This window comes from Orbicella faveolata, unplaced genomic scaffold (genome assembly GCF_042242905.1).
Source record: "Orbicella faveolata isolate gen_17 unplaced genomic scaffold, um_ofav_v1 contig_4, whole genome shotgun sequence".
In the NCBI taxonomy this organism is placed as follows: domain Eukaryota; kingdom Metazoa; phylum Cnidaria; class Anthozoa; order Scleractinia; family Merulinidae; genus Orbicella; species Orbicella faveolata.
The window spans coordinates 12,080,639-12,150,239 of record NW_028301569.1 but is presented as its reverse complement, the minus strand read 5'-3'; the positions used below and the strand labels follow the sequence as shown (position 1 = coordinate 12,150,239).

The window sequence follows — 69,601 nt, the reverse complement described above, 5'->3', positions numbered from 1 at the left end:
CTTCATTTTAAGACTGAAAAAGCAGTCGACACCGCCCTACGCGCATCGTGAATTTGAGCAACTTTGGCTCGATTTCCCCGAACTTTGGGCATATTTGCCTGTCCGGAAGACTCTATATTAATTCTTGATGGCCTTAGTTTTAAGTGAAATGGACACAGGGAAAAGGAGCGCAAGCTCGGTGTAGAGCTTCTAGAGCGAAATATTGTCCTACTTCATTTTAAGACTTAAAGAGTAGCCGAAACCGCCTTACGCCCAACGTGATTTTGAGCAACTTTGGTCGATTTGCCGGAACTTGGAGAATATTTTCCAGTCCCGGGGAGTCTAAACTAACTCCTTATGGCCTTAGTTTTCAGTGAAATGGACACAGGGAAAAGGAGCGCACGCTCGGTGTCAAGCTTCTAGGCCGAAATATAGCCCCACTTCAATTTAAGACTGAAAGAGTAGCCGAGACCGCCTTACGCGCATCGTGATTGTGAATACCTTTGGCTCGATTTGCTGGAATTTGGGAAATATTTTCCAGTCCCAGGAACACTAAACTAACTCCTGATGGCCTTAGTTTTCAGTGAAATGGACACAGGCAAAAGGAGCGCACGCTCGGTGTCGAGCTTCTAGGCCGAATTATAGCCCCACTTCATTTTAAGACTGAAAGAGTAGCCGAGACCGCCTTATGTGCAACGTGATTTTGAGCAACTTTGGTCGATTTGCCGGAGCTTGGGGGATATTTTCCAGTCCCGGGGACTCTAAACTAACTCCTGATCGACCTGGTTTTCAGTGAACTAAACAGAGGAAAACTTTTTGAACGCTTGGTTTCCAGCTTCTGGGCCAAAATATAGCCACACTTCATTTTAAGACTCATAGAGTAGCCGAGACCGCCTTGCACGCTTTGTGATTTCGATTAATTTCGGCTCGATTTCCCGGAACTTGGAAAATATTTTCCAGTCCCGGGGACTCTAAACTAACTCCTGATAATCTTGGTTTGAAGTGAATCGGACACAGGAAAACTTTTTGAACGCTCGGTTACGAGCTTTTGGGCCGAAATATAGCCCCACGTCACTTTAGGACTGAAAGAGTAGCCGAAACCGTCTCTCGCGCATCGTGATTTTGACCAAGTTCGGCTCGATTTCCCGGAATTTGGAGGATATTTTCCAGTCCCGGGGACTCTAAACTAACTCTTGATGGCCTTGGTTTGCAGTGAAATGGAAACAGGTAAAACCATCGCAGGCTCGGTTTCGATCTTTAGGCTGAAATATAGCCCCACTTCACTTTAAGACTGAAAGAGTAGTTGAGACCGCCTTGCGTGTATCGAGATTTTGATCAACTTTGGCTTGAGTTACAGGAACGAAGGGGATATTTTCCAGTCCCGAGGACTGTAAACTAACTCCTGATGACCTTGGTTTTCAGTGAAATGGACACAGGTAAAACGTTTCCACGCTTGGTTTCGAGCTTCTAGGCCGAAATATAGCCCCACTTCACTTTAAGACTGAAAGAGTAGCCGAGACCGTCTTGCACGCATCGTGATTTTGACCAACTTCGGCTCGATTTCCCAAATCTTAGGGGATATTTTCCAGTCCCGGGGTCTTTAAAGTAACTCCTGATGGCCTTGCCTTGCAGTGAAATGGACACAGCAAAGTTTTTTGGACGCTCGGTTTCGAGCTTCTGGGCCGAAATATAGCCCCACTTCACTTTAAGACTCATGGAGTAGCCGAGACCGCCTTGCGCGCATCGTGATTTTGACCAACTTCGGCTTGATTTCCCGGAATTTGGGGGATATTTTCCAGTCCCGGGGACTCTAAACTAACCGGTGATGGCCTTGGTTTTTAGTGAATTGGACGCAGGTAAAACGATCGCACGCTCGGTTTCGAGCTTCTAGGCCAAAATATAGCCCCACTTCACTTTAACACTGAAAGAGTAACCGAGACCACCTTGCGCGCATCGTGATTGTGACCAACTTGCAACAGGATATTAAAAGTAACTTTGCTCAGTTAAAACCGCTCATTTTTTTTACGGGACAGCCTTGAACAGCAATGCCCTGCAGTCTTAGGGGCTGGCAGCAAGCCAGCCAGACACAAGCAAGGTGGGTGAGTAGGCTGTGTGTTGACAGAGTGCCTGTGGTTGATCGGGTGAAAAAGCCTGTGTATTTTCTTGGAAAAGTGTCAGGGTGGTTGTATTGAAATTAGCACGGTTTTCATAAATCCAGACATATATTGGGGCAGAATGATTTAGGGGGAGCTCTAGTTTAGCTGGTGTGGCCCCAAACCAGTCCTGGGAAACACTTCCAGCCGGAAAGTGCATGCTGGGGGCATTTCCCGGGCATTCCCCGCCAAGATATGTCTGAATTTATGAAAACCGTTTCAAATTTGGGGCAAAACTTTCGCGCCTGGCTGTCGGCGATAGCCGGCAGGGAGGCCTTTGCGGTGCTTAAAAAGCCAGACGGGCTTCCTTCAAGGAGGGTGCGGGAAGATAGCCCTGGGACCTAACTACCCGCTGATACCAAGCGGGGCTGCCAGGAGCTAACCCTAGGGGGGTGGGGATGAGTCATAGAGAGAAGCACTTTCCTCAGTTAAAACTGCTCATTTTCTTTGCAGGACAGCCTTGGCCAGCAATGCCCTGCAGTCTTAGGGGCTGGCAGCCAGCCAGCCAGACACAAGCAAGGTGGGTGAGTAGGCTGTGTGTTGACAGAGTGCCTGTGGTTGATCGAGTGAATAGAAGTAGGCTGTGTAAAAATATCCCCTAAGTTCAGGCAAATCGAGCCAAAGTTGCTCAAAATTACAATGCGCGTAAGGCGGCCACTCTTTCAGTCTTAAAATGAAGTGGGGCTAAATTTCGGCCTAGAAGCTCCACACCAAGCGTGCGCTCCTTTTGCCTGTCTCCTTTTAACTGAAAACTAAGGCCATCAGGAGTGAGTTTAAAGTCCCCGGGACTGGAAAATATCCCCAAGTTCCGGTAAATCCAGCAAAAAGAGGCTCAAAATCACGATGCGCATAAGGCGGTCTCGGGTACTCTTTCAGTTTTAAAATGAAGTAGGGCTATATTTCGGCCTACAAGCTCGACAGCGAGCGTACGCTCCTTTTGCCTGTGTTTATTTCACTGAAAACTAAGGTTATCACGAGCTAGTTTAGAGTCCTCGGGATTGGAAAACATCCCCCAGGTTCCGACAAATCTAGCCAAAGTTGCTCAAAATCACGATGCGCGTAAGGCGGTCTCGGCTACTCTTTCAGTCTTAAAATGAAGTGGGGCCATATTTCGGCCTAGAAGCTCGACACCGAGCGTGCGCTCCTTTTGCCTGTGTCCATTTCACTGAAAACTAAGGCCATCAGGAGCTAGTTTAGAGTCCCCGGGACTGGAAAATATCCCCCAAGTTCCAGCAAATCGAGCCAAAGTTGTTCAAAATCAGGATGCATGTAAGGTCGTCTCGGCTACTCTTTCAGTCTTAAATTGAAGTGGGGCTATATTTCGGCCTAGAAGCTCGACACCGAGCGTGCTGTCCTTTGGCTCTGTCCATTTCACTGAAAACTAAGGCAATCAGGAGTTACTTTAGAGTCCCCGGGACGGGAAAATATCCCCCAAGTTCCCGCAAATCAAACCAAAGTTGCTCAAAATCGCGATTCGCGTAAGGCGGTCTCGGCCACTCTGTCAGTCTTAAAATAAAGTGGGGTTATATTTTGGCCTAGAAGCTCGACACCGAGCGTGCGCTCCTTTTGCCTCCGTCCATTTGTCTACATCCTGTTACTACATCCTGTTAATATCACCCAAGTTCCGGAAAATCAAGCCGAAGTTGGTCAAAATCACGATGCGCGCAAGGCGGTCTCGGCTACTCTATGAGTCTTAAAGTGAAGTTGGACTATATTTCGGCCCAGAAGCTCGAAAGTGAGCGTTCAAAAAGTTCTGCTGTATCCATTTCACTGCAAACCAAGGCAATCAGGAGTTACTTTAAAGTCCCCGGGTTGGAAAATAACGCCTCAGTTTTGGGAAATGGAGCCGAAGTTGGTCAAAATCGCGATGCGCGCAAGGCGATTTCGGCTACTCTTTCAGTCTCAAAGTGAAGTGGGGCTATGTTTCGGCCTAGAAGCTCGAAACCAAACTTGGAAACGTTTTACCTGTGTCCATTTTACTGAAAACCAAGGTCATCAGGAGTTAGTTTACAGTCCTCGGGATTGGAAAATATCCCCCTTAGTTCCGGTAACTCAAGCCAAAGTTGATCAAAATCACGATGCCCGTAAGGCGGTCTCGGCTACTCTATCAGTCTATGGGGCTATATTTGGGCCCACAAGCTCGAAAGTAAGCGTTCAAAAAGTTTTGCTGTGTCCATTTCACTGCAAAACAAGGGCATCAGAAGTTAGTTTAGAGTCGCCGAGACTGGAAAATATCCCCTAAGTTTCGGGAAATAGAGCGGAAGTTGGGCAAAATCACGATGCACGCAAGGCGGTCTCAACTACTCTTTCAGTCTTAAAGTGAAGTGGGGCTATATTTCAGCTTAAAAGATCGAAACCGAGCGTGCGATCGTTTTACCTGTTTCCATTTCACTGCAAACCAAGGCCATCAGGAGTTAATTTAGAGTTCTCGGGACTGAAAAATTTCCAACAATTTCCGGAAATCGAGCCAAAAATTCTGAAAATAAGGATGCGCGCAAGGTGGTCTCGACTACTCTTTCAGTCTTAAAGCAAAGTGGGGCTATATTTCGGCCTAGAAGCTCGAAACCGAGCGTGCGATCATTTTAACAGTGTCCATTTCACTGCAAACCAAGATCATCAGAGTTAGTTTACAGTCCTCGGGACTGGAAAATATCCCCCTTAGTTCCGGTAACTCAAGCCAAAGTTGATCAAAATCACGATGCCCGTAAGGCGGTCTCGGCTACTCTATCAGTCTATGGGGCTATATTTGGGCCCACAAGCTCGAAAGTAAGCGTTCAAAAAGTTTTGCTGTGTCCATTTCGCTGCAAACCAAGGCCATCAGGAGTTACTTTAGATTCCCCAAGACTGGAAAATATCCTCCAAGTTCCGGGAAATCGAGCCAAAGTTGGTCAAAATCACGATGCGCGAAAGGCGGTTTCGGCTACTCTTTCCGTCTTAAAGTGAAGTGGAGCTATATTTCGGCCCAGAAGCTCGAAAGTGAGCGTTCAAAAAGTTTTGCTGTGTCCATTTCACTGCAAACCAAGGCCATCAGTAGTTAGTTTAGATTCCCCAGGAGTGGAAAATATCGTTTAAGTTCCGGGAAATCGAGCCGAAGTTGGTCAAAATCACGATGCGTGCAAGGCGGTCTCGGCTACTCTATGAGTCTTAAAGTGAAGTGGGGCTATATTTCGGCCCAGAAGCTCGAAAGTGAGCGTTCAGAAAGTTTTGCTGTGTCTATTTCACTGCAAACCAAGGCCATCAGGAGTTAGTTTAGAGTCCCCAGGACTGGAAAATATCGTTTAAGTTCCGGGAAATGGAGCCGAAGTTGGTCAAAAACACGATGCGCGCAAGGCGGTTTCGGCTACTCTTTCAGTCTTAAAGTGAAGTTGGGGTATATTTCGGCCCAAAAGCTGGTAACCAAGCATTCAGCAAGTTTTGCTGCGTCCGATTCACTGCAAACTAAGGTTATCAGGAGTTAGTTTCGAGTCTCGGGACTGGAAAATATTTTCCAAGTCCCGGGAAATCGAGCCGAAGTTGGTGAAAATCACGATGCGTGCAAGGCGGTCTCGGCTACTCTATGAGTCTTAAAATGAAGTTGGGCTATGTTTCGGCCTAGAAGCTCGAAACCGAGCGTTCAAAAAGTTTTCCTGTGTTTAGTTCACTGCAAGCCAAGTCCATTAGGAGTTAGTTTAGAGTCGTCGGGACTGGTAAATATCCTCCAAGTTCCGGGAAATGTAACCGAAGTTGGTCAAAATCATGATACGTGCAAGGCGGTTTCGGTACTCTTTCCGTCTTAAAGTGAAGTGGAGCTATATTTCGGCCCAGAAGCTCGAAAGTGAGCGTTCAAAAAGTTTTGCTGTGTCCATTTCACTGCAAACCAAGGCCATCAGGAGTTAGTTAAGGGTACCCGAGACTGGAAAAGGTTCACCAAGTTCCGGGATATCGAGCACAAGTTGGTGAAAATCACGATGCGGGCAAGGCGGTCTAAGCTATTGTATGAGTCTTACAGTGAAGTGGGGCTATATTTCGATCCAGAAGGTCGAAAGAGAGCGTTCAAAAAGTTTTGCTGTGTCAATTTTGCTGCAAACCAAGGCAATCACGAATTGGTTTAGAGTCCCCGGTACTGCAAAATATCCCCCAAGTTCCGGGAAATCAAGCCAAAGTTGCTCAAAATCACGATGCGCGAAAGGCGGTCTCGGATACTCTATGAGTCTTAAACTGAAGTGGGGCTATATTTTGGCCCAGTAGCTCGAAAGTGAGCGTTCAAAAAGTTTTGCTCTGTCTATTTCACTGCAAACAAAGGCTATCAGGAGTTAGTTTAGAGTCCACGGGACTGGAAAATATTTCCCAAGTTCCCGGAAATCGAGCCAAAGTTGCTCAAAATGACGATCCATGTAAGCCGGTCTAGGCCACTCTTTCATTCTTAGAATGAAGTGGGGCTATATTTCGGCCTAGAAGCTCGACACCGAGCGTGCGCTCCTTTTGCCTGTGTCCATTTCACTGAAAACAAACGTAATCAGGAGTTAGTTTAGAGTTCCTCAGACGGGAAAATATCTCCCACGTTCGGGCAAATCGATGCAAAGTTGCTCAAAATCACGATGCAAGTAAAGCGGTCTCAGCTACTCTTTCAGTCTTAAAATGAAGTGGGGCTATATTTCGGCCTAGAATGTCGACACCGAGCGTGCGCCCCTTTTGCCTATATTCATTTTACTGAAAACTAAGGCCATCAGGAGTTAGTTTAGAGTCAACGGGACTGGAAAATATTCCCCAAGTTCCCGGAAATTGAGCCAAAGTTGCTCAAAATGACGATTCATGTAAGCCGGTCTAGGCCACTCTTTCATTCTTAGAATGAAGTGGGGCTATATTTCGGCCTAGAAGCTCGACACCGAGCGTGCGCCCCTTTTGCCTATATTCATTTTACTGAAAACTAAGGCCATCAGGAGTTAGTTTAGAGTCCACGGGACTGGAAAATATTCCCCAAGTTTCGGCAAATCGAGACATCCTTGCTCAAAATGACAATTCGCGTAAGGCGGTCTCGGGCACTCTTTCAGTCTTAAAATGAAGTGGGGCTACATTTCGGCCTAGAAGCTCGACACCAAGCGTGCGCTCCTTTTGCCTGTGTCCATTTCACTGAAAACTAAGGCCATCAGGAGTAAGTTTGGAGTCCCCGGGACTGGAAAATATTCTCCAAGCTCCGGCAAATGGAGCCAAAGTTGTTCAAAATCACGATGCGCGTAAGGCGGTCTCGGCCACTCTTTCAGTCTTAAAATGAAGTGGGGCTATATTTCGGTCTAGAAGCTCGACACCGAACGTGCGCTCCTTTTGCCTGTGTCCATTTCACTAAAAACTAAGCCCATCAGGAGTTAGTTTAGAGTCCATGGGACTGGAAAATATTCCCCAAGTTCCGGCAAATTGAGCCAAAAATGCTCAAAATCACGATGCGGGTTAGGCGGTCTCGGCCACTCTTTCAGTCTTAAATTGAAGTGGGGCTATATTTCGGCCTAGAAGCCCGACACCGAGCGTGCACTCCTTTTGCCTGTGTCCATTTCACTGAAAACTAAGGCCATCAGGAGTAAGTTTGGAGTCTTCGCCACTTGAAAATATTCTCCAAGCTCCGGCAAATTGAGCCAAAGTTGCTCAAAATCACGATGCGCGTAAGGCGGTCTCGCCCACTCTTTCAGTCTTAAAAAAAAGTGGCGCTATATTTCGGCCTAGAATTTCGAGACTGAGCGTGCGCTCCTTTTGCCTGTGTCCATTTCACTGAAAACTAAGGCCATCAGGAGTTAGTTTGGAGTCTCCGGGACTGGAAAATATTCTCCAAGTTCCGGAAAATCAAGGCAAAGCTTCTCAAAATCAGGATGCTCGTAAGGCGGTCTCGGCCACTCTTTCAGTCTTAAAATGAAGTGGGGCTATATTTCGGCCTAGAAGCCCGAAACCGAGCGTGCGCTCCTTTTGCCTGTGTCCATTTCACTGAAAAGCAAGGCCATCAAGAGTTTTTTTAGAGTCTCCGGGACTGGAAAATATCCCCCAAGTTCCCGGAAATCGAGAAAGAGTTTCTCAAAATCACGGTGCGCGTAGGGCGGTCTCGGACACTCTTATAGTCTTAAAATGAAGTGGGGCGATATTTCAGCCTAGAAGGTCGACACCGAGCGTGCACTCCTTTTGCCTGTGTCCATTTCACTGAAAACTAAGGTCATCAGGGGTTAGTTTAGAGTCCCCGGGACTGGAAAATATATCCCAAGTTCTAGCAAATCGAGCCAAAGTTGCTCAAAATGAGGATGCCGGGAGGGCGGTCTCGGCTATTCTTTCACTCTTAAAATGAAGTGGGGCTATATTTCGGCCTAGAAGGTCGACACCGAGCGTGCACTCCTTTTGCCTGTGTCTATTTCACTTAAAACTAAGGCCATCAGGAGTTACTTTAGAGTCCCCGGGACTGGAAAATAACCCCAAGATCCGGCAAATCGAGTCAGAGTTGCTCACTATCAGGATGCTTGTAGGGCGGTCTCGGCTATTCTTTCAGTGTTAAAATGAAGTGGGGCTATATTTCGGCTTAGAAGCTCGACACCGAGCGTGCACTCCTTTTGCCTGTGTCCATTTCACTGAAAACTAAGGCCATCAGGAGTTAGTTTAGAGTCCCTAAGACTGCAAAATATCCCCCACGTTCCGGCAAATCGAGGCAAAGTTGCTGAAAATCACGTTGCGCGTAAGGCGGTCTCGGCTACTCTTTCAGTCGTAAAATGAAGTGTGGCTATATTTCGGCCTAGAAGGTCGACACCGAGCGTGCGCTCCTTTAACCTGTGTTCATTTCACTGAAAACTGAGGCCATCAGCAGTTAGTTTACAGTCCCCGGGACTGGAAATTATCCCTCAAGCTCCGGGTAATCGAGCTAAAGTTGCTCAAAATCACGAAGCGCTAAAGGCGGTCTCGGCTACTCATTCAGTCTTAAAATGAAGTGGGGCTATATTTCGGCCTAGAAGCTCGACACAGAGCGTGCGCTCCTTTTGCCTGTGTCCATTTCACTGAAAACTAAGGCAATGAGGAGTTAGTTTAGACTCCCCGGGACTGGAAAATATTCTCCAAGTTTCGGCAAATCGACCAAAGTTGCTCAAAATCACGGTGCGCGTAAGGCGGTTTAGGCCACTCTTTCAGTCTTAAAATGAAGTGGGGCTATATTTCGGCCTAGAAGCTCGACACCGAGCGTGCGCTCCTTTTACCTGTGTCCATTTCAGTGAAACCTAAGGCCATCAGGAGTTAGTTTAGAGTCCCCGAGACTGCAAATTATCCCCCAAGTTTCTGCAAATCGAGCCAAAGTTGCTCCAAATCACGATGCGGGTAAGGCGGTCTGTGCGACTCTTTCAGTCTTAAAATGATGTGGGGCTATATTTCGGCCTAGAAGATCGACAGCGAGCGTGCACTCCTTTTGCCTTTCTATTTTACTGGAAACTAAGGCCATCAGGCGTTATTTTACAGTTCGCGGGACTAAAAAATATCCCCCAAGTTCCGGCAAATCGAGCGAAAATTGCTCAAAATCCCGATGCGCGGAAAGCCGTCTCGGCCACTCTTAGTCTTAAAATGAAGTGGGGCTATATTTCGGCCTAGAAGCTCGATACCGAGCGTGCGCTCCTTTTGCCTGTTTCCATTTCACTGAAAAATAAGGCCATCAGGACTTAGTTTACAGTCCGCGACGCTTTAAAATATCCCCCAAGTTCCGGCAAATCGAACCAAAGTTGCTCAAAATCACGATGCGCGTAGCGCGGTCTCGGCCACTCTTTCAGTGTTAAAATGAAGTGTGGCTATATTTCGGCCTAGAAGCTCGACACCGAGCGTGCGCTCCTTTTGCCTGTGTCCATTTTACTGAAAACTAAGGCCATGAGGAGTTAGTTTAGAGTCCCCGGTCCTGGAAAATATCCCCCAGGTTCCGGCAAATTGAGCCAAAGTTGCTCAAAATCACGATGCAAGTAAGGCGGTCTCGGCTACTCTTTCAGTCTTAAAACGAAGCGTGGCTATATTTCGGCCTAGAAGCTCGACATCGAGCGTGCGCTCCTTTTGCCTGTGTTCATTTCTCGGAAAACTAAGGCCATGAGGAGTTAGTTTAGAGTCCCCGGGACGGGAAAATATCCCCCAAGTTCCTGCAAATCGAGCAAAAGTGGCTCAAAATTACGATAAGCGTAAGGTGGTCTCGACTACTCTTTCAGTCTTAAAATGAAGTGGGGCTATATTTCGGCCTAGAAGCTCGACACCGAACGTGCGCTCATTTTGCCTGTGTCCATTTCACTGAAAACTAAGGCCATTAGGAGTTAGTTTAGCGTCCACGGGACTGGAAAATATCCATCAAGTTTCGGCAAATCAAGCCAAAGCTTCTTAAAATCACGATGCGTTTAAGGCGGTCTCGGCTACTCTTTCGGTCTTAAAATGAAATGGGGGTATATTTCGGCCTAGAAGCTGGAAACCGAGCGTGCACTCCTTTTGCTTGTGTCCATTTTACTGAAAACTAAGGCAATTAGGAGTTAGTTGAGAGTCCCTGGGACTGGAAAATATCTTCGAAGTTACGGCAAATCGAGCTAAAATTGCTTAAAATCACGATGCGCGTAAGGCGGTTTGGGCTACCCTTTCAGTCTTAAAGTGAAGTGGGGCTATATTTCGGCCTAGAAGCTCCAAACCAAGCGTGCGATTGTTTTCCCTGCGTCTATTTCGCTGGAAACCAAGGCAATCAGGAGTTAGTTTAGAGTGCCCGGGACTGGAAAATTTTCCCAAAGTCTCGGGAAATCGATTCAAAGTTGGACAAAATCACGATGCGCGCAGGGCGGTCTCGGCTACTCCATGAGTCTTAAAGTAAAGTGCGGCTGTATTTCGGCCCAGAAGCTCGAAAGTGAGCGTTCAAAAAGTTTTGCTGTGTCTATTTCACTGCAAACCAAGGCCATCAGGAGTTACTTTAGAGTCCCCAGGACTGGGAAATATCCCCCAAGTTCCAGGAAATCAAGCCGAAGTTGGTCAAATTCACGATGCGCGCAAGGTGGGCTTGGCTACTCCATGGGTCTTAAAGTGAGGTGGGGCTATATCTCGGCCGAGAAGATCAAAAGTGAGTCTTCAAAAAGTTTTGCTGTGTCCATTTTACTGCAAACGAAGGCGATCAGGAGTTATTTTAGAGTCCTCGGAACTGCAAACTATCCCTTGAGTTCCGGGAAATCGAGCCGAAGTTGGTAAAATTTAATGATGCGCGCAAGGCGGTCTCGGCTACTCTATGAATCCTAAAGTTAAGTGCGCCTATATTTCGGCCCAGAAGCTCGAAAGTGAGTGTTCAAAAAGTTTTGCTGTGTCCATTTCACTGCAAACCAAGGCCATCAAGAGTTCGTTTAGAGTCCCCGGGACTGGAAAATATTCCTCAAGTTACGGGAAATCGAGCCGAAGTTGGTCAAAATCACGATGCGCGAAAGGCGGTTTCGGCTACTCTTTCCGTCTTAAAGTGAAGTGGAGCTATATTTCGGCCCAGAAGCTCGAAAGTGAGCGTTCAAAAAGTTTTGCTGTGTCCATTTCACTGCAAACCAAGGCCATCAGTAGTTAGTTTAGATTCCCCAGGAGTGGAAAATATCGTTTAAGTTCCGGGAAATCGAGCCGAAGTTGGTCAAAATCACGATGCGTGCAAGGCGGTCTCGGCTACTCTATGAGTCTTAAAGTGAAGTGGGGCTATATTTCGGCCCAGAAGCTCGAAAGTGAGCGTTCAGAAAGTTTTGCTGTGTCTATTTCACTGCAAACCAAGGCCATCAGGAGTTAGTTTAGAGTCCCCAGGACTGGAAAATATCGTTTAAGTTCCGGGAAATGGAGCCGAAGTTGGTCAAAAACACGATGCGCGCAAGGCGGTTTCGGCTACTCTTTCAGTCTTAAAGTGAAGTTGGGGTATATTTCGGCCCAAAAGCTGGTAACCAAGCATTCAGCAAGTTTTGCTGCGTCCGATTCACTGCAAACTAAGGTTATCAGGAGTTAGTTTCGAGTCTCGGGACTGGAAAATATTTTCCAAGTCCCGGGAAATCGAGCCGAAGTTGGTGAAAATCACGATGCGTGCAAGGCGGTCTCGGCTACTCTATGAGTCTTAAAATGAAGTTGGGCTATGTTTCGGCCTAGAAGCTCGAAACCGAGCGTTCAAAAAGTTTTCCTGTGTTTAGTTCACTGCAAGCCAAGTCCATTAGGAGTTAGTTTAGAGTCGTCGGGACTGGTAAATATCCTCCAAGTTCCGGGAAATGTAACCGAAGTTGGTCAAAATCATGATACGTGCAAGGCGGTTTCGGTACTCTTTCCGTCTTAAAGTGAAGTGGAGCTATATTTCGGCCCAGAAGCTCGAAAGTGAGCGTTCAAAAAGTTTTGCTGTGTCCATTTCACTGCAAACCAAGGCCATCAGTAGTTAGTTTAGATTCCCCAGGAGTGGAAAATATCGTTTAAGTTCCGGGAAATCGAGCCGAAGTTGGTCAAAATCACGATGCGTGCAAGGCGGTCTCGGCTACTCTATGAGTCTTAAAGTGAAGTGGGGCTATATTTCGGCCCAGAAGCTCGAAAGTGAGCGTTCAGAAAGTTTTGCTGTGTCTATTTCACTGCAAACCAAGGCCATCAGGAGTTAGTTTAGAGTCCCCAGGACTGGAAAATATCATTTAAGTTCCGGGAAATGGAGCCGAAGTTGGTCAAAAACACGATGCGCGCAAGGCGGTTTCGGCTACTCTTTCAGTCTTAAAGTGAAGTTGGGGTATATTTCGGCCCAAAAGCTGGTAACCAAGCATTCAAAAAGTTTTGCTGCGTCCGATTCACTGCAAACCAAGGTTATCAGGAGTTAGTTTCGAGTCTCGGGACTGGAAAATATTTTCCAAGTCCCGGGAAATCGAGCCGAAGTTGGTGAAAATCACGATGCGTGCAAGGCGGTCTCGGCTACTCTATGAGTCTTAAAATGAAGTGGGGCTATATTTCGGCCTAGAAGCTCGAAACCGAGCGTTCAAAAAGTTTTCCTGTGTTTAGTTCACTGCAAACCAAGTCCATTAAGAGTTAGTTTAGAGTCCCCGGGACTGGAAAATATTCCCCAAGTTCCGGGAAATCGAACTGAAGTTGGTCACATTCAGGATGCGCGCAAAACGGTCTCGGCTACTCTGTGAGTCTTAAAGTGAAGGGGGGGGGGGGGGGGGGGGTATATTTTGGCTAAGAAGCTCGAAACCGAGCGTTCAAAAAGTTTTGCTGTGTCCATTTCACTGCAAACCAAGGCCATCAGGAGTTAGTTTAGAATCCCCAAGACTGGAAAATATCCCCCAAGTTCCGGGAAAGCAAGCCGAAGTTGGTGAAAATCACGATGCGGGAAGACGGTTTCGGCTACTCTATGAGTCTTAAAGTGAATTGGGGCTATATTTCGGCCCAGAAGCTCGAAAGTGAGCGTTCAAAAAGTTTTGCCGTGTCCATTTCACTGCAAACCAAGGCCATCAGGAGTTAGTTTCGAGTCCCCGGGACTGGAAAATATCCCCCAAGTTTCGGGAGAGCGAACCGAAGTTGGTCAAAATCACGATGTGCGCAAGGCGGTTTTGGCTTCTTTATGAGTCTTAAAGTCAAGTGGGGCGATATTTTGGCCCAGAAGCTCGAAAGTGAGCGTTCAAAACGTTTTGCTGTGTCCCTATCACTGCAAACCAAGGCCATCAGGAGTTAGTTTAGAGTCACTAGGACTGGAAAATATCCCCCAAATTACGGGAAATCGAGCCGAAGTTGGTCAAAGTGACGATGCGCGGAAGGCGGTCTCGGCTACTCTAGGTGTCTTAAAGTGAAGTGGGGCTATATTTTGGCCCAGAGGCTCGAACGTGAGCGTTCAAAAGGTTTTGCAGTGTCCATTTCACTGCAAACCAAGGCCATCAGGAGTTAATTTAGAGTCCCCGGGACTAGAAAATATCCCCAAGTTCCGGGAAATCAAGCCAAAGTTGGTCAAAATCACGATGCGCGCAAGAAGGTCTTGGCTACTCTTTCAGTCTTAAAGTGAAGTGGGGCTATATTTCGGCCCAGAAGCTCAAAAGTGAGCGTTCAAAAAGCTTGGCTCTGTCCATTTCACTGCAAACCAAGGCCATCAGGAGTTAGTTTATAGTCCCCGGGACTGGAAAATATCCCCCAAGTTTCGGGAAATCGAGTTAAAGTTGGTCAAAATCACGATGCGCGCAAGGCGGTCTCGGCCACTCTTTCAGTCTTAAAGTGAAGTGGGGCTATATTTTGGCCTAGAGGCTCGAAACCCCGCGTGCGATCGTTTTACCAGTGTCCATTTCACTGAAAACCAAGGCCATCACCAGTAAGGTTAAGTTTGTACGACTGAAAAATATCCCCCAAGTTCCGGGAAATTGAGCCGACGTTGGTCAAAATCACGATGCGCGTAGGGCTGTCTCGGCTACTCTTTTAGTCCTAAAGTGAAGTAGGGCTACATCTCGGCTCAGAAGCTTGAAAGTGAGCGTTCAAAAAGTTTTGGTGTGTCCATTTCACTGCAAACCAAAGCCATCAGGAGTTAGTTTAGAGTCCTCAGGACTGAAAATCATCCCCCAAGTCCCCGGAAATCGAGCCGAAACTGGTCAAAATCACGATGCGCGCAAGGCGGTGTCCGCTACTCTTTCAGTCTTCAAGTGAAGTGGGGCTATATTTCGGCCTAGAAGCTCCAAACTGAGTTTGCGATCGTTTTACATGTGTCTATTTCACTATAAACCAAGGCCATCACCCGTTAATTTAGAGTTCCCGGGACTGGAAAATATCCCTCAAATTCTAGGATATAGAGCCAAAGTTGGTCAAAATCGCGATGCGCGTAAGGTGGTCTGGGCTACTCTATCAGTCTTAAAGTGAAGTGGGGCTATATTTCGCCCCAGAAGCTCGAAAGTGAGCGTATAAAAAGTTTTGCTGTGTTTATTTCACTGCAAACCAAGGCCATCAGGAGTTAGTTTAGAGTCCCCGGGACTGGAAAATATTCCCCAAGTTCCGGGAAATTGAGCCTAGGTTGGTCAAAATCACGATACGCGCAAGGCGGTCTCGGCTACTCTATGAGTCTGAAAGTGTAGTGGGGTTATATTTCGGCCCAGAAGCTCGAAACTATGCGTTCAAAAATTTTTGCTGTGTCCCTATCACTGCAAACCAAGGCCATCAGGAGTTAGTTTCGAGTTCCCGGGACTGGAAAATATCCCCCAAGTTCCGGGAAGTCGTGCCGAAGTTGGGAAAATCACGATGCGCGCAAGGCGGTCTCGGCTACCCTATAAGTCTTAAAGGAAAGTAAAGCGAGCGTGCGATCGTTTTAGCAGCCCCACTTCATTTTTAGACTGAAAAAAGAAGTAAACACCACCTTAGGCGCAGCGTGATTTTCACCAACTTTGCCTGGATTTCCAGCAAGTTGGTGTATATTTCCCAGTCCTAGGGACTCTAAACTAACTCCTGAGGGCCTTGCTTTTCAGTGAAATGGACAGATGTAAAACGATTGCACGCTCGGTTTCGATCTTCTAGGCTGAAATATACCCCCACTTCATTTTAAGACTGAAAAAATGTGGCCGACACCGCCTTACCTGGAGCGTGATTTTGACCAACTTTACCTCGATTTCCAGCAACTAGGTGTATTTTTCTCAGTCCCAGAGACTCTAAACTAACTCCTGATGGCCTTGCTTTTCAGTGAAATGGACGGAGGTAAAACGATCGCACGCACGGATTGAAGCTTTTAGGCCGAAATATAGCCCCACTTTGTTTTAAGACTGAAAGAGTAGCCAAGACCGCCTTTCGCGCATGGCGATTTTGACCAACTTTGGCTCGATTTGCCGGAACTTCGGGGATATTTTCCAGCCGCGGGGACTCTAAACTAACTACTGATGGCCTTGGTTTGCAGAGAAATGGACACAGGTAAAACTATCGCACAATAGGTTTGCAACTTTAAGACCGAAATATAGCATTAGTTTATTTTAAGACTGAAAGAGTAGCCGTGACCGGCTTACGCGCATCGTGATTTTGACCAACTTTGGCTCGATTTGCCGGAACTTGGGAAATATTTTCCAGTTCCAGGGTCTCTAAAGTAACTGCTGATGGCCTTGGTTCGTAGAGAAATGGACACAGGTAAAACGATCGCACAATAGGTTTCGAGCTTTTAGCCCAAAATATAGCCCGTTTTTATTTTAAGACTAAAAGAGTAGCCGAGACCGCCTTACACGCATCGTTGTTTTGACCAACTTTGGCTCGATTTGCCGGAACTTGGGAGATATTTTCCAGTCCTGGGGACTCTAAACTAACTGTTGATGGCCTTGGTTTGCAGAGAAATGGACACAGGTAAAACGATCGCACGCTCGGTTTCGAGATTTTTGGCCGAAATATAGCATCACTTCCTTTTAAGACTGAATGAATAACCGAGACCGGGGTCTTTTTTCAGTCTTAAAGTGAAGTGAGGCTATATTTTGGAATAGAAGCTCGAAACCGAGCGTGCGATCGTTTTACCTGTGTCCATTTCACTGAAAAGCAAGGCCATCAGGAGTTAGTTCAGAGTCCCTGGGACTGAGAAATATCCCCAAGTTGCTGGAAATCGAGGCAGAGTTGGTCAAAATCACGCTGCGCGTAAGGTGGTCTCGGCTACCTTTTTTAGTCTTAAAATGAAGTGAAGCTATATTTCGGCCTAAAAGCTCGAAACCGAGCGTGCGATCGATATACCTCTGTCCATTTCACTGAAAAGCAAGGCGATCAGGAGTTAGTTTAGAATCCCTGGGATTGAGAAATATTTTTCAAGTTGCTGGAAATCAAGGCAAAGTTGGTCAAAAGCACGCTGCGTGTAAGGCGGTCTTGGCTCCTTTTGTTTTTTACTCTTAAAATGAAGTGGGGCTATATTTCGGCCAAGAAGCTCGAAACCGAGCGTGCGATTGTTTTACCTCTGTCAATTTCACTGAAAAGAGAGGCCATCAGGAGTTAGTTTAAAGTCCCTGGGACTGGGAAATATCCTCCAAGTTGCTGGAACTCGAGGCAAAGTTGGCCAAAATCACGCTGCCCGTAAGGCGCTCTCGGCTAAATTTTTCAGTCTTAAAATGAAGTAGGCTATGTTTCGGCGTACAAGCTCGAAACCGAGCGTGCGATCGTTTAACCTGTGTTTATTTCACTGAAAAACAAGGCCATCAGGAGTTAGTCTAGAGGTTCTGAAACTGGGAAATAGCCCCCAAGTTTCTGGAATTAGAGGCAAAGTTGGTCAAAATCACGCTGCGCGTAAGGCGGTCTCGGCTACTTTTTTTCAGTCTTAAAATAAAGTGGTGCTATATTTAGGTCTAGAAGCTCGAAACCGAGCGTCCCTTCGTTTTACCTGTTTTCTTATAGACTGCCACGGTGTGTCATGCTGAAATAATTTGCCAGATTCTTTGCTATGTTTTTTACGTGAGGCTGTTTTCTGGCACTAGTTTTTAGGTTTGGTTTAAGAGTGTCATGGTAAGTCGTGCTGTAATATTTTGCCATATTCTCTGCTATATTGCGCTACGTAGTGCTGTTTTCTGATTCCCAATGAGAGGTTAGGTTGTAGAGTGCCCTGGTGTCTCATGCTGAAATATTTTGGCAGATTCCCTGCTATATTTTACTACGTTAGGCTGTTTTGTGGCACTAGTTGTTAGGTTGGGTTTAAGAGTGTCATGGTAAGTCGTGCTGTAAGATTTTGCCATATTCTCTGCTATATTGCGCTACGTAGTGCTGTTTTCTGATTCTCAATATGAGGTTAGGTTGTAGAGTGCCCTGTGTCTCATGCTGAAATATTTTGGCAGATTCCCTACTATATTTTACTACGTTAGGCTGTTTTGTGCCACTAGTTTTTAGGTTGGGTTTAAGAGTGTCACGGTAAGTCGTGCTGTAAGATTTTTCCATATTCTCTGCTATATCGCGCTAAGTAGTGCTGTTTTGTGATCCTAAATTTGAGGTTAGGGTATAGAGTGGCTTGGTGTGTCATGCTGAACTATTTTGCCATATTCTCTGCTATATTGCGGTGAGGAGTGCTGTTTTCTGATTCTAACTCTGAGGTTAGGTTATAGAGTTCCATGGTAATTCAGGCTGAAATATTTTGCAATATTCTCTGCTAGGTTGCGCTAAGTTGTGCCGTTTTCTGCTACGTGTTCCTATGTTAGGTTATAAAGTGCCATGGTGTGTCATGCTGAAATATTTTGCCGTACACTGTGCCTGTTGCGCTACGTGGTTTTTTTTTATATGAGAGTCACTCGCGGGCTAGGTCTGCCTTAAAAATCAGAAAAGATATAAATGAAGTCATCATTTCTCATATACTTACTTATGATTTAGTTTTAAACATTTGTACGTAAGTGGCTAATCTTAGTGATAAGACATTTCAATCAATGTAATGACCCAACTTTAACACGGTTTTAAAAAGCCTTTCTGAGCTATGTGTGGTACTTCATGACAGTTATCAACTATGAGGAATGGAAAAAGGAAATGTAAACAAATCATGTTAAAGTTCTGTGGAGTTGTTTATTTTAATACCTGTGTTGTTGTATTGGCTTTTCCGTGAGGTTTATCAGATCATCTTCGTCCCAAACTACAAATCAAATAACAAATGTATTAATTTCGTTTTAACTTATCACTGTCCTATATTTATATTTTAAACGAAGACACAAGACGACGAAATAGAAAATAGAAGAGAAATGTACATTCTTACAGTCTTTTAATTTGAAATATAGCTGCTAGAGTAAAACAAAATAAAAACAAGGTAAATATTTCTACTTGATTAACAAGCCTCAAGCTCATGTATGATGCAAACTTTTACTTGTATGCGAGGTATTTAGTCATGAACACTTAGGTCGAGTTCTATTGGAATCAACTACTTCTGGTTGGTTGGGGTTTTTCGTGTTCTATCGGGAAATAAACGTTTTTGGTTGGTTTAGTTGATCACAAACCAGGTTGAAATAGTTTAAAAAGCATTTGCATGATTTTGTCGCATGATTGTAGCTCGCGTAAGGACTATTCAGAGGAGTTTTCGTGTCTCAACCGAAAACGGTTGGAAAAGTGTTCCACTGAGAAATGTCATCCTTATCAACCCAGACTGGCTGCGTTGTGGAACGGTTGATCCCAATAGAACACGACTTAGTTACCCCTATTTTTCGTGTGTGGTTTAAAAAAGTTTATCGACCGTCGCGGCCAAGTTTCATAAAAGATCTAAAAGGGAACATCCGCGCACAGCTATAAACTTAATAAATATACGAGACAACAAGACTTTCACTGAAAAAATGGGCGAAGACGCATTTCCCTCGAAAATTCTATTGTTCAGTATTCTGTTCGTTGTTATGCAAGAAACACTCAACCTCATTAAATTATAGGTTATCTCCATTTACTCACTTCGCAATTGATAACTTTTTGTTTAGAAAAACCTGGAATGATTTGCATTTACTTTCAACACACTAATCTACATACGCAATTTACAAAACTACTTTCGTCTATACTTTCGTGTGTATGGTTATTTTTCAAGAAACAGTTTATCGACCGTCACTGCCAAGTTACAAAAGGGAACAGCCGCGGACAGCTATATACGGCCTAACAATAACTATAAGAGACAACAATGGGCCTTTTTACTGAAAAAAGGACCGAAGACGCATTTTCCTCGAAAATTTTATTGTTCAGTATTTTGTTCGTTGTTATATGCAAAAAACACTCTGCCTCATTAAATTTTAGGCTCCTGATTTTATGTTATCTTCTTTTAGTCATCTCGCAATTTATAATGTGATCATAGTATTTTTGCAGTTTCATTTTTTTAATAACCTAAACCTTATTCAAAGATGTTCTTAAATAGTTTCGAAATAATTATTCCATGTTAACAACACGAGAATAACGATTAGTGGGGCAACTGAAAAAGTTGCCAAGCAGCGTTGCCGTAAGTTGAAAACATGAAGCGACAGATTTCTGCCAATTCACGTGAAAGGAATCTATTGGTATAATTTAGTCTTTAGACGTGGTGAACTTAAATTTGAAGACGACGGCCGTGCGAGTGAGTAGCCTGTGCAGCTTAATCTTTTGTATCGCACGTCTGAACTGTAATTTCCACAGTGTTATGCCCGATCTTCACAATTAGGTTGAGTTACAAGGAATTCGACAGGTCATTCAACACAAGGTTTGTATATTGAAGAAAATATTACACTTTGCATATGATCTGGCAGTTTTAACTTCTAACCGGGGTACGTTTATTATATCAATTAAATTACATAGAGGGTCTATTACACTCTGGCGGTTCGGCGGTTGAAGCCAGCTTTTAGTGCCAGTCTGCGGGCACATTCACATTGATCTGGCGGTTTACGGTTAAGAAATTATCGTGCGGTTGGCCGGAGGAATCATCAATTTAGCTCGTGGTTTTCGACTTTTGCGTGTTTTTGTGGCGGTCACGCAAATTTCACAAGCTTGTTTTGTCCGTAAATCCGTGTCAGAAAGATCACACAAGCACAGACAACCACCCAGGCCCCCAAACCAGTACTTTAACGCTTCGTTATAATATCCTATCAGAACAGCCCGTCGCTTGCTACTGAAGGGAACAAGAAACAATCTCTTCTGTTCTTGTTCTCGTGGTCTTTGTAAGGAGAAATGCGATTACTGAGCTAACATATCGTAAAACATAATTGTTACGTGCTCTTAAAAGATCGGTTGCGAAGATTACCGACCTACTAGCTATAGTAGGGCGGTTTCGTTTTTTAGGAAAAAATGGAAGCAGCCTGCAGTTCAGTAGGAGCAAAATATGGCGGTTTGCGGAATGCACAACCCTCTATAAAAGACCCTGTACCTATATTTTCTTGAAACGCACTTAAAATGTTATGCGTGGAAGATAGAGTTTAGCGGCTTTTATCCGTACTTCATGGACTTGTTTAATAATGACCGTGTTCATTTTCTTAAAATTTTCCCTTATTACGTGCGGTCAGCAGTGAGTTAAACCACGTCGCTGGTGGGTTTAACAATGGTATAAATTGGTTGCCAGACCTGCAAGACTCTCCCGCACTTGTTTAAGCCGTTATCATAATTTTTACCATGCGAGTATATCTTTCAGGGACCGGCCCCTTTTGTACGGTATTAGAGGAGGATCTTGGTATATTTCCGTGAGCAATGGCTGTTTTTCTATTACGATGAAATGCCGGTCTTTCATTAGTATTTGTCAAGTTTAGCATTGCAGGTGTGAACAGCGTGACAAAAGGCAAGATTCTTTTGTTTTCATTTGGTCTCGGCTGGAGGGCCTCCTTTCTATTCTGAAAATTGTTTTCTGAGTGGCCGGGTCTTTCCTGGTTATCCGCTGTATAAATAAGGCATGATTTGAAGTTGATTTTTTTCTTTGAATGCTACTTTAGATGCCTTTGTTCTCAGCAGTCTGAGGCGCCCCCCCACCCCCTTGATAAAACCATTTTTGACTCCCGCTGGGTGACACGAGGAGGAATTTGTGGGTTGAAATGTTTTGGTGGGCTTGAAGTGGGTGTGTACGCCAAGCACCGATTCGTTTATGAATCTCTCGCCTTTATAAACGCTTGCATCCAGGGATTCACCCGTACACTTGATAGTTGGAAGTTGGTTATCTGCTTGATCAATTAACTGAGTCAATTTCTTTCTGTTAACGTCCAGGAGAGAGGAAATGTGGTCAACAAATCGTTTCCAAGCCGGTGTTACCACAAACCTAATTGCCTGATTATGTTTTTTTAAACGTGCACTCCCTTACAATGAAAAAGGTATATGTGGTATACATGCACAGCCGATCCCAAGCTCCCTGGGTAGTTGGGAGTAGTGAACATTACTATATGACATTGACAAACAGCGTAAACATAAGAGATTGTATGGGAATGTAACGATCGTATGTAACAGTTCGAAATATGGAAAAGAACTTGTATAAAAACGACTTACTTCGACTCTTCTGTGGGTTACTTTTGTTTCCGCGCTGTTTTCCGTTTTGACGCGATTCCAACGAGTTACAGTGTACATAGAGAGGAAAACAATAAAACTGAGAGGAATTGCCTTGAAATGGGCCTAAAGCGGCACGAAAACAAAATTAACACTCAGAAGAATCGAAGTAAGTGGTTTTTATTCAATTTTTTTCCCATATTTCGAGCTGTTACATACGACTGTTACATTCCCATACAAACTCTTATATTTACGCAGTTACGCAATGTCATATAATAATGATCACTGCTCCCAGCTACCCAAGCAGCTTGGGATGACTGTGATGTCTGGAGCCAGATCCAGAAAGCTACTAATACAGGTGACAGTGAAACATGGGTCGTTCATTCCGCAGGTTACGCAGCGCACTAAATAAAATGCGACTTTACATGGTTCTATGGATTACCGTGTTGGTGTTTTGCATTGCACTATACGCTCTAGGATGGACTTATCTAACGGTTTGTTATTTCCCTAAAGGTATGGAACAATCAATATTTTTTATATACGTAATTAATAATTAGACATGGAATTCTGCGAATACAGCATAGTATATGCTGTATTCGCAATATTTGTTTATATATTTACCGCGTCCCCATTTAGCATAGTAGTGCTAAATACACTAGACACTTAAATAAAGTTATTTACTTATTTATAACTATTTATGTTCTCTATAGTTCCACGAATGAAAAATTCATCCTTAGATGCAAGCCTCTACGACAAGATGAAGATTTTTCTGCTCTTCATTGGCTATAACAGGAGTCGGCATACTTTGTTAGCTGCTCTCTTAGATGCACATCCAAATGTTATTATTGCTAACGACTTCAATATCCTTAAAGACTGGATTGAAAACCCTTTGTTGTCCCGGAGGTCAAAATATTACATCTACGAACTGCTACTTGCAAAATCTCGTTATGACGTCTTGTTTGGAGTACGCTCCCGTCCGGTGGGAAACAAGCCTGTTAAGTATCATTACAACGTCAAGGACCAATGGCAAGGCAGATACAATAATAGCATACAGGTGAGTCGGGCTGATACGAAATTTATCAAATGATTGCTAAGTCACCCGAAATGTTTGGCGTCCACTTGACTGATCAACATCAATGTAACTTTGAGCAACAGAACTGCTCAATTGATTGTCAAACACTTATTTGTTAAAAATGGTTTTTAGAGATAATCTGTGCGCACAGTGCGGTACTGTTGGAATACCGAAAACTTCCGAAAGTTACGATCCCCCGAAAGTAACGTCAAAAAATTGTGCTCGCTAATAAATTTCAAAAGTAGCGACCCTTCGGAAGTGGCGACAGCCCCCGAAAAAAGCGAGCCGACTCCAAACCCCAACCCCGAAAATGTCGAGAGCAAGGTTCGAAAGTATATTTACTTTTCCTATCAGTAGTCAAGTGAATAGTCGGTTTTATAACAACAGAAATTTTTCTTTAAATTAAAACTGAAATCTCTGTGTCATTTGTTTTGGCTCAAAACACGGCTTTCGGTAATCAAGCGTCACATTAGCATCGTCGGAATGGTCTTCCCTCTGGTGACACTGAGCAGTACAAGAAGTTCTGATATAGTCGAGTTTCCGGTTTCTACACATTCGCTATGAAAGTTCATCCGAAAGTTTAATTAGTGGATGAGATGTCTGACAACTTCTACTGCTCAGTATATTTATATATTTCTCATTTTTCTTAGTTAGAGTAAATATTGTGACCATCACAAAAGTCCATCATGTACTAGTTTTCAACGGTCACTATTTATATACTTCAAATGAAGTTGCTATTTTTTGATTTTTATCTTATTATTTCGTGGCCTACCTGGAAACCTAGCTCCTAGCTAAGCGTGCTGATTGCGTTAAATAAAGGATTGATTGACTGATTTATTTACAATAAGAAGTATGAAGAAGCGAAAAGTTCAAGCACCTCAGACCAGGATCAAGGGGGAGGTACTCCCTTATATGGACTCTATAGTTATGTGCGACCCTAAAAGGAATGTTTTTTTTTATCCGTTTTGGTCATGAATAGGGTATCAATTTTGGCCATTTTGGTCTCAAATAGGGAATAGCAGTAGTAATAGTTTTTGCACTCTAGTCTTGAATTCGGTTTGTTTTCTAGAAGAAGCTACTTTTCATCATTATAGATAACACCATCACCAAAAGCCCCTCATAATGCCTTTAACATCGGTCTGAACTAGGCAACTAATTATGAGGCAGGTCTGAAACAAGGTATTGATGTAAGGTTCAGGTCTTAAATAGGGTATCATGTTTTTGGTCCGGTCATGATTTCTGAAAATGCACGTTCTAAACAAACACATACCGAATACAACCGACCAATCCTAATCATCCAATTCTTTCCTGCAGGTGATTGGAGATAAGAAAGCTGCCCAAGCCTCGAGGATTTTGTTCGACCCAAATGCCGTGGAATCTCTCAAGGAACTTGAGATAAAACTTGGTGTGCAAATCAAGTTCATTCACGAAACGAGGAATCCGTTTGACAACATCGCAACCATGACTCTACGACGAGCAAATGCGGATAAAATAGGACAAGAAAGCCTTAAGGTCAGTTGCTGACATGGCTAAAGCTTTTTACAAAAAACGTTAAGCTTCTACCAACCAATCGTGCTCTTGACTGGCGCCCGCCACAGTTGCAGGATGAATTCAAGTTCTGAACCATTCTAATTGGCCAGACGTGGTAACTTTTTTTACGGCTATGAGATGAGGAATAATTTTAGTTGTTAGCCAATCGTAATTCATACTTTTCAAGAAATTGACATTGTGCCCCGAAAGACTTACATAACGAAGGAAAACGCCAAGCAATTGCACCCTCGACTAAATCTTTTTTTCCCTGGAATCTTTGCATGTTTACAGTTACAAGGAACGCAATCTGGGCTATGAAAGAGAGCAGGGAGATGTAGAGGTGACAGCGTTCCCCTCCCCCCCACCCCTAGTGTGGCCCGGGTTCGATTCTGGCCCTGTGCCATATGTGGGTTGAGTTTGCTGTTGGTTCTCGCCTTGCTTCAAGGGTTTTTCCCTGGGTACTCAAGTTTTTCTCACTCCACAAAAACCAACATGTACAACTTCCAATTCGTACAAGATAGGGGACCCACATGGAAACCAGCTTCTGAGGCTTCCTCTTTAAATATTTCAAGTTATTTATAAACACGTTCAACCAGTACTTGTTATTCTAGCATTCTTTTTTCCAACTCTTGTTTAGGTGAATTCTTCACTTATACTGGATGGTAGCATAAGTAGTTATAGACTACTCGTTCGAGGAAGTTATCAAGTAAAGAAACATTTCCCAGGCCGTGTTCATGACGTAGCAAGCATGGATGTGATGACGAATACCCGGGAAACATTATTGAAGATTTGTGACTTCCTGGAGGTCACGTGCTCGGAAAAATATCTTCAAGACTGCGCTTCAATTGTCAGCCCAGTCCCCTCTGAGACAAGGAATAATGTTGTGTGGACCGATAACCAGATCAAACGAGTTCAGCAGTTGATAAAAAAATTTTCATTTCTTAGACGATACTCATTAGAAAGTTAGAATATAAAAACCGCCAAAAGCTGGCCATGGAGTACTTGCCCATATTTGAAGTAAGCCGTGTACGTGGAAATGAACTTAAACTGAAAGTTATCACTTGTGATTAAAGTTTAAAAAATTAGTTTTTCCCTTTAATAATGTGGGTTAAAATTGCATCAGGGACGGTCGAGTGACGCGTGCTCCTCACACACCAGTGTCCCTGGCCTTTCGCAGGTTTTTTTGGTATTTTGTTTATATTGTCTAATACTTCACAAGGAAAAAATATTGAGACAGAGGCTGAAGTTACAAAGATTACATGGAGGGTCTACTGGGAAAGTTTGTTTCTTCTTTAAGGTGTCGCTAAGTAGACGTTCCACTGCATGGTGTTTCGTTATTCAGTGGTATATGTGAGATATATATTACAGTGATCGGTGGACGCATTCTCCACCCCACCACACCAGGATAAAGATAAGATAAGATAAGAACTTTATTAACGTGTCGAAGTCGCTAACATACAATGTATACTAAATTATTATATCAATACATTTTCGCTTTGGGTTCCCTTTTACTTGGGAGTAGAAATGTTTATGAAAGTTTAGAGTAAAGGATCAAACTAATAGAGTGGAGAAAAGATTATATTTAAAACTTGTCTGTTGTCCAGACCTTTAAGTAGAATATGCCTGTCGATAGCATTGCCGATCTGTCTGAAGAGCGAATGAGTCAAGATAACGAAAGAGGACAAAGGTTGATTAGATTACACCTACAATGATATATGTAAGCACGATGACAGACATGATAAACGGACTGTAATTATTACAAGCGATGGATAATTAACTGAGTATAATTATGCAAGCAGTGATATATAATATAGCCACCTTAGGAGCTTGACTATTCCTAGTAAATCATGTTTGGTGGTAGGATTAGTCATATACAGTAAATACGCCGGTAGGTCCGGGTGAACCGCCAATTGGCTTCCTCTTGCAAATGAAGAATAAATATAATAATGAAAAAACTAAATAAATGTCCTTATTGACCACTTCTCAAAGGGGCTTTTCAGGGTTAATATCAAAGAATTTTGAAACAAATAATACAGGGAAGCATTACAAGAAATGCTTCTTGTACGGCTATCGTAAAATTTCACAAGCAGGGCTTTTCCGAGGGGAGGATAGATAGACAGATTGATAATTTTTCTTAAACACGGAAAAGGCCGATTTATAATATCAAGCACTAACTATCTAATTGAGTAATAAACTACATCATAAACAAACAAAATTAAGGTAATAAAAGCTGCTTTACAAGGATGCCGTGTACAACTTCCATCAAGAACTGTGACAAGCTGTTCCGCAACTCGGCACGGCTGTACAAAAAAGATTTCTTCAAATGATCAGTGAGGGATTGTGGAGGCGTTAGTTTATTTACGTCAAAAGGTCGGGCAACACTAAATTAGCCCCTAGGTATTTTGGAGTCATCCCATGTAAAGTTTTGTACATCATCGTTGATTTCTTTTCTTATCTTTCATGAGTGAGGTTTCGCCATCCTAAAGACCAGCACACATCATCGGACATAAAAATAAGGCCTCCATGGTACTGAAGTTTATGAACCTTTTCAGCGAGACCTTTGTTACAGTTGCCCCTAACAAGATTGCAGTAATCGAAGCGGAGTTAAACTAAACTGTTACATACATTGATCATTCTATTAAAAGGTACTACATTAGGTATTCGTTTAATGAGGAGGATTAACTAGAGAAAATTTTGCATTTCAAAAAATGCTGAGTTTAAAACTAGATAAATAAAAAAAAATAACAACAACAGTAATAATGATACTTATTATGATAATGATAACAATAATATAATAATTTTTCACGCAAAAGCTCACAGGTTATGCTACGGGTCCTGTGTTGCTATGTCCTGTATAGAAGTTTTTTAACTGCTGCCTAATAAGGTTGACGCCATCGCTAATTTCATCTTGGTGGACAGCGTCCTCGTTTTTTTTAAAGGAAAAGAGTAAGTGTAGCGAGGGACTGGGCTGAGGAACTCGTGAACCGAGAGGAAGGGCTGATGTACTTCCCTAACCAGTATTCAAGAGAGCATTGAGAGTTGAAAACAGTTCCGTAACAGTACGCACAAGTCAGGGTGACAAGTCTAGAGATTCATAGAGGTCACTGTTACAACAATAAGTTTATCCTTGGATTAGCGGGCGGGAGGGAGGGGGGAGGGGCGTCATTTAACAGATTTAAGAGGAAGACAAGATCTCAGCTTATTTACAGTGTTTAAATTGGGAGGGACTCGTTTAACGACTTTTTTTTGACAGCATCTGGATCTGGTAGAAGGTCGAAAGCTTGCTTTCCTTGAACGCTGTGACTCAACGGCGGTCGATTAGGTTGATCTTAACTGGTTTATCAGGAACCATAACGATCTTTTGGTACATCTCAAGTGGATCATGGCGATACTCTAACCGAAACCGCTGAAGTAACTATAAGTAAAGGAGAAAGTAGTGTCAATTCCTTTAACATATCAAAATGTAAGAAAAGATTTCTTGGCTTTAAATACATTGAAAGCAAGAAAAACGCACCTTGCAAACAAACAAGTACATTTCTAGCTCTGCCAAACGACGTCCTGCAATAAAATATGAACAAACCGTTTTACACAGTTAAACCAGTTGAAAACCTGCTTGCAGTAATCACTTTTTGTTAGTAATGTTAATTTGGGCTACTGGTGGAATTATTTTGGATAAGGAAATAGTGTAAAATTCCAGTTTAATTTTAGCCACCCCCTCCCTAAACTTAAAAACTTCACTGGGGTAGCTGGAGGTTTCGCATCCAAGCAAGTTCGCGCCCACATCGATTCAACTAGTTATAGGGATAAGTTTATCTTTAGATGTAAACCATACTTACCAAGGCACATACGGGATCCAAATCCAAAAGGGACACTAGAAAATGGGTGGCTTTCATCTTTGTTTTCTCGAAGCCAACGCTCTGGTTTGAACTCAAGAGGATCTTGGAAGTACTTTTCAGAGCGCGCAATACAATAATTTTCTAAAATTACGAAGGTCTGAAAAATAAAATTTAAAGTACTGTTAATCCATTTACAGTATACATCAAGGAAACAACCTAAAATCGAAGAAATTAAATGTTTGTAAAAACTAGTCGGTTATTAGTTGGGGACTTTAATGCTTTTACAGGCATAGATGTGCTTCAGGAAGTCAGGAAAATACTTTTGTGTTCTTGTACAAATTACTCAAAATTTCAAACCCTAAATGTACATCAGTAAAATTGATCAATATTCCAAACTTTTTTGAACGGCAAGGAACAGGATAGATTAATGGTTCTTGACTATTGAGTCTGGACTATCTTGACGATAAAAAGACTCACCTTTGCGGGAACATTATATCCCTGTAACACAATATCCTTGTCCAATATCCGAGCATTGCTTGGGAGAACAGGGTTTAACCTTCAGAGACAATCGAATAATACTAAGTACTATCAATTTTTTTCTATTTAATGTCTCTCCCCCCTCCACTTCTGCATTTGATTCAAACTTGGCCTGGTGTACCTAGTGCCAATAGACCATTTTACAGTTGTCTGCTCAGTGACCTGGCCTTTGTATGGCAGCGAGGCTAGAGTTGACCTTGTTTTGATACAGACCTCTCTGCTTTTGTTGTGTAAAACAAGTTGTTCTGATGCTAACTAGGTGCATTTACATGACAAAAGCAGTGAGGTCTGTATCAAAACAAGGTCAACTCTAGCCTCGCTGCCATACAAAGACCAGGTCACTGAGCAGACAACTGTAAAATGGTCTATTGGCTTCTGTAGTTTATTCAATCACAGCGTTTAAGTAAGGGATTCAATAATGATAACAATAACAATAGCAATAAAAATAACAATAAAATAATACATGTAATAATAATGATAATGATAATAATAACAATTTTATTAACAGTATCTCTATGAGGTGGGTATGTCTTGCTAAATTTAAAAGGATTATAATGAAATACTAATAAGTAGTTTTTTCAAAACACATTTTAGGATAAAAACTAGAGATAAAATCAGACGATCATTTTCAAGTTTAAAAAGTGATATAAATTTTTTTGCATATATGAGTAGTAAGACGTGAGAATTTGAAAAGCAATTAAACTATGTGAATAGGCACTTTGTGTTACAAAACATAAGTCATAAAAACTAAAATACATTTAGGCTAGATAAGACAATAGGACAAAAATTACAAAAGATGCAATACCTGGTAAGTGTGATATATAAAATACACTTCGCTATAAAAATAATTTTGTGCAGATGGGGTCCAACTGCTTGTTCAAAGTTGGCCTCCATAAGATCTTTTAAGATCGATGTCACTTGGGTTCCTCCCATGTTGCTCTCTGACATGTTTCCCGATTGCAGACCCCTTATGTTCCTCAATACGTTGATACAGGTGTCGGCATCTGTAGCCGACATAATCTGCATTGCACAGATTACACTTGAAATGGTATACAATGCATTGTTGATTCATGAATGAATCTTTGAATGAAGACTAATTAGAATTTTACTGTACATCAGCTAATGGAACTGACATGTCACCTCAAAGACTCCTTGACACAAGCCTTGAGATAAGACAGTTTTGCCAGACTCTGAGATGTAACATCTTCTTCTTTTCCTACTACATTCTCAATTTCCTGGTAGAGTTTTTCTTGCACATGAGGATTACGTCCCAAATTATACATCAGCCACAGAAGAGAATTTGCGGTCTACATTATTGAAAAGGAGAGAAAATAATCAAATGATCAGTTGAAAATGTTGATATATAATAATGTGAGGGCTGACTTATCATTGGTTGAGATTGCTGAAGCAATAAGTTTTTGTTTTCTGCATCGCCATGTGTTAGTTTTGTTCCATTTTCATTCATTGCTACGTGAACAGTTGTTTGATTAAATAGTGCTAAAATCAGTGGACTTGTGGTTATATAAACAGATCATTTTATCAGATTATTGGGCCCAGGACGTGGAGCTGTTGTTATTTAAGGCTGTAATTGCTGTGGAACAGGACATCGATGTCCAAAACTACAAGTATAAAGAATGAGAAACTGAACAAGAAGAATTTCTATTCATGGAATACAACATAAAGTTTGTTTTACTGTTCAGCAAAGACCTAGTAGTGCTGATACTCTCCCAGCATCAATTGCCCTCAAACTTGGTTATTAAGATGTCTGTACATATACTTACGGTATCAACACCAGCACCTACTACGTCTAACACCACACCAACAACCTCTTCAGGAGTCAGTTCCTTCTTGGTGAGCAAGTATGTTAACATTGAAACAACTGTATGTAAATGTGAGAGAGAAAATAATAATACACAATTTGATTAACGTTAATTTATTTCAAGAGTGAAATGCACAAAGAGGAGTGCCATGGGTGTACATTACAGTTAGCATTCCCAAATAACCACAACATCTTTTTTTTATTATTACAAGGCCTTAATAATGGATTGCCCAGGCAGCAAGTATATTAAGCAAAGTTCCCCCAGACATGTTGGTCAAAGACTATGAAGCCAACATACATTGTTCTGGTAATTGCATAGCTAGCTTGTCCCAAAGGAAGGTTCAAAAGTTGAAACTTACGATTACTATTTATTTCCTTCTAAAGGTTTGACTACATGTCGTTTACATTTTGTCAGACATTTTCACTCTTCCGAGAGAAGATATGATAATTCTACCAAATTTGGTCTATATGTTTTAATTGATTATTATGAGAGAACTATACTAATGTAAAACAATTAAAAATAATAATAAAAAATACTATTTATCAAATTGTCACATTTCATTTTAGCTGAATGCTGAGAAGTCATTTCAACTAACTGTGGAAACCTATTTGTAATTTTTACTCAAGAGTTACCTTGTTCATGTTCGATATGTTTGAAGAGTTGCTTGCTAGATTTGTTCCCACTCAAAAGATGCCATTACAACTTTTTACATTTAATTTCATCAATTGTATACATATAGCAAATGCAGTAACCTTTTGCTCCTAGATTTTGTGACCTTATTTATTTAACTATTTCTTATTTTTTCATTGGTTGTAAACTGTGCATTGAACAGCATTAAAATTATGCACCCAAAAACAATATTACAATAATTATTATCACAACTTGCCAAACACTAACAGTAACTCTAGACTGTGAGCAGTCTCTCTTTTCCTTGAAAATCCGTGGGGAAGAACGCAAAACAAGTAAGTATGCGAGCGTGGCTGTGAGCATGATGCGGCGATGTTGTGAGCTGCTGGTAGTGTGGGCATTGGAAGACGACCAAGAAGAGAGACTGCACTGGTTGCATACAATGATTTGGATGCACGGCACTCTGGTCAGTCTACGAAGTTATGATGCACATCTGTCAGTACTCTTTATAAGTGACATGCAGGGCACGCCAAAACTCTGTTATAAATGTTTGTCTCCTACAGTGCGACTCCTATGGTTCGTGACATTTGCTGCTCTATTTTGAATTTCGCTCTTGCGACCTTTTTTTAGTAGTAATACTTCACCCTTGTTTTTGAAGGACTGTAGTATCAGGAGGACTTTAAAGTAGTGTAGAGCTTCCTGTTGGCCTGGTTTCAGCTGCAATCTGTGAAACCATTCATCACATCTTACGGGATCGATATAGCTTCGATAGATTCGTGTAAAAAATTAGACACTATAGTGTCATATTCAAAACAGGGTGGAGGTGTCATTGATGCGACCTGTCAAAGTAGCAACTGAATTGTTGTATGAAACCAGTCTCTTTTTTTGCTTGTCTTCCCATGCCCGTGCCACTAGCGGCTCGTGGCGTCACCAATCGCACATCACACTCACAGTCATGCTCGCATGCCTACTTGTTTTGCATTCTTCCCCACAGTTTTTGAGGAAAAGAGAGACTGCTTGCAGTCTACAGTAACTCATGCACTATGAGTGTCAGCCACACAGACTGAGATGAGAGCCTATGGTTATTTCAGAAGTTATTCTCAAGACTGTAATATAATAATATACGACACAACAAAAAATTCTACATACAGTGTATCAGATAATGTTAATAACTATTAATACCTTGGGTGTTGCCAGAGGGATCAATTCCCCTGTCCGCCATTTCTTTCAGCTCCCTCATCCTCTTGTCAATAAAACCCTCTCCAATTTCTATGAGAATATCACCAGTCTTGAAGAATTTCTTCAGTTTTGGTGTATCAATATCAAAATGCTTGGCAATTCTCCTTGATAAGCTAAAAAACAGCTCATGACTGAGTGAAAAAAAATCACGAACACCTTGGATGAATCTCATGGCTTCTTCTTTGGGAGGATCTTCATATAACCCAAGACGAGCATCAAATGCCACTGTTCCCACACCTTAAAAAAAATTACAAATTTATCATTAATAATGCTTTTGAAATACTTAACAATTAAGTAAGTTAAAAACTAACGATATAACATCCTGACGTCAAGGAATAAATAAATGAGAGTGAGTTCAAAAGAGGTAAGACCTGTAGATTTACATATTAAATGAAATCTTTGTCTAACTACAGGTCTTACCTGTATACAACACGCTCTCATTTATTCATTCCTAATAACGGCATCATGAGGTTGCTGAAACATCGGGACATTATATTGTTAGTTTTTACTTGCTTATGCAAATTTATAAATACATGTATTAACTGTGAAATGAAAAAAAGTTGAAAAATGATATTCATTACTGGATGTACCGCAAACTTTTAAGGTATAAAAAATATAAATAAAAAGTTTTGACTTGTGAAATACTTGTATTCAGTCTATTTGTTAAAACTTTCTACTGAATAATCAAATGATCTTTGTTAATTTGGAAAGAAGACAGGAAAGTATCAATCATATATGTGGGGGCCATTGTCTTGATTGATACATCAACAAGATAAAACAAAATTATGAATACAATTATTGGTGTTTTAAAGACATACTTTCTGTGGCCCATCTACTCAGCTCGCCTTCCAAGTCAGGAATATGATTATCTGGTCCACATGCTTCCTTTAGTTTAACCAGACTTGTAATTGCATCCTTGGTTACGGCATTAAAGTTATCAATGTTTTCCTCTACAATCTTTGGCCGTAATATTTTAGGGGACACACTGTATCGTACTCTGTGCCATTCTTCTCCTTCCCTAAAAGATTTACAAACAGATTACAGTCAAACCTCTTTTAAGCAGCCACCTATCAAGCAGTTTCCCCTTTTCCCCTTCCTCTCTTACCCCTTTTAAGCAGCCACTCAAAGTTTGGCTTTATTTTTTGAAAAGACAATGGCAGATAAGAGAATTTGATGACTGATAAAAACATTCAAACACACATTTATTATGACTGTCTTGAATGAGATGTGATTCTATATTCACTAAGCTATAACCCAATCTAAAAAATACCCAAAGTACAAGAACCCCTTTTAAAGGACCAACCCGTATTAAGCTTGACCACCATCCATTTTTCTTTGAGGTTGGCCACTTAATAGGGGTTCAACTGTATCATAAATCAATGTTTTTAAATGTCGTGTTGTTTTCACTTCTTTTTTTTGTAGGGCAGAGGAGCCACCTCTCTACAACAGCCACTTTCTTTTGTCCTGCTGGATGGTCCAAACATTCACTCTTTCTTAACCTGTTTACAATGGCCACTGCTCCATAACAGTTCACCCACTAACATCCATCTAAACTGCCAAAATAACTTACCAACGTTGGCCAGTTAATCAAAGACTGGTGAATAGTGTATACAAAAAGTTGTGAAGAAATAAGTGAAAAGTTAGCTCAGCCAGAGTAAATCAAGGGGAGGGTTGTCTTGGGTACCTGAGACCATATAAACAGGCCCTGAGTCACATTTTGCCACCGTTTCACAATCCCCCACCCCTTCCCCACGCTGGGTGACGCGGGGGTTATATGAGCGCGTGTGCGTCTGTCTCCCACCAAAACAAGTGGGTGATATAGTCATACTCCCAATTAGTATCACCCAACTAGTGGACTAATGCAAATCCTGCATTTTAATTGGCTACGCTACTAGAGGTCTATTAGTAATAGTCCTCGAGTAGTGAAATTGGCGCAATCGAGCGTGACGCTCTCTTTCGTTTTATTCCCAGATAAATATTTCTTCAACTTGCATTTGCTAACTTTATTATTGTCTTTTCTGTCCGACTAGTTGGGTGATACTAAAACAATTAGACCCTTCGCCCTCAATGGCCACGGTTCAATAGCCCATAAGGCTTCGCCTCATGGGCTATTGACCCGTAGCCCTTGCGGGCTACGGGTCTAATTGTTGAATAACAAAACGCTCAATTCTGGTGATACGCTGTCACTAAAAAAATATGATTGTGTTACTTACAAGAGTACCATGCCAGGGAAATAATTCCTCCGTTGACGATGCTCGAGCCAAAAATCTATTATTGGTCTTGAAGGGTATTTTCCTTCTGCACGAAGAACCATTTCGTGATCACAAGGATCAATGACATGCAGTGCTGGAATCCCGAAAGTCATGTTCTCCTTGAAAATAGGACCATATCTCTCAAACAGTAGATCATACACTTTGTATGCTTTTGTAAAACGTTCGGATTTAACGAAAAACTCTGCGAACGACTTCAAGCTTTTCCGAGGTCCAGGGATGTCTTCGAAGGGGCGCACAGAAATATTTTCCGTTTCTGATTTTGCTGAGCCAGGAGTATGGCTTTCATCCTCCGGCCGGATCGCTTTGGTTTTCTGGGATCTCAGAAAAACTGCTAAGGGTTTTAAATGTTGGGATCTTGGAAGATACCTTCTAAAAGTGATGCTCGAGAAGGCATACATGTTTCCGATTTGCTGCACCCGGCGCTGCACCCTGGATAGCATTTATTTGGGTCACGAAATACCTTCGACGGCCGATGGCCTGGCCTCCAAGCTACGCTCCAGTCTCTTATCGCCACTTTCCAAGATGGCGAACGTGCATGTCCTCCTCTTTCTTTTATATTTCGGTCAAGGTTTACCGTATGGTTTCCAAGTCAGGCTGCTTCCATTACTTCTGCGGCAAGAAAAATTTTCCCTGTCAAAAGTAGGGCTTAGTCGCCTGCTAAGTTTACCATGGATATTTAAATTCTCGGTAGCACCCTTAATAGACAGTCTGTGGTCTTTAAATTCTTGGATAATATTTGGCTCGATCGCGATGTCATTACTTTGCTTCATATCAGCTTTTGTGGGAATAACTAGTACCATGATTCTTCTTTTCTGTGTCTTCTGGATGAATTTAACGTCTGCTCTGCAAGATGTGGCGGTGGATGCGTTTGCCATTAGTCTACTTAAGCCATCGGAGCTTGGTGAGAAATTCTTATTAAATGTCTAACGACAACTCATTGAAATGGATCTTCATCTACATAGTTATGAGTGGACTTGAATAATCCATTATTTTGTTGTATATTTTTCAGGTATAGGAAGTACACTGCAAGTAGTTGGTTATAAAGTGGGTGCTCTGTTTGGTGGAGGTCTCCTTGCGTGGCTTAGTGTCTACTGCAGTTGGGAATGGCTATTTACCCTTTGGGGTTTCTTTTACATTGCCACCTTAATTGTTGTGTTGCTTAACAAGAACACCGAATCCTGTACACAACATAACAAAAGAGAGGACGTAACATACAGAGACCGCACTAAAGAAAGTATTCATGATCTGGGTGTATCAACCAACTCCAAGCATGGGGAAAACAGCAGTGTGAATCAAATTCCAATTTCAAATGATTACACATGTAAAACCGGCAAGCTAAGTGTCAAGCACATTGTGGAAACAATTTTCAAAACGTCTGATTTCTTATGGCTTGTATGCTGTGTCTTAACATACAAGCTTGGCGAACAAGGTGTTGTTAGCATGCTTCCTTTATATCTGATAGATCAAGGAATCCCCCAGGATCAAGTGGGAGTGATATTTGGAATATTTGGTCAAGTATTCTCAATTACTGGGTCCACACTAGGAGGCTGGATTGTTGGTTTGCATCATGGACAAAGGTGATTACATTACATTTTTTATTTCTAAGTCCTCTCTGACTGGCTTAAAAGCTATGCTATTACAAAGTTAAGAACATACATGTATAAAATAAAATGAAGGTCTAGCATTTTCTGTGCATCTAAATTATAAACTTAAAAACATTTAGAGAAACTTAAGCCATGCATTATAGTATCATAAAACATTCCAGTTATTTGAGCAGACTTGAGAAATGATTTTAGCTTTTCTGATCAACATCTAATTTTTCTTGAAATCGCATAATTAATTAGTTTCCCTTGACAATGGCGCCAAGATGTCGCCGAAACGTCGGATTTATCTATCGTTAGTTTTTGCCTGTATAAAATTATCAACACAGCGATAAAAAGACACGCATACAATAAGAAAACAAAGTCAATAAGTGTCCTACACGCATGTGAAAATTTCAAGAATTAGCAGGTTTTCCTCAGCGACCTAGCAAAGCATTTCTCACAGTCCATAACAATTATTGTCTTGTCAATCAGTCTAACTTCCACACCCAACATAAGCTTTGTAAATATGTTCTCCTTTGGACTGATAATACATGTACCAATGTCCCGCTGTACTCGATACATTAATTTCATTTTGAATTCAATGTTTTTTTTTTTTCACACATAGATCATGGGTGATTAAGGTACTACTGTGGACGTCATTTGCAAGACTCATTCCTCTTGCTTCAGTATGGATATTATCTCTAACAACATTAACTAAGTCTTCAGTTATAATTCTTGAGTGCTTCATTCAATTAACGGGTGGTACAGTTACCACAGCAACATTCACACTTATGATGCTAAGTTCTCAGAGTTCTTCTCCGGGTATCAGAGCAACACATGGTGCTATTCTTGCTACTGCAGAAGTACTGGGAAAATTGTCAATGATCTCACTGTCTGGGATACTGGTGGACAATATTGGCTATCACTTTTTTTTTGGATTTTGTACTGTTTTGGCATTGTTAGCGATTCCTGTTTTACAGCCTGGCCTTATTTCTCCAAGTAAAAAGACCTTGTAACAACGAGGTTCAAAATGCTGAGTCATTCTCTAGAAGCAACAATTTTGACCCCCTTTTATCAGAATGAAAATTTCCTGCCTAACGGTAATGAGATTTCCATTGTAAGATATCATCCAATTAACACCTCAATCAAGCAATAAAATACATAATTGTTGCACCTTTGATGTTTGGATTGTGTGTATGGTAGACTTAACAAGAGGGTTCTAACAACTCGGAAACAATTTGATAGACGGATTTTGTAATCACTCACTCATTAAATATCAGTGGCAGAAGGTCCTATAGCCTGCAGGGATTGTAGCTGTGATGTCTGTTGGCTCTATTTTAAATGAAATAGCAAAGATTGATTGATTGAAAGAAATGATGTACATGTACCTGGAGGAAACAGCCTATTTTGAAACTGGGTAGCAAAAGCTATTAACTCCCACCAACTTATAAAATACATGTAATGCTTTGTATCAGAAAAAATATTTGAATGCTGCATACATGTACTTTTTTAAGACTAAGACTTCTTTAGAAAAGTTTTCAAAAAATGATCCTCTGATTGCTCTAGTATTTCAAAATCCAGCTCAAATCAGTTATATTCCATAGAGAGCTGCAGTATTCTCTCTTGCTGCTTCAAGGACTACATCTAAAGGAATACCCTTAATTTCTGCAATTCTCTGAGCAGTAAATATTGCCATTCCAGGGTTACTAAACTTGTTACGTTTATCAGCTACTTGTGATGGAACAAAATATGGAGCATCAGTCTCTAACAGCAGTCTGTCTAATGGCACATCAAATGCAAGTTCGTGGATATTTGTAGCTTTCGCAAAAGTAACCACTGCTGTCATTCCTATAAAGAGATTTGGAAATTCTTGGCAGAATTTTGTCGCAAATACACTTGAACCAGTGTAACAATGCATGTGAATTTTCCAATCTTGTGGTACACAGGATTGGAGAATTTGTAGTGTATCAGTTTCAGCCTCCCGACAATGAACTACCAAGGGTTTGTTTAACGTCACAGCCCAGTTCGCTTGCTTAGTAAACACTTCTTTTTGAATTTCAGGGGGAGAAGTACAATGCGAGGAGTAGTCAAGTCCCACTTCCCCCAGTGCAATAGCTTTGGGATGTTCCAAACATTGAATGATGTTAGCTTCTAACACATCATTGTAATACTTTGCATTGTGTGGGTGACATCCAAATGTCCCCCATACCCCCTGCTCCGACAGGACATCACGCCAAGTGCCAAATGATGAAAATGCTGCTGGATCACAGAACGTTGTAATACAGCCCTCAAAATTTGGAGGGAAAGGAAATCTTGTTTGGAATTCTGAGAAACTTCCAGAGTGTCTTAGTCTTTCAAAGACGTACTCTAAATGGCAGTGAGTGTCAATAAACATTGACTTGCTGTCTGGAAAGGGCATCTCCAAGTGCCGTTTACTTGAAGAGTGTTTTAATTGCCCGGCAGAAGTGTCAGCTCCACTTCCTGTGGCCATGTTTGGACAATCTCTCTGAAAATGTCCATGCCTTCCGCAAGCAAAACATTTCAAACCTTGCAAACTCGTATTTGCTTTTTCTGGACAATCTCGTTTCAAGTGACCCATCTTTCCACATTTAAAGCATTTCTTGCCATCCATCATACAACTGACAAACACAGTTCAAACTCGTATGCAACAAACAAACAAAATTCATGAACTTCATGCAAAGATGAAAACTTCGATTCTGGCGTTGTACTGAGAGACCTGGACACAAGTCTGGAGACAGCGATTTGCTGTCCAGCGGCAGCGCCGGACATGACAGAGTGGTTACTCAGTTTTTTCGCGCATTCTAAGATGGCGGCAACTTTGGAATCGTATGTTAATCGTATCCTTTTACTATTGTTTCGGTTTGAAAAGAGAAAATTTTATACATTTAACTCGTTCATTTCAGATAAGTAGTACTTGTTTATCAATGCAGCTCGTTAGTATATAAATCAGTGTGCTTCAGATTGTTTTGATCCATGTTTTCCTTGTTTGTTTGCACGTTTTATTGTTCCGTTTTCAGAGCACGTTCATGTTCTTGTTTGAATTGTATATTTTACCTTTCAATCGATTCACAAGGAGTGATTTTCTAAGTAGTCTTCGTGCCCATTTATGCATGGCTATGATACCTTGATGCCAGCATGTAGAAACAATTTAATGAATTCTTAACTCTGGAGTTCAGACACAGTAGCAGTCATCACTCAGGATGGCAGAATGATTGTGGTAAGCTCATAAACCTTTTTTAGGCTGAGGGATTGCTAGAAATTTAATGCGGCAAGGATCCTCTAGCCTTGGGGAGTTGGTAAATTTTTCTTGAGCAATTCAAGAAGTGTTTCCAGCTTCAGGTTGTGCAAGATTTTTTTTTTGAAGGGGGGGAGGGGGGGGGGATAGATTTCTTTTTGGCAGGGTGCTTTGCATGGCTTTCCCTCTCTATTTTTGCTGTGTTTAAATTTGTCTTGGTTAATTGAATGTACGAATGAATGAATGAAAGACTTTATTAAAGTGTCAATGGTATTTAGCTTGGAAAGAACTAATTGGGGACACTATTTACACGATAAAATATACCTTAGCTAAAGTTAAAACTATTTACAATTTAATGAATAACGTATAAAATAAATAAATTAATAAGTAAATGAAATATGAAAATATAAATAAAAGATATCAAAGATATTTAAAATATGAAATTTAAAGCAGCCTAGTGTAGCATATATCACAGTTCTTACAATTATCTATTAAGTGTGATAGGTCAAACTCTTAACATTAGGCTTCTCTCTGTCAGTTTTGTGTAATGTAATTGCCATTCCCCTCCCCTCAAAATACAATGGTCAATCCCTTGTCAGGCGATGAAAGCAAAGAAACTTTTTTGTTGAGACTTGACGTTATGAATGTATAAAAACCCACTACTAATTACATGTTAGCAGACATTTTAGAGTGTAGAACTGGTTTGGTGGGTGAAACTGGTAACAGAAACTGAAAAAAAAAATGAAACTTTTTGTGATGACTATGACATTTATATTTTTGTATGTTTAATAATTTAGTTCTTCTTTCAAGTGAGGATGCTTTGGATACTTGTAGTGTAATAAATAAATGTTATCATACACAAAGTACTCACTCTGAAAAGAAAACCAGAAAGCTATCAATACATGAATTTTTGTTGTTGTTGTTTTTAGGGGACTCTCAAAGGCTTTGATCAAACAGTGAACTTAATTTTAGATGAGAGCCATGAAAGAGTGTTTTCTTCAGGAAGTGGAGTGGAACAAGTGATGCTGGGTCTTTACATTATCAGAGGAGACAATATGTAAGCTTCTTTTGATAGAGCCTGATTACAGTGTGTTATGTATGTGAATCCAGTGCTCACTGTCTTTGTGCTACAGTGTATCTTTCAATATAACTCTCTCAATCCTAGCATATTTCTGGGTGTTGGGATACTGTCGGGAAACATACATACATGTAAAAGTATTTAAAAAATTACAGCACATCACATATATGAATGAATTTTCAAGTCTAGACAAATTATTTTCTGGTTTTGCAATGTTTATATTCAGTACTTGTTGTGTATCAAGCTCTGGAATAATACCAATGGAAATGTAGTTCACATTAAATAAAGAGCATAAGTGAGCACTATGAATAAAAGATGACGATTGTTTAAAACTGACGTGACAGCTTTCTTATTACTTTGCTCTAAGGGAAGGTTTGGGAAAGGAATCACACGAGTCACATAAAAATCTGACGTTTGCACGATCCTACTGTAAATTTTTAATATTGCACAGAGTATTCACTTAAGACTGTCAGGTAATAAAACTTTAGCAGAAGTCCATGAATTGCACAGTGTCAAATTGTAACCAAAATAATCTGGGTGCTTATCAAACTGATTTTGAACTCTGGGGTTGAGAAAGCAAAAAAACAAAGATAAGCAAACTGACACTTATCTAGCCACAAGGCTTTGTAGGGTCTCCTGCAGTCTGGAACAGACTGTGTGTCTTTCTTGTCTTGAAATGTTATTTAAAATTAATTTTCAGAGCTGTAATAGGAGAAATCGATGAAGAAGCAGATGCAAGCTTGGATCTGAGCAGCATACGTGCTGACCCACTCAATGCTGTGGTCTACTAATAATACAGGATGCAACTATGGTTGATTTGCTTTTCAACCTCTGACAGGATAAACTTTTTATTACCAACTTAGGAGCAATCAGCACTATTACTGAGTACGTTAATGACAAGTTTATTAAGTTTCACCAACCTGTCTTGTAAAGTTATGTAGGAGATTGTCAATTCACTGGAATCTCAAGATCTTGGTCAGTGGATTGGATACAACTGAGTCTGCAATACAATAATAATAGTTGTTGTTTTTTTTAAACAGAAAATGCTTTATGCTGTTGTCACTTGAATAGTACTTTTTGACAACTTTTGTTTATTTTCAAAACTTCTCAGCCAAACACAGCAAGTTTACCAAAGGGATTTTGATAACTTTTCATCACAGACTAAAGTTTATGATTGTCAAAAGGCTATGTGAAAACCTTCCTAAATGTTGTCAAAATAAGTAAATGCTTTTTAAAGGACAACAGGATATTGCGTATCACATTTTTTTTCACTTAAATTGTGTACTATACAGTAGCTTTTACATGTGTGCAATGTCACTAGACTGCAATGAACACAACTGTGCTGCCTTTCTTTCCCTAAGTTGGTCAGAAAGGAGCAAAAAATTGCTAGTGGGAAAATCGCTACAAGAAAATTGGAGGCACAAAGCCTAGTTTACAGTTATCATACAGCCATTTTTCCCACTCAGTTTTTCTCTGTTCCTTCTTGATCTTCTCTAATGAACCATAATGCTAGTGAAGTAAGAACTGCTCAAAAACTTTTGATGAAGTAGTAACTAGCAAGCATTTTAAATATACTGTGACTTTGATGTATATGTAATGTAAAAAAATTCCAAAAATAAGTGTATTCTGGTGCCCTTGTACATTTTCTCACTGTTTTGTGATCATTAAAGTTTCATTTTAAATTGTAATTGATTTATTACAGTGTGAATGATAAACAGCAACTACATAAACCTGTTGTAGTCAGTAGATTTATGCCTTCTAGTACACATAATTTTTCCTTGTATTGAAACATTACCAAGGCTTCTTAGCAGTACAAAGTAAGATATAGCTTTCCAAAACCACATGATGTGTTTGAAATTCATATTATATTATCAAAATATGTTTTGGATGAAACATCATCTATCTTCAGTTTACAAGAATTCCAATGGAAAATGAGCAATAAATAGCTTAAAAGTGTGTGGTGAAGATAAGAATAATTAAGGATTAAGGCGCAAAACAGAAAAAGGTGAAAATATAACACTAAAATAACACAAACTAATTTGAACGCTATATTATAACATAATAACTTATAATCAAATGTAAATTCTCCATATTAGAGTGTAATTCTGTAGCCAGTGTGCAGACTTCTCTAAGGAGAATTTGCAAGCTGGCATTAAATCTTCGTTTTTAGAAATGGCCAACACAGATAGGGAACGATTTGCCTTCCTCCCGGTGAGCCGGAAATTTGAATAAACTTGACGCTATTCGGGCATATGTCCAAATAAATATTCAAGTCCCGGATGTAGACAGGTACTATATTTCCCTCCTAACTCCCCTGAATTACTCTCCTCCAGGGACGGCAGAGCCGGGGAGGTGGGGGACTTTAAACTCCCTACTTTTTATGAAGACGACGTTCTATTTTGTTTTAGTATGAATTAGGTATAAAAGTATATAAGAAGGCAGAGAACACGAAAAAAGTCTAACGGTATAACCGTATAAGATATAAGATATAATTGCCGAGCCGCTCTTACTGAACGGAAAAATCTCTACAATTTAGTTTCAAGCCCCTACAACTAAAACCTCTGCGTTATTCAGAATCAATCCTATGTAGGTTAAAATCAATGTTTCCGCACCTCGGTATCGGAAAACGACCTTTATTTTACTAACATTACAAAACCCTGAGACCAACTTGCTCGTCTTAATGCTTAGTCCTAAGGCTTAGTTTAGTTTCAAGTCGCTATAAATTAATAATAACCTCTGTGTTATTCAGAATCAGTCCTGTGTAGGTTAAAATCGGTGTTTCCGCACCTCGATATCGGCCTCTTTAAGTCTAAAACGACCTCTATTTTACTATCTAAGATTGCAAAAACTAACACCAACTTGCATGTCGTAATCTTTACTGAGCCGCTTTAACTGAAAGGCAAGGTGTTTGCAATTTAGTTTCAAGCCCCTAAAACTTAACAAAGAAACAAGCCTACGCAGGTTAAAATCAATGTTTCCCCACCTCGGTATGGTCCTCTTTAAATCTAAAACAACCTCTATTTTACTAAGATTACAAAACCCTAGACCAACTTGCTGGGAATATAAGCAGAAATGTCGCAACGAAGTTACAAGGCAGCGAAGATTGGCCATCAAAGGGTACTGAAAAAGGAAGACTGATGATTCAAGGGCGCAGCCAAATAAATTTTTTATACTTTTAAACCATTCTTGTCGCGTAAGAATGGTAAATTAAACTCTGAAATCAGTCTAAATGTACGTGGAAATGCTGTCAAGGATAATACCAGCATCGAGAGATCTTTGCTGATCATTTCGCAGCAATTGCGGATGGTATTGGGGGCATTCATGTCCAGCAATCACCACGGATGATGATTTTAGCAGTCATCCTAGCGTCCAGCGAAGAGCAGAGAGAAATGAAACCTCACCAATGGCCTTTCAGTTTCAGCCCATGAACAAGAAACAAGGGCAATCTGTGCCTGAATTTCTTAATGTCAAAAAAGGGCTGCTGGTTATGACTCCATTCCCGCCCAGGCGCTGAAGATTGGGGCTAAGGCGTTGGCCCTGTGCGAACAAGGTGTTTGAACAACTGATTAGTCGACAGATTAAAGCTGTGTTTGACAACCACGGCGTAGAGACCAGTGGCGGATCCAGACTTTGAGCTAAGGGAGCGGCCCGGTTTTGTTTTACTTGCCCTGCCGACTTTTCTTTCTTCAGTCATTTCTTCTTCCCGGGCCCCTTCCCTAGATCCGCCACTGGAGACGGCGTAGAGACAACCACGGAGACGGCGTATCTGCATATCGCAAACACCATAGCTGAGAAACTACCCTAATTGGACTTGTTGAGGACTGGAAAGCAGCGAAGGATAATCGTTAATCAGTTGGTATTCTATCAACAGATATGTCCAAGGTTTTTGATTGTCTCCATCCGCCACTCCTGCTAAACAAACTCAAGGCGTACTGCTTTCAAGATAATGCCATCAAACTCCTAGACAGTTATCTGCGTGATCGCCAAAACAAAGTAAGGTTTGGACTATGTACTAGTTCCTTGAAGAAGGTAGACGTGGCTGCCCTCAAGGATCCGTCCTGGGACCACGTTTATGGAACATTTCCCAGAACGATCTCATTTACAATGGAGAATCTGATTTGTCTATGTATGCAGACGATCACCAAATCTACGAAAAAGGGGAACATTTGCCTACTGTAGTTTCTGAACGTCAGGAGATGAGCTCCTGTAACAACTCACTAGGACGACTCGAATTTCCTTGAAGGTGATCCAAAAAAATACCAGATTATGAACATTTGTAACAAAGGTGCAAATAAGGATAATGACCTTCACAATATTGCTGTTTCGAGTACTGTAATTGAGAAATCTGTTTGACCTAATTTTTTAGGTGTGACTGTAACCTCAACTTCTCCAATCATATTGTAGTAGAATTTGTGTGAAAGCCAGCCAGAGGATTGGAGTCACAATGAGGTCGAGGAATTTAATTTCTACTAAGGCAAAGCTACCACTTTATAAGTCAGCTATTCTTCCCTATCTAACGTACTGCCACTTAGCTCTCCTGGATGATGAATGCCGTAGCTGCGATCTATGCAATAATTAATTAATTAGGCTTTTTTAAATGCTTTAGGAGTTTTTAAATTATTATTAGGTTTTGTAACTTGTAAACAGACCAATTTTTAAATTATTCTTAGATTTTGTAATTTCTTTTTAGGAAGGTTTTCTCTATTAGCAGAGGGTTATACCTCGACTAAAAAACAATAGGCCCTTTGCACGATCCGGTCACATGGTACAAATTCACACATGCTAGTGAGCAAGTTCCGCAGTGGGACTTCCAAAACAAAGGTAGGTCCAGGTGGAGTGGTACGAGTTGCATTGTTTTGGAAGTCCCACTGTGCAACTTGCTCACCAGCATGTGTGATTTTGTACCGTGTGACCGGATCGTGCAAAGGGCCTATTCGAAAATTATCATCATCATCATCATCATCATCATCATCATCATCATCATCATTGTTGTCATTGTCGATTCGTAATTTTTACCGAGCCGCCCTAACTGGAAGGAAAAGTCTTTGCAATTTAGTTTCAATCAAATAAAACTCAAAAATAAACTCTGGGTTGTTCAGAACCAAGCCTAGGTAGGTTAAAAGTGAATGTCTCCGAACTACGGTATCGGCGGCCTCTTTAAGATTAAAACGACCTGTATTACACTAACTAAGATTACAAAAACCTAGACCAACTTGCTTGTCGTGATCTTTACCCGCGAGCCGCTCTAACTAAAAGACAACGTCTTTGAAATTTAGCTTAAGGCCCTTAGAACTCAAATATAACGTCTGCGTTATTAAGAATCAAGCCTATGTAGGCTAAAATCAATGTTTCCGCACCTCGGTATCGGCCTCTTTTAGTCTAAAACGACCTCTATTTCACTAACTGAGATTACAAAAACCTACATCATCTTGCTTGTCTTAATCGTCACCCAGCCGCTCTAATTAAAAGGCAAGGTCTTTGCAATTTATTTTCAAGACTCTAGAACTCAAAGATAATCTCTGTGTTATTCAGAATCAAGTCTATGCAGGTTAAGCACGGTGCTTACTTTTGTTAGTGCGCACACGTTCTGCGCATCACGCAAGGCAGGTTTAAGCGCCACGCGCGCGCTGGGGTTAACAATGACGCAATTAACTACGCTACCAAGTACACGACTTAAACGAAAGCAAAATTTTCCCACTGTGACCAAATCAAGTTTAATGAACCTGTACTTAAAGCAGGAACACCAGAATAGCAGCATATCGCTAACCACTAACTGTTAACGCCTTCCAGCTGAAAAACTAGCTTTTGTCTGTCGAAAATTATACTGAAATCCAACTGTAAACATGTACCTGCAGATGGCGTAGTGCGCGCGCAAAACAAGTTCGAGATACCCAAATGTTTTACTTACTGGGGAGGTGACAGGAAAATATGTAACGGGCACCGTAAAAGTTTTCAAAAAAGATCAATAACTTTAAAAAACGCATGGCTACCCCGACATTTTATGCTATGAAATGGAAGTGACAAGCCTACTGAACACGTGATTAGTTTCTGGTTGTGAGCAAAAGGTATTTAGACTGTATTTTAGCTGAACCAGAGGAAGGCTGTCAGAGGCCCTTAAAGCGCTGTTGCGACGATTTTGTTATTAAAAACATACCAAAACTGGTTTTTATGTTACCATTTACCATGTAGTTTTAAGATCTTTATAAATGTGTTTGCTTTTCTGTCTGTAAAGGCGAATTCTAAGGAAATCTATGAAGAAATATCCTTTCCTTCTTTTTTCAGGAAAATGCTGATGTCAGCATTTTTGTTGAGATTTAAGGCTAATTATCTCGAAAAAATGCATGGCTACCCCAATTTTTCTTCGGGGATTCCAGTAGCCCTTGCAAAGATCTACTTTTTCCGCGTGGTCCTAACCTGGCGCAAAAACCTTTGTATTTAGTAAGCACCGTCCTTAAAGTCAATGTTTCGGCACCTCGGTTCTTGGCCTCTGTCTAAAACGACCTCTATTTTACTAAGGAAGATTACAAAAACCTACACAAACTTGCTTACCGAATCACTCTAAGTGAAAGGCAAGGTCTTTGCAGTTTTGTTTCAAGCCTCTGGAACTCAAAAATAACCAAAAATAGTCTCTCTTGAGAAACCAGAAACTGCAAGGGACCGCATACGATAAACGCTGCCAACGTAGGATCTACAAGAGATCTGATCAGCCAAAAAATGCATAAAGACAAACAATAGACTGCAAGGTTGATACTACGTGAAAAACGTTTCGAGACACCAACACGACAAGAACCGATAAAGATGGATCGTAACAGTGAACAGCTGTTTCGTCCTTCTTAGGACTCGTCAGCACTGTGTTAGCGAAGATATGTAACGCCAGCCTAACAGCCAACGCACATAAATTCCAAAATGACCCGTTCACTATATCAAGTTCCGTACTTTGAACTCACTTGCGCCCCGAAACACTCGTTGCCACATCACGTGTTTCGGGCGCAAGAAGACGAAGTGTCACGATTGGTGTCTCGAAAAGCAAACAATAAATGTGGCTGGATAAAACCAGCCTAAACAATGAACCGCATGGCCAGCACCACATGCTTTAAATACGCAGCGTATCGGATCTGAAAAGACCTACGGTCCGAAAATACATATGTGTCATGTTGGTGTCTCGAAACGTTGTTCACGTAGTATCAGCCTTGAGCGCTCCAAGCAGAAAGAACAAAGACTGCGACGAGGCTCACCGCTCTAAATCGCTACTAATATATCATTAGACATGCTACGCAGGCTTGTCAACACCTCCCTTTCGTAACTATCGGTTATCAATAGATGACAAAAAAGAAACTAAAAGCATTAACTGATTTATCACCAGATTCTCAAAACTAACCTTGAAACAAAAATGTGTGGCAATGAGAAACCCGAAAATTAGAATTGTAATTTTAACTACAGTTGTTCCTCGTTCTTATGTTTTTTCTTTCTACTTCTTAATCAAATGTGAGTCACTAGGCGGCGACACAGACGGTTTGTTCACTTTTGTGGTAGGAAGAAGAAAGGAACCTCTGAACACTGGGAGAAAAAAGATTTTATGTTGGTGCTATTTTAAGTCAGTTTCTAGCCCATTCTCCCATTAATTTTACTTTGATCCGAATTTAAACGATTTTTTTGTCATTTTTAACTATGGCAGATGTTTTCCTTGTCACATGGTTGTCATTACATACATTCTCGAGTTGCCTGTTTGACACAAGAGCAGATTGTTGAAAGTAATAAGTAAACCTTACACCCTCCATGTCTTAATTGTGCAAACGTACAATTACATGCACTGCGGGAAAAACGTAACATTTTGAATATTTGTTATTTTTGAGATTCACTTATTCTAACCTTACATTTCTTCCTGCATAAACCTAAAGACCGCTGTTTGCGTCAACGATTGAAACTGTTGTTTTGATTAAAATTAAAACGCCATACGAACGGCTTATCAGACTCCTTTCCCGGTTATCATGTTAGTCAGACATAGCTGGTCTATAAGACGAGTAATGCATCACGATTTATTGTTTTACTATTACTGTATCAAGTCATTCTCTTCTGATATTGCCTGATCAAGGGGGCAGTCAACTGATTAACTGCACATGCGTGTAATGATTTTTTCCGCAATCGTTTTTGCAGTGTTAACAAGGCAAACGTGGTAGCCTGTGTCCACCTTACTGATGTCTTTTTAACTTCAGCTGCTGTTGAAATTTATTTAAGTTTGTTATGTCTATTTGTAAAAAGAGTCTGAAACTATTGAGATCAGTGAGTTCAATCTGATATCGATATATCGGCTGTCAGGTGTAATACAACAGTTATTCGCTCGTCGGGGGCGGTGAATACCCCGTGTCATCGCTTGCAGAGTTAATACCGAAATCGTCCCTTATTAATAAAACGAACAACTATGCATTGCAAACTTTTTATTATCATTATTATTATTATTATTATTATTATTATCATTATTATTGATACAACATGAACTACAATAGCACAATTAAAGGAGATACAAAAGATAACACAGAAGGTAATGGTGTGTGTTACAGAAAAAAATACAAAAAAGAAGAGAATTACAAACTAATTCAAAGTACAACATTTTGAGTAGGAAACAATCACCAAATTAAGAATTAATTAAATTAATTAATAACTTAACTAAATAAGTAAAATGAAAAAAAAAAAAAAAACTCAGATAAAGTCTTTCCACTTTTTGTTGAAATTTTCGGAGGTTTTATTTTTAACTGCTATTTGTTGTGAAGTATTTAATTTGTTCTTAAGTAAAGAAGGAAAGCCGTCAAAGGGTACATCATGCATTGCATTGCAAACTTTCCACCAGCTTACGCTCTCCGGAAAGCAATTCGTATTGTTTCTTAATTGAAACTAGTCGTGCGTGTCCATGCGTGTCATACATTTTTTGGTGATTGGCCATTTTTGACCCATTTCAACCTTTTAATCAGAACCAATGAAAAGTGAATGATTAAAATCGGGACGGTGTCAATATTTTCATTAAAGTTTATCGCACTCTTGCAAAACTGGTCGGTTTGCCTGTGATAACACCGCTCGCTCGTTAGCAAAAATGTTTTCTAAGCGAGAGAAAAGGCTGAATCTAAATTCTTCTAAATTGGAGTTTGTGAACAATGAAAAGGAAAAGCCTTTGTCTAAGCGCTGCTTTGTACGCTCACTTGTTGCTCTGGGGTTATCATTAGCGGCCATCACTATTATTGTTGTGGTAATTGTGGTTTGGTTTCGAACGGGTCCAAGTTCGGATAAATCTGTAGAAGACGACCACGACACAAGCTGTTCGTTCTCCGAAGAAGCAAGGCGGGTTGGTTTGGAGCAGTTTTTACAGAAGCTTCGATCTGAGTTCGAGAAGTATCATCCATACCTGATCGCCTCAAAACCTGACGTAACGTCGTCAGAAGTTCGTCAGGTCTATCGTCCGTACGATTTCCGAGCGGAGGCTATAAAAAACAGAACCGACACCAGCGATGCACTTTACAACGAGTTGCAAACTATCGTATATGCGAACGTGAACGAGCGTGAGCTCAGGCTAAGAGAAAGGAAAGCTATGCATGTTGCGAAAAGTATTTTAAAGGTTGCTTTCGGATGGAGCCCTTATGAAGGGAATTATTACTCCGGAGATTGGTTGCTCGGACCGAACTTCTTCTGTTGGCAGCCTGTATGTTATTTGCTGACTAACCTAGCATCCTGTTTACCTCATTTCAAGCCAGCAAGTGTGAGTGACATACAACAGTTGCTTCATCTTTTACGACAACACAACAGTTCAGTTCAACAATATAAAGAAAATCTACGGAGTGCCGTCAAAGTTGGAATGGTACGGCCTGTGGAAGCTTGCAAAGTTGGAGTGCGCGAATTCAAGAAGCGATTTTTCTCAATTGCGGTGTCAAACGAAAGTGGTAAGCAATGAATACTAATTTTGACTTTCTTACATATTGTTTACTTTTACGATCATTACTTGGTGTATTTCAACTTGGCCATTCGACGCTTCCACTGCAATATTTTAAGGTTTCTCTTATTTTGTAGGTGTTGACATTTTTGGCAAAATATCATATACAATGGAAAATATCAGCAATTTAAAAGCCTGGATGCGTCAATTATATTGGATGACAGTATCGAGTGCTATTAATTAAACCTTCTTGCGTTTTTGAAGGGTTGACACTCAAGGGTCAATTTACTGGAGAAGTAATGGTATTTACATTTCCGCTCCGTTTGGGTAGAGGGGGCACGGGGAGCAAAAGAGAAGAAGAAAGACCCTGGGGACAAATGCAGTATGGCCGCCGAGTCTTTATCGACTGACAATTAAATAACAAAGGTGTCAGTTAAAGCCAAGGGCGAGAAATTTAAATTGACTTAACATAACTAAGCTGCAGTTCTTTCCCATGACGGTTAAAAAAATTGGCGTGACTGGAAACATGGCAATGACAGGAAGCAATAAACACGGCTAATTACAAGACTTATTGTCTTTATCGAATAGTAGGCAACACCTACCTAACCAATCAAATTGAAAGTCGACCGATGGTACCCGATAGGAGGAGTTATTGTTCGATAGCTGGGGACTGGGGGAGGGGTTACGTTGATATTCCCCTATAAAACTACAAGAACTTTTAATCTGGTTTGTGGACACTGCTCAAAATTAGCTTCACTCCCGAGAGGAGTTGCAGTTTCACTGACCTGACTGGACTATTTCACGAATACATACAAAACCACCACCGGCCAATAAACAACAACAGCAACAGCAATCGTAACAACTTGATCTTCACCAGGTATACTTGAGACACAAGTCGCAAAGATCCTTCTAAGCAGAGAGTTTCTTGACAAATTAACGCCGGAAGTAAGGAAAGCATGGGCACTGCAGTTTAAAGAAACAGTAGAAGAGTCTCTGAAGCATTGTATTGTTCAGAATCTTGGAAAACCTCTCCATGATTTGATAAGGTAAGCTCTTGCGTTAGGTTAAGATTTGCTCAGCGCAGATGCTTTGGAATTCTTTTAAGAAAAAATTCACCGCTTGCAGTCGAGCTACATGTATTTTCTTTGAGTTCTGTAACGGCTGTTTATTTTATGCTACACCTGCTTCACCGGTGTGACACTGATATATTGCTGACCCGTTCATATTTTGAATCAAGTTACTCAGATGAAACCTTGACTGAGTTGATGAGATTTGTTGTAAGTTTCTCTCTCTCATCGAATCACAGAATTCTTTCAAGAAGAATGTCCCGTACAATTTTCTACCTCCTTATGTATAACTGAACACTTCACTTGAACTCAAAACGACGTCAGCCGTGGCATTGTTTAGATGAATTGTTAGTGACGAACATGCTGCTTGGCAATGACTGAGTGTGCATGTTCACGAACTGTATAAATGTATCAGAAAGGTATGTGTTTCTTTCTGAGTGTTCTGGTGACCACATTCAACTTTTTGCTAGATTTTTAGAAACAGAGTACCTTCGTTATTGTGTTCCAAGCAAGGTCTCAAGTGGTCTCTCCAGTCTCCCTCTTCCACACGTGTACGTCGATGGAGTGGTGAGAAGTGATCAGCCAACAACTCAGAAGTTGCCCTCAGGACACAAGTTGAACGGAGCTCAGGCTTATATGAAACTGCTCTCATTTTTTACGACACTCGAAATCTCGCCCAGACAGCTCAAAGATATCGCTCAAAAGCGATTAGACCACTTGCTATCACAGGTAGATGAATTGCACCCTAGTTTTGTTAAAGGAGATATGTCACGGTTTGCGCATCTTGAAAAGTTTAGCCTAAACTTTTTTGGGCTGAGTTTAATCTGGGTCAGCCTTCTCCATACTTGTCTCTTTATAGTTTATTATTATTACAATAGTGTTTTTCTAGCTCAGTAAACTATTGTTTTCAGGTTGCCTCCATTTTATACGTGGCCAAAATAACTCAAAAATACCGTGACTGTGTCCTTTAATGAACGTTGATCTTGAGGAAGGAGAGGGAGTAGGAACCATTCTCCAAATCATCCTCCAAAAACCATAACGTTTTTTTGGAGTAGTTTATAGAGAGGAGCACATAAGCTGTACATATGATCAGCTGTGCATAACCTATGTATATTGAAAGGTGTATGTAAGGCAGCGTCCCCACTACGCCGGAGAAATTTGAAAACACAGCTTTATTTCCACGGTTAGGCCTACCGTCCCACTAATCCGTCACGGAAACGGAGCTAGTTTTCGAAAACGCTCTTCAAACCGGAGGAATTTGAATACGCCGGCTTTTCGTTTTCGTGTGGACGAAAAACATTTTAAAAATGGAGCTTTTGAAAAAACGATGGCGTCACATACACACAATACATTCACGGTAATCATGTGATTTCGCTGCCCGAGTTTTCCTCAAACACAAATCCAAAATGACCGTTGATTGTTGCGTTTTTAAATTCCTTCCGGGAGTAGTGTGGACGGAAAACATTTGAATTGACGCGTTTTCAGAGTGAAACCTCCGTTCAGTTCAAATTCCTCCCGCTTAGTGTGGACGGCGCCTAAGATAGTGTGGGTGAAGGAGAGGTTAGCTGTGATAGTTGTTACAACAATTCAGTGTGTTTCCCTTTTAGGCCGTAACACTCGCCAAGTTATACACAACAGAAAAAGACAACAGCACTGCTGTCAGAAAGTTTAGAGAAGTCTTGGAATCACGAGACATGTTTTTTAACGCACAGCCGTTCCCCGCAAATGAGTCTGGAGAGGATGCGTTTTTTCTGTGCACCGCTGAACAGAGATCGCGATTGTTTTGTCCTACTAGATGGAAAGCTATGCAAAAATGGATTGAAACTACGAGTGAAGTAAGTCATATTTATGATCTAGATGATAACTATAAGTTCCTGATTTGACTGATCGATTTGCTATCAGACTTTGAATTTGAGGAAGGTTTGAGAGTTAGCCCTCAGTCTGTGCAAATTAGGGTATGACGGGCGGCATTTGTGTTGATATAATGTCGGTAGCGACTAACCATAAACATATGAAGTAGGTAAACGAGAAGCATTTGTTGATATCATGGATCTCATACACTGATTTGTAAAAAAAATTTCAAAATTCGAAGTTTTGAGACTTCAAGCGTTGGATGAAAAAAGCGACTGCAATGCAAACAACCATAGTGCGACTGAACGACCTCCATCTCTGGACCTAAGTATGGGCTAGTTTTCTGAGCAGCAGTTGCTAATGTAGCCCAGGTGGAGTGATAATTAATGCAGCATTGACAATGTGTTTTTTTTTTTGACAAAGTCAAAATTTTGATTTCGTGTCCAAGAATTCATGAAACTCATTACATTTTATTTGCACATAGTACTTCTTTCTTTCCAGAAAATCGAAAAGCAGCATTACTATTTTCTGTGCTAGCCACGATGCCAAAGCATAGCAGTGAAGTTTGGGAAAAGTCGAGTTGCGGATTCTCCAAATTCATAGCACAACGGAACATCTTCACCTTCTGTCACCTGTTTCTTTGATAAAATAACACAGTGCCACTTTTGACAATCTTCGTTAAACAACTAAAGCATTTCTGATTATTGGCGCAATTTGCCTTCAGACGTCACGTTAGGTACCTTCGTTTACGATCGAGACAAATAGTTTTCAGCTAAACAGAGCCCGTATATTATATTATTTAGGAGCTGATAAGGCAAAAATCAGCGTAAAAATTTCTCACGCCCTAAACCAGTGAAAAAGGCTTGAAAAAACCTATCTTTTCTAAGCCAAATATTTTATCTGGTATTTTCAGTCCGTAGCATTGAATCACATACCCTCCCCCCCAGAAAAATACCTTGCAGCCTCAATAACATATCTTGTCGTCTCCACACAGACCATGAACCTTATCAGACCAAAATTATCAAGGTTATTTTACGACAGCGGGAAAAAGAAAACCATACCTGACTGTGGAATCAAGGTAGTCCCGTGGTACCACTCCGAGGCAGTTTTTCAAAGTTACAGCGAGTCCATTGGTGTTAACTGTAAAGACCCCTCTCTGCAAATGTTGCCTTTCTTTGTTGATAACTTTGGTCCAAAGTACACTGAGTGGACAACGTCTGCTCATGAGCAGTTGCCAGGACATCATCTTGAGGTAATTCCCTTTAAACAGAGTTTTCAACAGAACTGAGTTATTTAGCTTTAATCCAAAGCCGATTAATACTAATCCAGGGTTTAAAGTCAATCGAGGTTTTTACTTGGTTCTGTCGGGTACGTAAAAATGTTTTGACTGCTAATATTTTTGAGGAGTTTGACTCTGGACAAAGTCGAAACTTAAGACCAAACAATATAAACAGAAAAAAGTTGCAAAACTAGCTGGAGTCTTTTCATTCATTTTTATTCTTCGGTATTAATTTACTAAAAAAACTTTATAAGTATTCAGCTAATTAAAGAAAGGCAAAATTCGATTGTCCAAAACGTCGCAGTGTTTTCAATGAATAAATTCATGTCGTTTTCAGCTTTAGGGAGGCGTTGTGTGTGAGAATAAAACATTCGTCATACAAAAACTTTAGCAACAAAACAACACTTAATACTGTTCCCCTGGAAAACTGTTAGTTTTTGTTTCTTCGAAATTTGATGCTTACCTCGATGTAGTCTTTAGGAACATTCTCGGAATGAAAAACACCTCGGGACCAGTGAAAAATGTGCGGAGTTGTAGGAGGCGCAGCCACGAGCAACTTCAGGTTCGTGAGTAACCAGCTAGTGTTCTATAAATTTCTCAACTGTAATATAATTCGAAGCCGTGCACACCTAAAACATGAGTCAGTTGTTTTATTACCTTGCCAGTGGAAACAAAATAATGTAGGATGACAATTACTCGAGCGAGAAAAAATAATTAAACTTTAAAAAGCTTAACTTTGCCAACGCCGCCGATGTCCGGCGACTCGCACCATTTACAAGATTCTTTATGCAAAAGAAAGAATAGATAAAGACAAATGGAGAAACAAAGCCCCTAGCCCTAAGAGCAAAAGAAATTCAGATTAAAGAGAACGATGAAAATAGAGGTTTTAAACCCGGGTCTTTAAATTAAAAGTGGTGCAGAACAACTGGTTTTGTATTCGTTTCTTTTATTGTCGTAATTGTTCTTGGTTCAGAAATGACCTCTTTAAGATTAGAATTCTTACTTTCTTACCTGTTATTTTTCCTTTCTTTCTTGGGTGAATTTGTCGAAAAAAGGCCACGTTTATGGTGCAGTTTCAATTTTACGAAGATGTGTAACTCTGCCAGTGCGTTGGGTACAAAACATAACACGCGTGGTACAACAGCTGGGCTTTTCGCGGGAAAAATTGGCGTTTGCACCTGACACTAAAAATCCCCACTTCTACCCCCACAGAAATCGGGAATTTGAGAGCTTGAAGGACCAGTGGATATCAATGACCAAATATTAACCTTGCCTCTAAATATAGAAAATGCCATACCCTTCAGCGTACCTAACAGCATATGCATAATACAAAGCCTTCCTTCAGCAAATGAGAAGAGAACGAGTAGAGCCCGTAAGAAAACAACATATTTCCTTATTACTATTCGGGCGTCACCTTAGCAAGCGGATTAAGAATTAACGGGAGCCAATCTCTAGGAGCATGCAACTCCCATACTAAGCCTATGTCACGGCATTTTTACAGACCGGTCTATTTTTAGGCTTCACATGACGAGCCCATCACTTCTTCCGCAACCTCGTTGTGATCGGTCACTGAGGTTCCTGCGGGTCTGAATTCGCGGTAAATTCAAATTAAAAATAGATCGGTCTGTGAAAACGCCTTGACAGGAATATGAGGTAGCTCCTAGTGATGGGCTCCTGGAATTAGTAACTCTCTGAGATGTTGTACGTTCCACGACTGTGGTAATTTAATTAAGGGTGCTAGCAGACTCTCACGTTTGGCTAAAGTAACAAGTTCTAGCGACATCGTAGGGAGCCAGGTGGAGTGACTGATATCTTCGGTTATGAAACAGGTAGTAGCTGTGGCTTTAGGTTCTGATTGCTGGAAGTGAAGTCTGGCACGACAAAGCTCAAAAGTTTCTTTCACTATAGCAAGTGAAAGCTGCCCTAATTATCCGCTCTGTTCACATAGGTTCGCAGTTACATGGAGACTTTCCGAAGCAAATGCAATGACGTAATATCTTCGATAAGCCGGCCAAACTATTTCCCAGGATTCACTGAGGGTTGGGCTACGTACGCCGAATATCCACTCATGACGAATGATACAGATATTTACAGTAACACAGCTAACAAGAGTAACAAGAACGCCGTTTTACAAAAGTACGGCATGCTAAAATATCAGGTAATGATGGTTAAATTAATACAAATAATAAGACCAACACAATTGCCGTAAGCGTTTCCATAACGCTGTTGTATCGTCACTGTTGTTCTCCTTTACAGCCGTGGTGAGTGTTAATTGTTACTCGATACTTCAGCCAAGAAAGGAGAGAGGGGCTTGGAATGCCGCGCTTCTTCCTCTTTTTTCCCGTTCACCGTTTTTCGCGCTGCACCCTAACTAACTGAACGCCTGGTAGAGGCCAAGTACGGCTTGTTGTCGGGCAAGTTTAATTGATCGTTTCTTTATTTCTTGTTTACAGATTTTGGCAGCATTGCGAAGCTTTCTAGATGTCAATATCAATTACTACAATATGTCCCGGATGGAAGCTGAACTCATTTATAATAAATACGCTTGGGGAAGTAGCACTGTGGCTTTCAAGGACATTACGCGGTTCCAAAGCTCCCCGGGAGTTGTAACTAGCTACATGATTGGTCAAATGACATTTGTCAAAGCGAGAAGACTCATGGAAGAGACACTTGGTCCCAAATTTTCTCTGCCCGAGTTTCATTACCAGGTCCTTCGACAGGGTGAAATACCCCTTGAATACTTACTCAAGTATATACGGGATTTATCTCACCGATGACCATATCATCAAAAGCGCACGTATTTATGGCGGGGTATGTATTTACGAGACATGCAAGAATTATTACGCGTGGATCCCGTTATGAACATCTTTATTAAAATTCCCAAGTCGGGAATTACTCGCATTACTGACTAGGCCTCTTAAGGCCATTAACTGACGGACATCTCTCCGTAGTCAGGTCCAACATAGATTTTGAGATTCTCCATTATCGATCGAACATCCTGAAAAAAAAAAAATTAAGTTTCTTGTTCGTGACTGATCTCAATCTTCCTTACACCTTTTGATATCTCAGTTTCGCTCCTAGTAAACTACAGGGACCGTTAGTGTGCATTAAATAGCTTACTATTGTAATCTTTAGTTTTAATTGTAAATTCTCCCTACTGCTTGTCAGTAATTTTCTTTCAAGATAGTCAAGAGAATTTGGCAGAATATTAATGAAAACAATATTCTTTATTTGACCATTTCCTATATTCTCATGACCTGTCTACTTGTCAGTTTGTGAATCGGCTGACAATACACATATTTTTGCTTTACTTCTGTAAAAAAAACCTATTCAATGTAAGTGTTCAAAATAGTGTTAAAAATATAGCTTATTGCGACATCTGCAACTTTAAAGGCGTTGTTGAAAATGCCTGTGATTCAATATCTTTGAATCCCCCACCTCAAAACAAAGCAAAAAACTACTCGATTCAATGCTACTGTCAGTTAAAATGCCTTAGATTCAATATTTTTATACCCCAAGGTAAACTACTACTGTCAACAATTAGATTATCCGCTCTCGATTTGGAATCTATTTGGTTTTTTCAAGTGACCGTACGGTAACTTTCACCTGACTACTTTCGGTTGGGTGGGGGCTGAGTAGGCTCGCTACTTTCGGGATTTATTAGCGGCCATAATTTTTTGACGTTACTTTCGGAAGTTTACGGTACAGTATGATTCCATTTATCGCTAGGGGGGTTAATGAATTTCTGATGGCGCTAATCTGAGACGCGGCGATTAATCCGCTGAATTTGGTATACAATACAATACAATACGATAACGAAAACAAATGTTAATTTAAACCCCAGAACAGAACCAAAAGGGGAACTGATATTCACCATGGTCATTATAATGTCCACATGAAGAAGCAAACTTCAAACAGTCTAAGTTTCTATTTTAATAACTTCAGTGTTATTTTAAGTGGCGAACCTTCGAAAGTTGCACGCCTATAAAACTTCAGAACTTATGTATATGTATACAGTATAGTTGTAGTTTCTGTAGCGGGTTGATTATGTGTGGGAAGAGGTTGTTCCTCCGCCCAATCTGATTTTCAGATCAAGAAACTACTGGACTGCTTTGTCAGGACTCTCACTCAAGACCTCTCTGACGTGGTTGAACCTGCCATGGAGCATGCGCCCCGCTCAGCACAGCTCTTAAGATCATTGAGCCAAACAGGCTTCTACACCACGACAAGGTCCAGCCTAAGGTAGAAGACGACATAGCCCTTCTCTCTAGGTCAAGTCATCTTTATTTAAGCAGGGTAGCCCCATCACCATAGGCTGGTATCAAAAAGGGCCCTGCGTGAAATTAAGACTACATGATAAAAAAAATTCAGAATTTAAAAATTACCTCAAAGTTATACACAAGGAGCTTGAAAATTGAATAAAAAGGAAATTACATATGTATGAAGTACAAATTTTCTAGATCAATACAATAAAAGAGAACAATCAAAGTATATTCTAAGTATTATACTGGTAGAAAACTAATGGCGGAAATGAAAACTAAGAGAATTCTTAAAAATGGAAAGCGACGTGGCTTCTTTCACTGATGTGGGTACATCATTAGAAAGAACCGCGCCTGAAAATCTAAAATAGCCGGAAGCTGCCTACATCAGGTCTCAGGGTACACCGGACTCTGCGTCCAAGGTGCCATGCACTCAGTAATACCAAGGTCACTGACGCAATCTCCATTGATGGACTAGAAGCTGAAGACGTCAACCCCATCATCCACTAATGTTACTACTTTTATTTTGATACTCATCTACCTACCTGCCTATTTAAAAAGCTATTTCTGCATAGTTTCACCTACAAAATTTAATAATCGTATTATTTAATAAGAACCCAGCTAGTTATTTTTTAACCCAGCTAGTTATAGTTATTTTGCATGGGTGCCTTGCTAACCAGTTAATGTTTAAAAATGCATTGTATATATTACAGACTTTATTTTAGTACACGAGATACAAATAAAATTGTGTTTAAGTGCGAAAGTGACACTATTTTCCTCCATCAAAGTAAACGAGTTTAAAGAAATCAAATTCCGCTTAGTATCTCTCTACGAACTTGATTCTGACGGGTTTTTCAGGCACTGCGAGAAGTTTCTGAGTCATTTCCAGTGGTTCGTGGTGATACTCCAAACGAAATCGTTGAATTAGCTACAAGGAAATAAACAACGGTATTAGACTTCATACAGTTTGAGGCACGACGTGACGTCAGAGGTGCGAGTTTGGCCTTGAGGTTGACCCTCAGGGCGCTTTCTCCCTACCCATCTCTCGCCCGCCTTTATTGTGAACCAAATAGTCCTGACTATGGGAGCAACTGTTCGACTCCACACGCGAAATTTCAGTTCATCGCTTTGGCAGCTATTTTGTTCACTATAGCTGGGCGAATGCCGCCCCTCTCACTAAATACCCTGGTCAGCGGAATTTACCACCAAAAAAAGTTTACGACCTATCGACTGACTGACTGACCGAGCGAGTGAATTATATTTTTTCCCAACTAACTGCTATAACTACCTCTAGCTAAACTATCACTCGTTAAAAAAGGATGAAAACATAAACAAACACAAAAGAGGTGATGCATTGCGCATGTCTAAGGTCGCAATGTTTCACGAACTGAGGTTAACGGGTCTAGTTTTCTGACGTCAGATACGGTGCATTCAAACCTAAAAGCTCTTCACTGTTTTCTTTAAATGTCACAGAGGCTTTTTGGAATATCAGTGCTGTTAAAGATCTAACAAGTTGTTTATTGTGAATTTTACCTTGGCAACCAGAAGATACATTTCTAACTCTGCCATTCTGCTACCTGCAACAAAAACAAATTCTTTTGTTAGTTAGTTTTTTTTTCTATATTTTTGTAGTCAAGTGTAGTGTATTCTTGAAATACTTTCGTTTACGTGTATTAATTGCAAAAACAAAAGCAAATGAAATACAAAAAAGAAAATTCTCCTCAGTAACAGAAATTCAAGTCTATCCAATAACACGATTGCAAAACGGAATACATTGATTGTGCTGTTTGTTTTGTTTTGTTTTTTTTTATACAAAAACTTTCACGACAAATCCAAGAAAAAACAGTAAGAGGGCATTTGCTGGCAAATTTCCACTTCAGCAGGACATCTCCTGACCTAAATTGATGAATTCGAAATGTGTAGATTATTAGGATCTTGCTAGTTGGGCAACTTGGATGAATAATGTCTAGGTACACAGAAAAAAAGGAAACAGACCAAAAAAACATGAAGAAAATATAAATGAACAAATATCCTGGAACAATAAAAACGCAGATGTGGGTAGGAGTAAAAGAGGGCTCATCTTATAATTAGGAATACCTACCAACACACATACGTGGCCCATGTCCAAATGGTAGGATTGCAAAGGGATGGATCTCTTTCTTGTTTTCTCGCAACCAACGCTCAGGTTTATATTCTAAAGCATTCTTGAAGTGCTTTTCTGAGGTTCCAGTGGAATAAAAGTCAACTTGAATAAAAGTCTGTAAAATGATAAACACAGGAAAAGGACTTCACTTACACCAAAATAATATAATTATCTTCAAGACAACTAACTGTATTTTAACAATGTTCACGAGCGCACGCAGTCAGGTTTCAAAAACAACAACGACAAAAACAAAAATTAACTAGGAATTGATGTAACACCAAATTACACAACAAAAATTAAGCGAATTGCAATCAGTGATATCACAAACCTCTGCAGGAACTAAAAATCCACTTAAAACAACATCTTTCTCCAGTATTCTCCTGATTGCTGCAGCCACTGGTGTTATCCTGTTTTTCAAAGATAAGTCGATTTTTGAAAATTTAAACTAAAACTCCACCCAAAGTACATTTCTTGTGGAAAAATATTAATAAGCAATACTGTTTGATGTTCTGTAAAAGTTTAACTACTTTTGGTATGATCAGTTGCAACTTACAAGATTGTGCTAACATTGTACTTGAGAGATTCACTTGCCTTGCAGATTCCTTGACACAAGCTTTCAGGTAAGACAACTTTGCCAGGTTTCCAGATGTCACGTTTCCATCTTTTCCCAGAATGCTATATAATTCTTGGTGGAGATTTTCTTGGACTATAGGATTTCTCGCCAGATGGTACAAAATCCATAATGTTGTGTAAGAAGTCTATAAGGTGAAATGATACTTCTATATTTGGCAATCAGTAATGAAAAATTTACTTTCCCTGGCTGAAAATGAGTTAAAATAGTCGAATGAGCTTCAACGATGGCAAATTTGTCATTTTCAAATTGGCAGCCTTCTACACTTTTTTTCACTTTAAAAAGGAAAGCATTACAATCGGGGGACTGACTGGTTTTGGTATCCATCTGGACTATTTCAGGTCTCAATAAATCCCCATTCCTTTCTCCTCCTTAATAAATATCTTAAAAAGTAGCCCCAAATTCGTAACATTTCACAGCCCGTGCGATATTTTGACCGAGCTCTCGGCGATTTCGCCGGCCAAAAACTCGGCGAAGTTTCAAGGAAACTTGCCGAGATGTCGCCGAGATTCTCGGCGAGTTTTTGGCCGCCAAAATCTTGAAATCTCGCCGAGATTCTCATCGAGATATCAAAATCTCGGAGGCCAAAAAACTGGGACATTTCATGGCAATCTCGCCGAAATATCAAAATGTCAACACGCTGATCCAGATATCATAAATTCGCAAAATTCAGGAAAGTTAACACAATGTCAATGTTGAGAGAAATTACACTGTTCAGAGCCCTCTATTTGCCAGTGGGTTGCACGCTGACGTCAGTTTGTTTTGCATTTTTCCCCGGCAAAATTTTTCATCGATGTTGCCACTTTTTAAACCATCATTCCTATTTTTGTTTTCTCCTCAAATGTGGAAAAACCAAGTAATTCTTCCGGGGATGAAGAAGGTATTTCGTGTGAACTAGCAAATTTTGACCTCCAGTTTTTTGACGAGCCTCCCATCTCGCCGATATTTTAATAGAAACACACAAACATCGTGGCGAGATGACCGAGATCTCGGTAAACATTTTGCACGGGAGGGGCCTTCCAATAATGTAATCATAGGACACAACATTTTTCCATGGTATTACTTTAAGGTGGCTCAAAACAGTTATATTTCCGTGTGACGCCTGGGCTCTAGCGCATCACGCGATCACCCAAGGGTTCGCGAGATAGCGTGCGAGGTTATTTTTAACTTCGAAAACATCCATCCTTCAGGCAATTTCAAAGGAAAACATCCCTTTAAACCGCTGTGCTGGAACGTAAACGAAAATTGTGAAAAATCTACTCTTCAGGTTTTCTTCGTTATTTGTACTTGGCTAGTCTCACCTCCGGATATTTACGGCACTCTTCTTTTACCACTTATGCTCAGTGGCGGATCCAGACTTTCAGCTAAGGGGAGGGCCCGGTTTAGTTTTACTTGCTCTGCCGGCTTTTCTTCCTTCACCATGTCTTTTTTTTTCACCCAAAATAACGCGGGGGGCCAAGCCCCTCCCCTAGATCCACCACTGATGCTGCTAACGACAACAGCGACAAAGAAACACTATTCGCGGACTATTCGCGTTTAGTGTCACCCAACTAGTGGACTAATGCTAATCCTGCATCTCAATTGGCAATGCTACTAGGGGACTATTAGTAATAGTTCTCGCGTAGCGAAATTGGCGCAATCGAGCGTGATGCTTTCTTTCGTTTTATTCCCAAATAAATATTTCTTCAACTTGCATTTGCTAACTTTATTATTGCCTTTTCTGTCCGACTAGCTGGGTGATACTAAAACAAATAGACCCGTTGCCCTTGCGGGCTACGTGTTAATTACTCGCGTGGAATTGCGAGCTTTACTGATCAGCGAACCACCTTTACGCATGCGCAGGCGGCGATCTTGCAAAGTCGAGATTTTAATTTGGGCGTAGAACGCGTGCTAATATATCTTATCCACGAAGCTAATATCTCAAAAACTGATCTGCTGACCCTACTTTTTTAATGCACAAAATATTCAACAGCAAAGGCGGACTGCATGTGCGAAATTGTAAAAAACACTGTGGAGTGGAATTTCTCCAACTTGGAAGTTTTACAATTTATAAACACATGGTATCGAAGGAGACTGTAGATAATGCTGTCCAAGGAATGATCATTTCATTGAACCTAGGGGACAATGACCTCCTCGTTAAATTTTTTCTTGTAGAAAAATGTACTCATACTCACTGTATCAACCCCTGCTGAAATCACAGTTCCTGCAGTCATGAAGACTTCTTCAAGCGTCAACTCTTTTTTAGCCAACAGGTAGGTTAATAATGGAACAGCTATAAATTGCATGGATGAAACAAAATTATTCTGTCAGTGCTTCGTATGACTAGCTATGCTGTATGTGTCTCAAAAGAAGAAGGATCAATAACAGTGCATTGCATTCCCAGGTGATCAGAATATAATTTCTCAGCACAATACCAACACACGATTAACAAAGGCAAGTGACATTAGAATATAAAGTGATATCATCTTAATACATCAACAACTCAGAAGTAGACTGCAAGTAGTCCCTCTTTCGCTTAGTCCATTGTGTGTGACGCAGAAGAAAGCTGCGAGAAAAAAATTGCCGCGTGAACTTCTGGGGGCGAGAAGCATGCGTCTCGCCCCCAGGATTTCGCGTGGCCATTTTTTTCTCGAAATTTTCTTTTGCATCATGCAAGACAGACTAATCGAAAGAGGGACTACTCGTAGTCTACTCAGAAGTGACAGTGATGACAGTGTACTGCAGCATGAGCAATCCAATTCTGTGCTGTGCTGTTAATCCCAGGGGTTTCAGCCGGGCACCAGGCAAATTCACCGGCTGTGAGTATGATTTTACCTGCCTGGTTTGTCCATTTAGAGGAAAGTTTTTCTAACAAAGAAGTACAGTTCTAAAAGTTTTTCCTGCCTGTGAAGACCAGTTGCCCTCTTGCTGAAACATTAATGAAACCCCTGTAATCCCAACTGATCACAGGCTGGAAACATGCATATTCAAGGTTTTTTTTTATATAGGCCAAAATATGAGAGGGTGTGTCAAGACTTATAATCCTAGCTCTCTTAGTTTTGGTAATCCTGATTAAAATTAAGTGTGACTGCAGTTAGTAGTAGAACTAGAGATGATCAAGAAAGCCTAATGAACTCACTTTGATTCTCTTGCAAATCATCTCTTTTGGCCATATCTTCAAGTTCTTTAATTTTCTTATTAATAAAAATCCTCAAGACCTCATCATTACTATCCACTGCTTTGCAAAATTTGTTAAATGAGGGGGTATCCACATAAGGTAACAGGTTTTTCTCCACAAATCCGAATATTAGGATCTGCATGCACTCCACAACATCTTCCACTCCTTGAATGAGCCTCACACCTTCTTCACTGGGTGGGTCATCATACAATCCAATGCGAGCATCAAGAACCAGAGTACCCACACCTAAAATGTTGAAAATAACAGAGTAAAAATTCAAAGTATATAAAAGAAGGTAAGGGGAAGTTTGACACAGAAGGTAAGATGCCAAATCTCACCATATCTCTGCAACTGGATATAAATTCTTTGTACTACAGTGCAGTTTGAAGGATTTGTTCACAACCCTGTCAAGAAGTGATTTGCTGTAATTATTAACCCATTGACTCCTGGAACTTTTTGCCAAAAACACATTTTTTGGACATTTTGGAGATTTTCAGCCAAATTAGCTCCAATCTACTCAAAAAGGCATTTGCAACATGACAGCATGCCTTTCTTTCCACTAGCAACACGTTTTACGACATTTTTGCTTGGGCATGCGCAGAAATCAAACTCTTTCAAAGTACCTAATTTTCTTTCAAAATTAGGCTTTTCGGTTCTTTAATTTTTTTTTCGCCTTTCCTTTTTCTCCTTTTCTTATCTTTTTGCTGCAGTGATTGAGCTTCTACTAGGCTTGCTTCCAGTTCAAAAATTTCTCTGAAAGCATGATTGAGATGGCAATTTTCACCATGGAGTAGTAATAAGTGTAGTTGCAGGAAATTTTGCCGCAAGTTTTTCACTCAAATTTCTGAGCATTTCCATGCATATCTCAGGCTCTATTGAGCCAACCACTCTGATCCAGGTATCATTGGAAAGATCTTTTCCTCCTGCGGACCTTGAGTATAGATGGTGCCAATTTTGGTCAAAGGTCATGACGTCAGAAGTGGAACAAAGGCCAACACTCATCACCGCTGATTACGGCTGGCACAGGAGTCAAGTCATACTCATATCTATAGTGTAATTTTACATCAAGGTGTAAGCAAAGGGTTACTGCCCATCTGACCTGCCTGCTCTTAATTGTACTTACTTTCTGTTGACCATTTCTGTAGCTCTCTTTCCAAGTCAGGAACTTCTCCATCTTGTCCACCAGACCCTTTTAATTTGGCCAGTTGCTTTATAGCATCTTTTGCAACACTGTTGAAGTTGTCAATGTTTTCCTCTAAAGCTTTTGGCCGCATTATTTTAGGAGCCACAGCCTGTCGAATTTTCTTCCACTCTTCACCATTTCTGTGAGGTAAAAGCATTTAAGCAGGTGATGGAATATATTCCTACCGGTGAGTAAAAAAGTTTCATTTTTGCGCTTAATACAGCTTGGCATTTGACTTCAAAGAAAAAAGAAAAAGAAAACTTGATGATAACATCACAGTTTTGACTATTTTGTCATTAATTTAACAATCAAGCCATGAATACAATGTAGGTGAATATAAGTGTATGACAATACACTTTCAATCACAGGTCTCCCAAGCTCCTTGGGGCCATGAAGGTTTAAATATATTACTCTCAGTTGCCTAACATGGTGTAATTAAGTATTAACATGAGTATGTATGGGAATGTAACAATTTTTTTTATAATCGTTTGAAATATGGGAAATAAATTCAATAAGAACGACTTACCTAGACTCTTTTGTGTACAAATTGTGTTTCTGTGAAGTTTTGAGGTTGTTTTAAAGTGATTCCATCGAATTTTAGTTTCAATGTTGTCCTTTCTATATAATTACAACTATAGAGAGGAAAACAGTATCAACTAAAACTGGAATCCTTGTGGCACACAATTCAATGTTCACAGCTCTAAAGACACTTGGGAGACCTGTGGTGCAATTTGATTGGAAAAAGGTGACACAGATTTGACTATACTGTCATGGACTTGGCAAAATAAACATTGAAGTAATCAGCAGGGATTCCTGGTCTGTTGGTTTGAACTTGGAGTTGTCACAGATTCAACCCTACCAGATATTTGACTTCCCAAATCTTACAATCTATGTTTTTTCCTCATGTGTATATCATAGGTCCACCACAGAGGCTACCATCATGTGTTTTTAATTTAACAAATTGACATCAGTTTCTTATGCATCTGTCCTCTTATTGATGATAAATTGGGTCATAACATTGTCAAAGTAGCTGTGGAACCCCGAGCTGCAGGTGAGTGGTTCCATAGTATTCCTGTGAGTGCAGCCTGAAAGATACCTTGACTGCTAAATGTCACATCACCTGAGTTAATTAGTTATGCCATGAGGCATTGTTGTTGTTGTTATGATGTCTGCCATATTGGATGCACCGCATGAGTTTGTTGACAAGTTGAGAATTGTTAAGCGCTTAAGCATATTCTAGGACATCCTGCACATTTGCAAACATGTTGCATGGTTGTCAGAAGTGGGATGTACGTTTACAAGTCACCTTGAAAGAGAGCCAATCTAGAAGCTGTTGACTTTCAATTTATCTCCATCGAAAGCCGGGGGGGGGGGGGGGCACAGTCTCACAAAGCATCAAACAACTATTCTTGAAGGCTTCCTCCTGCCATACTCTGCAGGCTGCAGCCCCCCCAACCCCCCACACCCTGCCTGTAGGCCTATGCTTGCTTTGTATGTAGGCTTACCAGAGCTTACACCACAGTCATTTGAAACCACCATGACCTTTGTTCAAGCAGATTTATTCATTGGACACAATCAAACACAATCCCATTGATTGAATTTGATTGTGTTCGGTTGCTGAACTCAATTGTATAATATTCAATGATTGAGTTTAATTGGGTTCGATTTCTTCGGAAATTGAAACCGAGCTTACACTAACTTTGGTGTTCGATTTAGGTCGATTTAGTTCGATCGAACTCAATCCACGGATTGAGTTCGATTGAGTATGATTTCCGAACGTTCGATTGATTATGTCGAAAGGCAATAAAGTTCAAACATCATTAGTACTCACAATATGACCATTTCGCAGGGTTGCGAATTTCTTTTTCGATGTTCAATTAAGAAATCTAGAGGTGGCCTGTTCGGGTATTTTCCCTCAGCTCGATACACAGTCTCGAAGTCAGCTGGCTCCATGACATGGACCACAGGAACCTTGTCTGTGGCGTTCTGCTTAAATATTGGACCATAGACCTTAAACAGTTTCTCAGGTATCTTGTAGAATTTTTTAAAACCATTACTTTGACGATAAAATTCAACTGCTGTTGCATATCTACCATGGGGTCCTGGTATTTGATCGAAGGGCAGCGGCTCGTCATGATCGACCTCTGATCTTGACTGGACCTCTTCTGCTCGCTGAAATCGCACCTGCACGAAGGAAGAAATGGGACAGAAGAGAGGAAGACGCGTAAACGGTAGCCGTTTGCCAGGAAATTTGGCAGCGAACATTCTGTTAGACTACGAGTAGTCCCCCTTTCGGTTAGTCCGTCGTGCGTGACGCGAAACGAAACGTACTCATAGTCTAGCTAAACTTTGACCACAGGTACCCCAAGCTCAAAATTCGACTCTGCCTACGTGGTGTATGGGACAGCTTGTGTATATAAAGTATTGTATGTGAAAAGTCACCGATCGTGAAAAAATTATGTAAATAACTATCTCATTTGAAATTAAGCTTTCCTACCTCAAATGTGTGGCGTACTTGTCTCTTGTGCCGAGTTTGAAGCCATTCTGACGCCGTTTAGGGAAGTTATTCGAAACCGTTTTCTCTCCTTCTAAGAGAAGGGAAAGCTCTCCTTTCTCTTAGAAGGAGAGACAACTTCCCTAAATGGCGTCATATAATAAAGCCATATAATAAAGCCGACCATATAATATAATAAAGCCGGCCAAGCTTGTTCGGTCAAGATGGCTTGATGTTGGCCTCGTTCTTTTTTTGCGAGTTTATGGACCTCGACTCCGTCTCGGTCCATAAACACGCAAAAAAACAGAACTTGGCCAATATCCAGCCATCTTGACCTCTCACTTGGTCAATAACCCATATGTAATGGCTCCTTTGCAAATCCCGCTGGAGGTGTTGGAGATGCACCTTGATCGGGAGGGCGACATTTTGATCTTGACCCAGAAAACTTAGAAAAGCCTGTCAAAGTTCAAACATGGTTACCATTTAGGGTCCTTCTCGTTCATGAGCTCACGAGAATAGGTAAGAATTAGAAAGTCACTCCTTTTGATGAACATCTACAACAACAACAAGAAGTTAACTACGTCAGTATTTTCAAACCCATAAAACATTGAACACTAAAAAATGTCTGGAATGTTTATTGTGTTATTTACCCTTACGATTATTAAGAGATCCTGTCGAGTCAGTGTACGTGATATTTAGGCTAATTTAGGCTAACCGCAGTGCAATTTCGTCATTTTGTTTTCGTTTAGCATTACCTAATACTCCCCTGGTTTGTTTTGCAAAGTTTCAAATTACTGCAAGCTTAATT

At 40.7% G+C, this 69,601-nt stretch overlaps 7 protein-coding genes across 7 annotated transcripts; 4 read left to right on the top strand and 3 right to left on the bottom strand.

The window, feature by feature from the left end:
• The first annotated feature begins 22,082 nt into the window (after window positions 1-22,082).
• Window positions 22,083-26,544, top strand: LOC149101438 (uncharacterized). The gene is made up of 4 exons (XM_089275906.1): window positions 22,083-22,131; window positions 22,673-23,016; window positions 24,349-24,546; window positions 25,202-26,544. The coding sequence occupies exons 1-4, from the start codon at window positions 22,083-22,085 to the stop codon at window positions 25,529-25,531; spliced, it is 921 nt and encodes a 306-aa protein (XP_089132032.1). The 3' UTR covers window positions 25,532-26,544.
• Window positions 25,977-35,376, bottom strand: LOC110050354 (1,25-dihydroxyvitamin D(3) 24-hydroxylase, mitochondrial-like). The gene is made up of 9 exons (XM_020756271.2): window positions 34,837-35,376; window positions 33,442-33,641; window positions 32,567-32,860; window positions 30,719-30,816; window positions 30,078-30,244; window positions 28,878-28,956; window positions 28,401-28,557; window positions 28,079-28,122; window positions 25,977-27,979 (listed from the first exon to the last, which is right to left on the bottom strand). The coding sequence occupies exons 1-9, from the start codon at window positions 35,334-35,336 to the stop codon at window positions 27,869-27,871; spliced, it is 1,650 nt and encodes a 549-aa protein (XP_020611930.2). The 5' UTR covers window positions 35,337-35,376; the 3' UTR covers window positions 25,977-27,868.
• A 16-nt stretch (window positions 35,377-35,392) lies between these two features.
• On the top strand, window positions 35,393-37,657 carry LOC110050353 (solute carrier family 33 member 2-like). Its single transcript, XM_020756270.2, has 3 exons — window positions 35,393-35,797; window positions 35,906-36,473; window positions 37,105-37,657. The coding sequence occupies exons 1-3, from the start codon at window positions 35,419-35,421 to the stop codon at window positions 37,493-37,495; spliced, it is 1,338 nt and encodes a 445-aa protein (XP_020611929.2). The 5' UTR covers window positions 35,393-35,418; the 3' UTR covers window positions 37,496-37,657.
• Window positions 36,478-39,202, bottom strand: LOC110050287 (3'-5' RNA nuclease TATDN2-like). Its single transcript, XM_020756198.2, has one exon. The coding sequence runs from the start codon at window positions 39,112-39,114 to the stop codon at window positions 38,071-38,073; it is 1,044 nt and encodes a 347-aa protein (XP_020611857.1). The 5' UTR covers window positions 39,115-39,202; the 3' UTR covers window positions 36,478-38,070.
• Window positions 39,203-39,252: 50 nt separating this feature from the next.
• LOC110050288 (U6 snRNA-associated Sm-like protein LSm8) lies at window positions 39,253-42,501 on the top strand. Its single transcript, XM_020756199.2, has 4 exons — window positions 39,253-39,337; window positions 39,677-39,717; window positions 40,665-40,792; window positions 41,514-42,501. The coding sequence occupies exons 1-4, from the start codon at window positions 39,268-39,270 to the stop codon at window positions 41,602-41,604; spliced, it is 330 nt and encodes a 109-aa protein (XP_020611858.1). The 5' UTR covers window positions 39,253-39,267; the 3' UTR covers window positions 41,605-42,501.
• Window positions 42,502-49,836: 7,335 nt separating this feature from the next.
• Window positions 49,837-59,948, top strand: LOC110050293 (uncharacterized). The gene is made up of 7 exons (XM_020756207.2): window positions 49,837-50,739; window positions 51,607-51,775; window positions 52,267-52,525; window positions 53,404-53,631; window positions 54,642-54,899; window positions 56,875-57,084; window positions 57,380-59,948. The coding sequence occupies exons 1-7, from the start codon at window positions 49,899-49,901 to the stop codon at window positions 57,701-57,703; spliced, it is 2,289 nt and encodes a 762-aa protein (XP_020611866.2). The 5' UTR covers window positions 49,837-49,898; the 3' UTR covers window positions 57,704-59,948.
• LOC110050294 (cytochrome P450 27C1-like) lies at window positions 58,836-68,666 on the bottom strand. Its single transcript, XM_020756208.2, has 9 exons — window positions 68,131-68,666; window positions 66,240-66,439; window positions 65,078-65,362; window positions 64,134-64,231; window positions 61,920-62,086; window positions 61,657-61,735; window positions 61,287-61,443; window positions 60,719-60,762; window positions 58,836-60,113 (listed from the first exon to the last, which is right to left on the bottom strand). Exons 1-9 carry the CDS (start codon window positions 68,562-68,564, stop codon window positions 60,003-60,005), a joined length of 1,575 nt encoding a protein of 524 aa, XP_020611867.1. The 5' UTR covers window positions 68,565-68,666; the 3' UTR covers window positions 58,836-60,002.
• Window positions 68,667-69,601: the final 935 nt, after the last annotated feature.

Coding starts and splice junctions, on each gene's coding strand:
- LOC149101438 (XM_089275906.1), top strand. CDS start 22,083: ATGGGCCTAAAGCGGCACGAAAACAAAATTAACACTCAGAAGAATCGA. Junction 22,132..22,672: donor TAACACTCAGAAGAATCGAA/GTAAGTGGTTTT, acceptor TGTTCTCTATAG/TTCCACGAATGAAAAATTCA. Junction 23,017..24,348: donor GATACAATAATAGCATACAG/GTGAGTCGGGCT, acceptor TCTTTCCTGCAG/GTGATTGGAGATAAGAAAGC.
- LOC110050354 (XM_020756271.2), bottom strand. CDS start 35,336: ATGCTATCCAGGGTGCAGCGCCGGGTGCAGCAAATCGGAAACATGTAT. Junction 28,558..28,877: donor GATATAATGTTCCCGCAAAG/GTGAGTCTTTTT, acceptor TTTATTTTTCAG/ACCTTCGTAATTTTAGAAAA. Junction 28,123..28,400: donor TGGATCCCGTATGTGCCTTG/GTAAGTATGGTT, acceptor ATTTTATTGCAG/GACGTCGTTTGGCAGAGCTA.
- LOC110050353 (XM_020756270.2), top strand. CDS start 35,419: ATGGCGAACGTGCATGTCCTCCTCTTTCTTTTATATTTCGGTCAAGGT. Junction 35,798..35,905: donor ACTTAAGCCATCGGAGCTTG/GTGAGAAATTCT, acceptor TATATTTTTCAG/GTATAGGAAGTACACTGCAA. Junction 36,474..37,104: donor GGTTTGCATCATGGACAAAG/GTGATTACATTA, acceptor TTTCACACATAG/ATCATGGGTGATTAAGGTAC.
- LOC110050287 (XM_020756198.2), bottom strand. CDS start 39,114: ATGATGGATGGCAAGAAATGCTTTAAATGTGGAAAGATGGGTCACTTG.
- LOC110050288 (XM_020756199.2), top strand. CDS start 39,268: ATGACAGAGTGGTTACTCAGTTTTTTCGCGCATTCTAAGATGGCGGCA. Junction 39,338..39,676: donor TTTGGAATCGTATGTTAATC/GTATCCTTTTAC, acceptor TCTGGAGTTCAG/ACACAGTAGCAGTCATCACT. Junction 40,793..41,513: donor ATTATCAGAGGAGACAATAT/GTAAGCTTCTTT, acceptor ATTAATTTTCAG/AGCTGTAATAGGAGAAATCG.
- LOC110050293 (XM_020756207.2), top strand. CDS start 49,899: ATGTTTTCTAAGCGAGAGAAAAGGCTGAATCTAAATTCTTCTAAATTG. Junction 51,776..52,266: donor CCTCTCCATGATTTGATAAG/GTAAGCTCTTGC, acceptor ACTTTTTGCTAG/ATTTTTAGAAACAGAGTACC. Junction 54,900..56,874: donor TGCCAGGACATCATCTTGAG/GTAATTCCCTTT, acceptor CTGTTCACATAG/GTTCGCAGTTACATGGAGAC.
- LOC110050294 (XM_020756208.2), bottom strand. CDS start 68,564: ATGTTCGCTGCCAAATTTCCTGGCAAACGGCTACCGTTTACGCGTCTT. Junction 66,440..68,130: donor CCCTGCGAAATGGTCATATT/GTGAGTACTAAT, acceptor TTTACCTCACAG/AAATGGTGAAGAGTGGAAGA. Junction 60,763..61,286: donor TGGGCCACGTATGTGTGTTG/GTAGGTATTCCT, acceptor TTTTTGTTGCAG/GTAGCAGAATGGCAGAGTTA.